The sequence below is a fragment of the Eutrema salsugineum genome, unplaced genomic scaffold, assembly GCF_000478725.1.
Source record: "Eutrema salsugineum unplaced genomic scaffold, Eutsalg1_0 scaffold_7, whole genome shotgun sequence".
NCBI classification, from domain to species: Eukaryota; Viridiplantae; Streptophyta; class Magnoliopsida; order Brassicales; family Brassicaceae; genus Eutrema; species Eutrema salsugineum.
Window position 1 is genome coordinate 617,254 of NW_006256486.1, and position 65,677 is coordinate 682,930.

The 65,677-nt window shown below is 37.5% G+C and overlaps 13 protein-coding genes, 1 non-coding gene and 1 pseudogene across 17 annotated transcripts; 6 read left to right on the plus strand and 9 right to left on the minus strand.

Annotated features, from left to right (window-relative positions):
* Window positions 1-500: 500 nt before the first annotated feature.
* On the minus strand, window positions 501-4,433 carry LOC18011481 (glutamine-dependent NAD(+) synthetase). Its single transcript, XM_006392629.2, has 14 exons — window positions 4,227-4,433; window positions 3,760-3,976; window positions 3,330-3,635; window positions 3,018-3,241; window positions 2,803-2,906; window positions 2,571-2,705; window positions 2,314-2,482; window positions 2,091-2,226; window positions 1,867-2,005; window positions 1,611-1,787; window positions 1,354-1,521; window positions 1,178-1,273; window positions 969-1,097; window positions 501-876 (listed from the first exon to the last, which is right to left on the minus strand). The coding sequence occupies exons 2-14, from the start codon at window positions 3,951-3,953 to the stop codon at window positions 676-678; spliced, it is 2,178 nt and encodes a 725-aa protein (XP_006392691.1). The 5' UTR covers window positions 3,954-3,976; window positions 4,227-4,433; the 3' UTR covers window positions 501-675.
* A 320-nt stretch (window positions 4,434-4,753) lies between these two features.
* Window positions 4,754-6,022, plus strand: LOC112082855 (mediator of RNA polymerase II transcription subunit 9). Its single transcript, XM_024150452.1, has 5 exons — window positions 4,754-5,265; window positions 5,333-5,395; window positions 5,503-5,583; window positions 5,694-5,752; window positions 5,842-6,022. The coding sequence occupies exons 1-5, from the start codon at window positions 4,816-4,818 to the stop codon at window positions 5,897-5,899; spliced, it is 711 nt and encodes a 236-aa protein (XP_024006220.1). The 5' UTR covers window positions 4,754-4,815; the 3' UTR covers window positions 5,900-6,022.
* A 1,149-nt stretch (window positions 6,023-7,171) lies between these two features.
* LOC18011360 (putative F-box protein At1g55070) lies at window positions 7,172-9,837 on the minus strand. Its single transcript, XM_024150309.1, is given in 7 exon segments — window positions 7,172-7,662; window positions 7,665-7,805; window positions 7,808-8,003; window positions 8,005-8,241; window positions 8,243-8,397; window positions 9,175-9,423; window positions 9,426-9,837. Coding segments are annotated over 7 exon segments (1,881 nt in total).
* A 248-nt stretch (window positions 9,838-10,085) lies between these two features.
* Window positions 10,086-11,898, plus strand: LOC18011428 (protein translation factor SUI1 homolog 2). Its single transcript, XM_006392631.2, has 5 exons — window positions 10,086-10,318; window positions 10,858-10,939; window positions 11,128-11,333; window positions 11,470-11,523; window positions 11,623-11,898. Exons 2-5 carry the CDS (start codon window positions 10,903-10,905, stop codon window positions 11,665-11,667), a joined length of 342 nt encoding a protein of 113 aa, XP_006392693.1. The 5' UTR covers window positions 10,086-10,318; window positions 10,858-10,902; the 3' UTR covers window positions 11,668-11,898.
* Window positions 11,899-12,378: 480 nt separating this feature from the next.
* LOC18011413 (phospholipid-transporting ATPase 6) lies at window positions 12,379-17,758 on the plus strand. The gene is made up of 11 exons (XM_006392632.2): window positions 12,379-12,628; window positions 12,952-14,838; window positions 14,956-15,066; window positions 15,140-15,416; window positions 15,502-15,590; window positions 15,703-15,790; window positions 15,881-16,090; window positions 16,210-16,335; window positions 16,419-16,517; window positions 16,599-16,790; window positions 16,886-17,758. The coding sequence occupies exons 2-11, from the start codon at window positions 13,007-13,009 to the stop codon at window positions 17,582-17,584; spliced, it is 3,723 nt and encodes a 1,240-aa protein (XP_006392694.1). The 5' UTR covers window positions 12,379-12,628; window positions 12,952-13,006; the 3' UTR covers window positions 17,585-17,758.
* Window positions 17,759-18,202: 444 nt separating this feature from the next.
* Window positions 18,203-20,700, minus strand: LOC18011337 (eukaryotic initiation factor 4A-1). Its single transcript, XM_006392633.2, has 5 exons — window positions 20,529-20,700; window positions 19,905-19,974; window positions 19,710-19,813; window positions 19,184-19,614; window positions 18,203-19,078 (listed from the first exon to the last, which is right to left on the minus strand). Exons 2-5 carry the CDS (start codon window positions 19,970-19,972, stop codon window positions 18,443-18,445), a joined length of 1,239 nt encoding a protein of 412 aa, XP_006392695.1. The 5' UTR covers window positions 19,973-19,974; window positions 20,529-20,700; the 3' UTR covers window positions 18,203-18,442.
* LOC112083281 lies at window positions 20,068-20,180 on the minus strand. Its single transcript, XR_002897569.1, has one exon. It is a non-coding gene; the product is annotated as a small nucleolar RNA snoR98 (small nucleolar RNA).
* Window positions 20,701-21,269: 569 nt separating the features above from the next.
* On the minus strand, window positions 21,270-24,121 carry LOC18011407 (telomere repeat-binding factor 4). The gene is made up of 8 exons (XM_006392634.2): window positions 23,758-24,121; window positions 23,531-23,613; window positions 23,330-23,414; window positions 22,799-22,882; window positions 22,518-22,670; window positions 22,306-22,389; window positions 22,017-22,215; window positions 21,270-21,924 (listed from the first exon to the last, which is right to left on the minus strand). Exons 1-8 carry the CDS (start codon window positions 23,911-23,913, stop codon window positions 21,890-21,892), a joined length of 879 nt encoding a protein of 292 aa, XP_006392696.2. The 5' UTR covers window positions 23,914-24,121; the 3' UTR covers window positions 21,270-21,889.
* Window positions 24,122-30,766: 6,645 nt separating this feature from the next.
* On the plus strand, window positions 30,767-34,992 carry LOC18011134 (dihydrolipoyllysine-residue acetyltransferase component 3 of pyruvate dehydrogenase complex, mitochondrial). The gene is made up of 19 exons (XM_006392637.2): window positions 30,767-31,022; window positions 31,332-31,422; window positions 31,548-31,612; window positions 31,731-31,816; window positions 31,929-31,966; window positions 32,274-32,329; window positions 32,412-32,486; window positions 32,571-32,663; window positions 32,814-33,053; window positions 33,138-33,210; window positions 33,313-33,413; window positions 33,503-33,588; window positions 33,667-33,742; window positions 33,819-33,886; window positions 33,954-34,020; window positions 34,114-34,209; window positions 34,286-34,388; window positions 34,488-34,583; window positions 34,669-34,992. Exons 1-19 carry the CDS (start codon window positions 30,984-30,986, stop codon window positions 34,737-34,739), a joined length of 1,620 nt encoding a protein of 539 aa, XP_006392699.1. The 5' UTR covers window positions 30,767-30,983; the 3' UTR covers window positions 34,740-34,992.
* Window positions 34,993-35,414: 422 nt separating this feature from the next.
* LOC18011135 (60S ribosomal protein L18a-like protein) lies at window positions 35,415-36,883 on the plus strand. 2 transcript variants are annotated; one of them, XM_006392638.2, is made up of 5 exons: window positions 35,415-35,570; window positions 35,935-35,996; window positions 36,092-36,212; window positions 36,321-36,438; window positions 36,529-36,883. In XM_006392638.2, exons 2-5 carry the CDS (start codon window positions 35,987-35,989, stop codon window positions 36,589-36,591), a joined length of 312 nt encoding a protein of 103 aa, XP_006392700.1. In that variant the 5' UTR covers window positions 35,415-35,570; window positions 35,935-35,986; the 3' UTR covers window positions 36,592-36,883. The 2 variants fall into 2 exon arrangements, with proteins under 2 accessions (XP_006392700.1, XP_024006237.1); XM_024150469.1 differs by lacking the exon at window positions 35,415-35,570 and adding an exon at window positions 35,649-35,856.
* A 236-nt stretch (window positions 36,884-37,119) lies between these two features.
* On the minus strand, window positions 37,120-37,962 carry LOC18011426 (leucine-rich repeat extensin-like protein 6). Its single transcript, XM_006392639.2, has one exon. It carries the CDS (start codon window positions 37,765-37,767, stop codon window positions 37,270-37,272), a length of 498 nt encoding a protein of 165 aa, XP_006392701.1. The 5' UTR covers window positions 37,768-37,962; the 3' UTR covers window positions 37,120-37,269.
* A 987-nt stretch (window positions 37,963-38,949) lies between these two features.
* Window positions 38,950-40,221, plus strand: LOC112082795 (annotated as a pseudogene).
* A 347-nt stretch (window positions 40,222-40,568) lies between these two features.
* Window positions 40,569-53,563, minus strand: LOC18011357 (proteasome-associated protein ECM29 homolog). 2 transcript variants are annotated; one of them, XM_024150614.1, is made up of 35 exons: window positions 53,284-53,563; window positions 52,960-53,127; window positions 52,759-52,848; window positions 52,223-52,359; window positions 52,045-52,135; window positions 51,861-51,943; window positions 51,604-51,710; window positions 51,117-51,269; window positions 50,688-50,752; window positions 50,414-50,501; window positions 50,245-50,323; window positions 50,054-50,162; window positions 49,847-49,906; window positions 49,569-49,687; window positions 48,805-49,183; window positions 48,511-48,698; window positions 48,346-48,418; window positions 47,964-48,114; window positions 47,714-47,886; window positions 47,275-47,622; window positions 46,796-46,963; window positions 46,425-46,718; window positions 46,000-46,176; window positions 45,578-45,841; window positions 45,154-45,252; window positions 44,886-45,070; window positions 43,582-43,917; window positions 43,084-43,237; window positions 42,870-42,980; window positions 42,489-42,656; window positions 42,228-42,354; window positions 41,747-41,905; window positions 41,552-41,664; window positions 41,411-41,470; window positions 40,569-40,987 (listed from the first exon to the last, which is right to left on the minus strand). In XM_024150614.1, exons 1-35 carry the CDS (start codon window positions 53,473-53,475, stop codon window positions 40,796-40,798), a joined length of 5,460 nt encoding a protein of 1,819 aa, XP_024006382.1. In that variant the 5' UTR covers window positions 53,476-53,563; the 3' UTR covers window positions 40,569-40,795. The 2 variants fall into 2 exon arrangements, with proteins under 2 accessions (XP_024006382.1, XP_024006383.1); XM_024150615.1 differs by lacking the exons at window positions 52,960-53,127; window positions 53,284-53,563 and having other exon boundaries at window positions 51,604-51,705.
* A 425-nt stretch (window positions 53,564-53,988) lies between these two features.
* LOC18011358 (ubiquitin-like protein ATG12A) lies at window positions 53,989-55,312 on the minus strand. 2 transcript variants are annotated; one of them, XM_006392641.2, is made up of 6 exons: window positions 55,215-55,312; window positions 54,966-55,024; window positions 54,628-54,696; window positions 54,493-54,555; window positions 54,292-54,380; window positions 53,989-54,198 (listed from the first exon to the last, which is right to left on the minus strand). In XM_006392641.2, exons 1-5 carry the CDS (start codon window positions 55,246-55,248, stop codon window positions 54,321-54,323), a joined length of 285 nt encoding a protein of 94 aa, XP_006392703.1. In that variant the 5' UTR covers window positions 55,249-55,312; the 3' UTR covers window positions 53,989-54,198; window positions 54,292-54,320. The 2 variants fall into 2 exon arrangements, with proteins under 2 accessions (XP_006392703.1, XP_024006384.1); XM_024150616.1 differs by having other exon boundaries at window positions 54,493-54,696.
* Window positions 55,313-62,867: 7,555 nt separating this feature from the next.
* LOC18010366 (protein BIG GRAIN 1-like B) lies at window positions 62,868-64,497 on the minus strand. The gene has a single exon (XM_006392642.2). The coding sequence runs from the start codon at window positions 64,095-64,097 to the stop codon at window positions 62,979-62,981; it is 1,119 nt and encodes a 372-aa protein (XP_006392704.1). The 5' UTR covers window positions 64,098-64,497; the 3' UTR covers window positions 62,868-62,978.
* Between the last annotated feature and the right edge of the window lie 1,180 nt (window positions 64,498-65,677).

Here is a 65,677-nt window from a genome sequence, read left to right on the forward strand (position 1 = left end):
CGTTTAATTATAAATTATTTATTGTGCTAATATATGAGATTTCTGTCTAGATAAGTTGGGTCAGATCTTTCAAAAGGTAAAAATCTTCTATATCAAAAGAAAATCATTGTATATGGTCAAATGAACTCAAAAACATTGTATCTTCAAGAAAAATGAATTAATAGATTCGGTCTGATATTAACTTTAGGAAATAATCAATGTTTAAAAAACAAGATCTGATATCAAACCGGTATTTTTGTCGAATCAATTCAGTCTTGTAAGATCCACATTACATGAACGTTTGAGTTCAAAAATGAAATCATGAAATTAGTAACGTAAGAAGTAACCAAATGCCTTAACAATGAGCTGAGTTATTGAATCTATATTATTACTAACCATAATTGAGAAACATGCTCATATTACTCACACATAATAAAACTAGATTTTTATTTAACAATAATGGAAAATGTTAAAACTGTACAAACAAAAGTTGTAATCTTTTAACAAAATCAATGACTCAATCACATGTAACACTATAAAGTGATCTTATTGGAAGTCGTTACTGTTGTTTTGTTGTTTTCTCTTCAACAGCAACTTTATACATTTCAGTGATACAAATGTATGTTATTTGTTTCCATACTGTTTCAAACTTTCCACTTTGGGTTGAAACAGAGAGGTTTAAGGAAATGAGTTTCATCAGAGACCCGCGCTTGGGTCACCGGAATTTGCTGCTACGACTCCAATTTCTTTGCCGGAGCTTGCTTCTTCTTCCGGGAAAGCAACCGAGTCGCCATTTAAGCCATCAACAATCTCGTCAATCTTCTTAAACTGGTACGGCCACTTGCTGTTGTACAGAAACTGCCTCAGATCGAATCTGTTGTCCTCTGGAGAGTAACTCTGCACCACAAAACCCCAGTGAGTTGTTTTTCTCTCGTCATGATAATCTCAAAACATGTTTCAGACGAAATTTTCTGATCAGTAGCAGTTACCTCAGCGTGGTAGGACGGTGTGAGGACAGTCATCTTGTGTCGATTGATTGAATAATACTTGAAGAAGTATTTCACTTTCTCAGCTATTTCTGCTGGGCTTAGCTTTGTTCCCCACTTGTAACATAGATTCTGCAGAATCATTACAGAACAGTTTCAGTTTCAAGTGTATCATGATTTAGTAAACTTTTTCTGAAGATCAGAACTCAAACCTTGAACATGGAAACTGGTCCACACCGGAATATCTTCCTCATTCTTCCATAGACTGAAAGCTCTTCATATGTCATTCCCATGTCGACTTCATCAAGCTGTTTTCAAAACATACGATGTCTGAATAGACGACTTCTTTGACTTTAGCTCTAGGACTCACAAAAGCTTTCTTTATTACCTGAGTATAGTCGGAACGAATGGGCTCAAGCTCGGCTGTTGGTGGAGCAGCTTCTATGTCTGCCAAGGATTGATAACCAAGATTCGTTGCAGCCCATCTTAAGAACAACCTCAGATCCTGTTTACTTATACTTCCTATGGGATTAATATCTGCTGAGCTACAATCATACTGTTTCAACCAAGAGAATGAAATTATATCAACAATCTATTGGGAATTGAGATGTAGCTGCAAAAAAGAGATATCACGAAGTCCTTCACCTTTGTCAGGTAACCACGAAGTCCTTCATCAACGTTGGAGCTACCTAGAACAAGGTAAAAGCCTGGCTTGCTATGAACCCAAGGCAAGAGAGACGCTAACATAAATGCTAACACCATTCTCATCCTTGCTTGAATGTTCTGCAACCCAAGATTCTCAACGTTTGATCCTCCATCAACCTAAACACAAAACCAACAACTTGTATCAGATGATCATACATTCGTTGTTTCATCTGTTTTGTGTAGATTTCAACTTTACCTTATACCGAGGTCGCTTGCCTGTAACCGTTTGAAATAAAGATAGAACCGCAGAGACAACGCCATCTATGCAAACATCAAGATGCCACGCACCGATCTCATCTGCCAGCTGCTTTGCACGCATTTTTGTCGCCTCGGAACTGCAAAGTTGAGATTTCAAATGCTACAAAGTCACACACAACTGTGACCAAAATTCATATCCTCGTTGCTACTGTAACTATTTACCTGTTTTCAGACCCCATAAAGACAGTGTAAAATATTCGCTTGGCAAACTCTTTGCTATCAGTAGGAAACTGTCCATTAGCGTAATTCCCAATTCGGTTCGCATCAGCTTTCACTTGCTCATCTCCATTTGCAATCTCTATACGAGAATAAAATATAAACATCAGTGGAGTCTCTTTAAGTCATTCACCTGGTTCTCCAATAAGATAAATACAATTCAACAAACCTTTCACAACAAGTTGGCACATGCACCCAACAATAGCTGCCACGGAGGAGCTGTCTGCGCCGCCAGAAAGGGGAAGCAAAAAGCCTGAAGCGCCACTTCTTCTCATATAGTCCCATAGCCAGCAAGCAGGACCAAAGGCTACTTCTTCTTGTGGAGAGTGGTACATAATCTACATACTAACAAATATTAAATTGGGAAGCTTTTGTAAATGTAAACTTGAGATCAAAAGATATAGGAAGCAGATGAAGATTGAGAACCTTCTTCGGACTGCTTAGTGACATTTTTAGGTTGAAGGACTGTGTCAGCCTATAGGGCACGGATACTGAAGATACTTTAACCTTGCAGCTTGCTTGTTCCTGGAAACTACTTATAGATCCACGAAGACTAGAAACCTTTCTCAGACAAAGAAAGCAAAATGGTCTTAAGAAATTTTTCATTCATACATAAAAAAAACAGAGAAACTAAAGTCAGAGGTTAACTGTGGGTTACCGCATCTAGATCCACTTGGGATATGATGACCTCCACGTCCTTCAAAGAGAACTGTGAGCCTTGAGCGACAACATCCCCGTTTACAACAATACATGCACATCCATCTACACTTGGATTAAAAATGGACAATCAAGATGGTCACTCACAAAAAAAAAGAGTAGATAAAATTTACTCAAAAATAACAATTTGAATCCTTCAAGTTTCTTTAAACATACCATAATATAAGCGGCCACCATCGCATCCCTGTTGATTACTATACATATATACCCCACCACGAGCGTGAGTAGCCCCCATGAAAGCATTCAAACGAATATCTAGCTTTCTTAGTTGGTGATGACTCCCACTTGCATTCATAAATACTTCGACCCCGTTCAATGCAAGCTCAGCATGAGGAGGGACTGGACTAAACAGTTCCTCACAGACTTCGGCACCAACAGCCCTGATAAGGAAATTTAATAGATACAGTTTAGAATCGCAGAAAAATCATTGACACAGTTAAAAAATGGAAGCTTTATATTCAAACTCACGTGTCGATAAACTGGATGTAACCATAGCCAAAAGGTACTGATTTCTGTGACAAAGCCTCTGAAATATCAAAAGGGAGCTGAAATTCCTCGAGCTCTCCTCTCTGCTTCCAAGCCGTGAACCACCTCAGCTCCCTGTAGTTTCCATCGTTTGCGAGCCACATTTTTGGTCGAATCATGATGATTCTTTTGTTCATACAGAGAACCTGACAATTATACCGCTCTGCTCCTTTAATCACAGGCATTCCTATGCTGCACAATATTCCATCCGTCCAATCACCAAGCAGCAATTCCTTCAAACACTCCCACCTGAAAGAACACATTATTTCGACAGGAACATTAGAACAAATGTGTTGAACACGATCCGAGAACTTAATTGCATTTTATTGAAGTGTTTCGACATCAAATGGAAACCAAAAAGGAGAAGGCATACGCGTGAGTGACGGTGTCTAGCTCCAAGAAGTGATCCTCGCAGCCATAGCCAGTGACCTCGAGCTCGGGTCCAAGCCTGATGACAGCACCGGCAGCCTTAGCCTCGGAAATAGAAGCCTTGATGTTATTCATGTTGCATTCGAATTCCATGGCCCATTGGTTCAAATTACACGTTGCGACCTTCAACAGCCTCATCTTCGTCGGCTAAGTAGTGTACTCTACATCAGTTCAGTTGGAAAAGACAAGATGAGCATCTGAAGCAAAACAGATATATACAACATCTACCCAATAAATCAGTTTCAGTATTGTCTCTCGCGATTTTGCTTGATTTTCACAATCTCAAATCGGATCACATCCAAAAGTTTGAGCCTTTAAAGTTTTCATACAGAGAAATGAGGATACCCATAAGCCTAGAGAAATCAAAGACTCAACTACGAAATAGCATTAAATTATAAACAATCGAGAAACCTTAAGAGCGAAGAGTCTGCGAAAATCCAGAGTAGAAGAGAGAGGGAATGCTCGTTATCGTGGAACTCTCAGGGCAAGATTGGGAGTGTTCAAATAAACCACAAACCGGTCGGCGAAAGAACGGAGAAGAAAGCGATTCGTGAGTTTCTCCGATTGTTTATTCACAAACCGAAGAAGAGAAAGTGAGATAAAGTAGCAAACAAAATTCTCAGGGAATACACAAGTGACGCATACGCTCTCCGGCATCAATGAATTTTCATTATTTACTGTATTGACCCCAAACTTTATATTTTATTTCTTTCTTTTCCATATAATTTTCCTCGTTGTTTTGCGTTGGCCGGTTATTTGGATACCAGAACGCGAACCGAATTACGAATTTCGACAGTTGAATCAGAGCGCTGACTCTAACAGATCAGGGTCACGACTATACGTCACCGTTTTACGGGTTTGACAATACGATGTCGTTTAAGGGGGCGATCAACACGAGGCCTTTTAATACAAACGTCGTTTTTTTTTTCCCAACAAACAAAACGGAAGTCGTTTTAATTCTCCCTTTCTCGGCGATAGTGAGATCGGAAAAGGAGGAGCAATGGATCAGTTCTCGGGAGGAGGTAATTGGTCGATGATCCAGAACGTGCAGGCGCAGGGTAACTACGGTACACCTACGAATCAAGAACATCTATTCCTCCAGCAACAGCAGCAACAACAACAGTTTCATCATCAACAACAACAACAGACGCAGCAGCAGCAATTCCAGGCACCACAACAACAAGAATTGCAATTCCAGCAATTTCAACAACAACAACAATTTATTCAACAGCAGCAATTCCATCAACAACAACAACAGCGTCTGTTACATTCTCCTCCGCCTCCGTCTTTGCAATCTCCTCCTCCGCCGCCGCAGACGGTGGTTCATACGCCGCAATCGATGATGAATACTCCTCAGCAGCAACAACAACAAATGGTGCACACTCCGCAGCAATCGGTGCAGACTCCTCAGCAGCACCAGTCGTTGGCTTCTCATTTCCATCTCTATCCGGTAAGAATCCAAAAATTATAAATCAATCGATTTCTTCTCGGAGTCTAATTTCTGGGATTCTTCGCAGCTGGTGGAGAAATTGACCGATGCGATCGAAACTGGAACACGAGATCAGAATTCTGATGCCCTGGTTTGTTTTCTTTAATCTCTTTATACACGAAAATCCCATTTTAAAGGTTTGTTTTTTTTTATTTTTAGGGTTCTTGGATGTTGAATTGTCTGGGGTGAAAATTGCAGGTGGCTGAGTTGAATAGCCATTTCGAGAAGTGTCAACAGCTGTTAAACTCGATTTCTGGATCTCTAGGATCTAAAACTATGGTAAACAACACTAGCTTTTAACATTCAAATGAGATTAGGAACAAAGTTTGTCTGGTTCTGTTTGGTCATTGATAAGTTTGGCTTTGCTTACGGATCTTTTGTGTGTTTAGACTGTTGATGGCCAAAAGCGAAACTTAGAAGAAAGTGAGCAATTGCTTCAACAAAGAAGGTTAGCAAAATTGTTACAAGATATCATATTCTACTTGACCAGATTGATATTTGATCTTACTTTACTTGTCTTCTTAAATTTTTGGTCAGGGATTTGATTGTGGAGTATAGGAAATCTATTGAAGAGCTAGTGAAGATTGAGCCTTAGTTCCATATTTCTCCCAAGATGTTTTGAGTATTCATTTACTCTTACTCTGCAGTTTTTGCTGCTAAAGACCAAGAATTGTAATCAATAAACCAATTTCACAGAATAAGAAGTTTTTTTTCTCTCTTTCTTTCATCAAATTACAATATACGACAAGGATATCATGTGTTTGTCTGCATCAACACTTAACAAATCTTTTGACTGTAAACGTACAAGACCGCTTCTATACTCTTGGCACCTGCGACAAAAACCAGTGCCTCTATATGAGACGTACTTTTGAATTCCTCTCACCAACACCAAAAAAAGGAAGAGAGGTCAATGGCTTTGGCAATCAAGTAGACAACAAAAAAGAAGCCAATATATAGAGGATTTCTGCCATGAGAAAGATGCGAAGGATAAGTTTAATGAAAAAGCAAGCTCAAACGTTTAAAGAGAAAAGCGTAGAAAGTACCTTAAAAGAGTCATAAATTCATTGAATCCAAGAACAACTAAGGCAACCATTGCCCATGGAGGTGGCATCCAATTATTATTTCTTCGGTTAGCTTCCTGAAACTCAGTGTAACTCCACTCAGGTTAGATACACTAGATATCCCTGAGTGAGAAAAAAAACAAGGAACTTGCAGGCATGCAGAAGTGAGTTAAGACTCAGACTTGGGTTTTAATACCACTCAAGGGGAATATAAAAATCATGTCAAAACATGTTTGAAAGCATGGGAAAGCATACCTGCGCAGAAATGGCCTGTGTAACGATATATTGTGTCTCATTCTTGAATTGTCTTCCACAGTGATTTACATTGAACAGGTGTAATTAGAGTCTTTGTTGGTGCAACCTGACAATGAGATGGTGAACATATTCATCTTAGATTATCTTGCGGGTTTGAGCAATATATATATGAGTCTTTGTGTATGTTGAACAGAATATTTTGAGATATTATTTAGTCACCTGCTCCCAAAAGTGCTTGAGGCGAGTGAATCGACAGTGGTGATGCTCTTGCTTGAAGCAGTACTGTTTGCAGAACCAACCAGAGCAAGCGACAATAACATTTATACAGACATAATAACTTTTCAACATTGTCGAGTTCGTTGTCTAAGCGGATTACAGCCATAACTGACAGCAATTTTAATTTTGAAGCTTTGAACTCTTAAAATTATGCAAGTATCACAGTTTTTTTTTTTTCTTGAATATAATTTAACATTTATTCCAAAAAAAACCAAGTCTTCCTACTACTCAAAGAAGAAAATTAAACAACTAAAAAGACTGTTTAAATAAAGCACTTACATAAGCTTCACATCCTCTTCAAAGTTTGCAAATACGTAAGATCTTAAACTTTTAAGAGCTTGTGGTTCTTGAACTTCAACTTTAACTCTTACCATAACGTTACTCTCGAGATTGTAGTAATACATGTAAAAAGGAACTCTTGTGTACCTTCCCTTACTACTACTTCTAGTCATTGCAGCAAAGAGTGAGCCTTTGTACAGCCAGGTTCCAGCAAAGGATCGCCATTTACGAGGCAGTGGATGGATGTGAGTTGACCATTTACGTTCCTTGGCATCCTCTAACACCGACAACTCAAGAAGATAGTTTTCTTTGTCGTAATCAATAACACCTAGTTTATTGCCCTTGTAGTTTATCAGAATCGATCTGGCACTAATACTAGTAATCTTTTTCCTTGCCAAGTACTCTTGATCGATGTTGATGAAGCTGAACTTCTCTGATCTAACATCAAAGCAAACGATGGTACGTTTTTCGTCGCCATTATAACCATTGCTGTATAATACAAAACACCGTTGATGCATATACCGTCTTCACTAAGAAAATAGTAAGGCTTGCAACATTGGATCTTCCTCCACAAGAGGTTTCCAGTTTCTAACGTGAGAACCTGATGCTGAACACCCCACTTCTTGTCTTCCCACAACGAAACCAGATTACACACAATACCTTGAACTCATTCTCGATTGGATCATACCCAAAATAACATTCTGCCTTCCACTCCAAGTCTTCTTTTCTCAGTGTTGGTGATGTTACAGACTCTCCCGTGATGGGATTATAAATCACAGCCTCTGTATAGTCCTTTCCTGTGAATTGGCTACAGACCAATCCGTGTACAGGACGACATACTTTTATGGAAATTTTTGGTGGAATCCGTATTATGATGATGATGACGAGTGGCTACAAGACACGAGTTAGCTTCCGGATCCTGAGGCTGAGGTAAAGAGAAGAAAAAATCTTTTTGGCAACAACGAAGAAACCTCGGTTTTTCCGGAGACTTAATCGGCGGGAACAACTGGTTGTAATTTGGTCGGCGAATTATCGACGACCAGAGCTTCGACACGCAGCGACACTTTTGCCATAGACTTCACCGACAATCTCGAAAAGATATCGATGACGAGTTCAACAGGGATCAGATCGAAGAATCCTCCTTCATAACATGAAGATCGTTTATTGGATTGGATCATTGTTAGGTTTTCCTGCGTGTCGTGCTGCTCACGTTTTCTCATTTATCGGCTAGATTTTTTTCGGCTATCGTTTATCGGCTAGATTTTTTTTCTTTCTTTTTTAGTTAAAATTCTAAACTTTCTCCAAATAATCAAAAATATTCTTAACAATTCCAAAGGAGAGGTTTACTGCTGAAGGTGCTCTCAGAAAAGTTTTGTAAGATCATAGCTCTTTCTTTGCCAGAGAAAGAAGCCAACCATCAAAAAAAAAAAAAGTAAATAATTCACCGAAGCCTCTGCTTTTTCGCCTTTTAATTTTAATTATTTTTGGTTGTTTTGTCATTTTCAATTCATGATTATAAATATCATTTATTTATGGGAGAAAAGGCTGCATTGGAATAGCTTTTCGGTGATCAAAAATATGGTATCATGCTTGTAGAAATGAGTTTTCATTTACCAGTTTGTAATGTGGCATTTGTAACTATGAAAACTCAACTGTATGCCCAGATATATAGCTTGTAGATTATTAAAGCATATATGTTGTCCGAAGAATTAAGTAAAACCAAGTTAAAAATCCACTGGCTTGTGTCCCAACTTTTTGAAATCTTGAAATACTAGTCTTGAACAAGCATATGATCCAATAAAAACACTTCTTTAAAAAGATAAAAATAGAAAAAATAGAAAACACTTACATAAGCTTCACAGCCTCTACGTAATTTGGAAACATGTAAATTCTACGACTGTTGGAAACTTCAAAATCTGGAACTTCAACTCTTACTCTTACCATAACTTTCCTCTCGAGATTGTAGTAAGAAATGTAAAAATGATCTTCTTCTGCATACGTTGAGCACAACACAAGTTCCCCACTATCTCCATAAGATATTGCTCCTTGACTCCAGTCTCTAAAGTGAGAACTTGATGCTCAAGATAATATACTCCAGGAAGCACACAAGTTATACACAATACCTTGAACTCTTTCTCGATAGGATCATACCCAAAATAGAGTGTTACCAGATTTATCTTTGTCAATTTGGGTGAGGTTAAAGACTGTCCAGTGACTGGATTAGAAATCACAGCGACTGTATAATCATCTCCCAGCGTTTATGACAGACCAATCCATGTACAGGACGACAGATTTGAGAGACATATGTGTTGTAATAATTCGTAGCATGATGACGAGTGGCTACAAGAGACAGATTCTCATTTAGTTTCTGAGGTTGAGGTGAAGAGAAGTAGAACAAGTTTTCTCCAACAAAGAAAGTGAAAAGAAACCTCGTCGGTGGATCCAGAGAATTAAACCGGAACAACTGGTTGAAATTTGGATGGCGGAGAATCGACGACCAGAGTTTGGATACGCAGCGACACTTTCCCATAGATTTACCGGACAATCTCGAGAAGATGTTATTGATGACTAGATCAATAGGGATCGGATCAAAGTATCCTACATCAGATGTTGAAGATAAAATTAGGTTTTCCTCAATGACTTGCTGCTTACGTTTTCTCATCGCGGCAGAGTAAACCCTAGATTTTGGCTCTGCTCGAGACGATACCTAAAAGGATCTTGATATCATGCTTCTTCAACCACACATAGAGTAGGGCTTTTGTTACGCCGAAGACTTGTTGCGCTTTCAAATTAAGACATGTTGGGCCTTTATTAGGGCCCTAGGAATAATTTTTGTTTTTTGTTTTTTGGACCCTAGGAATAATTTTAGTTAAGATAAAGACGCAACTAGATGAGTGGGAGGGAATCGATGCCGTGCCGACTCGCCGATTTTTTTTTTTTTTTTTCAGGTGAAATAAAAAAAAGAATAAAAATATAATTTATATGAAACAGAAATCGATTTTGTAGCTCTTCCTCTCGTAATTTTTGCTCTTATTATTCTCCCAGACAAGAAGCTGCTTCTCTCCGAATTTTAGGGTTTCCATTTCTTTCCCTTCTCCTACAATCAATTAATCGAAACCCTTAATCTCTACATCCATCATCAGGTGAATTTTATCTCTCTTTCTCTTCTTCTCCTTGCTGAATTTATTGTTTCCTTGGTTTCTTCTTTTCCGATTACCTCAATTCCATGGTTCGACCAAGTATTATTTTTTTCCTTCTCTTTGATCGATTGGAGCTTGTTTGATATGATTGGAATTCCCTGATCTGAATAAGCACTTGAATTTCTTTTTTTTTTATATATATTCGCTTCATCGCAAAATGATCGCGCATGATTTTTGTGGTTTTTTTTTTCCGGAAGAAGTTTGACTCTAAAATGATATCGATTTTAGATCCTAGGATTTTCTTGTTATATAGATTCGATTTAGAAACCTCTGATTTATTTTGACGCAATTGAGACTTTCATTTTGGCGAAAATGGTTTCTTTAGTATTTAGTTTTATATCTATCAGATGCGAAATCCCTGATTCAGCTCGTTTGATCATCTCAAGCAGCTATTACGACGATCATGTTATGTAATGAAATCACTTGTACTTTTTGAACCCATTTTTTCTGATACCGAATTTTTTTCTCCTGTCCTTGTCCAGGCTACATCATCCTTGTCGTTTGCTCCCTTGTTTCAACTAAGGTTCATGTCTGATCTTGAAGTTCAAGTCCCCACTGCCTTTGGTAAAGTTTTGAACTTTAGGATGTGTATTTTGGTTCTTATATTAGATAATTTTACTTACTGGTTAGTTGGTTGCAGCCTTTGTTATTTCATTAAATGGAGTATCTTCTTATTCTATATCTTCCAATAGATGGAAGAAGCTGACCTGTTTGTGGTTTTTTTTTTTTTTTTTTTTTGGGGTGATATTAAGATCCGTTTGCTGATGCAAATGCTGAGGACTCTGGTGCTGGAACAAAGGAATACGTGCACATTCGTGTTCAGCAGCGTAATGGTAGAAAAAGCCTGACGACTGTCCAGGGACTTAAAAAAGAGTATAGCTATAGCAAGATCCTTAAAGACCTTAAGAAAGAATTCTGCTGCAATGGCACTGTTGTCCAGGACTCTGAATTAGGACAGGTGTGTGTGTGTGTGTGTGTGTGTTTTGCTCTTTTAATATTTCTAAACTTCTTTAGACATTTTGGATTGGTTGTGGTGTAGATTTGAAAGTTGAAATCAGCTGCTTTTATGACTTAATATCTTCAATAAATTATAGGTTATTCAGCTTCAAGGTGATCAGAGGAAGAACGTCTCGACGTTCCTTGTTCAGGTAATTACCGTAGCTTCATTTCTTCCCTGTTTGAAGTTGGTTTATAGCAAAAAAGATGGAAACAAGATTGTGTTCTGATCTTAAGAATGTTTGAATCAGGCTGGTCTTGTGAAGAAGGATAATATCAAGATCCATGGTTTTTGAGCAAATTCTAGATATACTTGTTGTTCATGTTTGCGCAACAGCTTGAAATTTGCGGAATCAATCAGCCAGTCTTAAAGGCAGTATAAACAATCACTTATCTATTAATGCTTTTTTTTTCTTTATATTGTGTCAGAAAAAAAAATCTACTGGTTTGCTTATGAGCGAATATAAATGTATGATGAACTTTTTCCTCGGCGTTTGTAGTGTGAGATTATCAATAAAACTTGCTTTGTGAATTGAGTGATCTTCCACGACTTGCTAAAACCGAGTGATCACTAGAAAAATTGTTAGTTAATTATATTTAGTTAAAAGAGTTATATACTGCATGCCATCTGTTGATTTCTAATCTTAAGAATATACAATTTACTTCTTCTTTTAGTGCTGATTGCAGTGAATCTAAAAGATGTAAGATAATAAACAAATCATGTGCCAGACGAAATATTTAAGTTATTTTAACGATTTTGGCAGCATAGGAGAAAACCACTTTAGCTTGGTAACTTTTGACAGAACTAAAAAGGACAAATTAAGGTATCCTAATTAATAATTCAACGTTTATTTTGCTTTTTTGTTTAAATTAATAAATACTTAAGAAAATGGATGATAAAAAAACAAAAAATAGGAAGCTGAATTAGAGAGAGAGAGAGAGAGAAAGAGGAAAAAGAAAAGGGAAACGGAAATTGCTGCATTGGATTTGAGTTGCAGTGTGAGAGAGTGAAGGAGAGAGAGAGAGATTTACCTCTTCTCTCCCGTCTTTTAGAGAGAGAGAAAGGGAAAAAGCTGAGAAAACGAGAAGAGCCCTCTCCTTCTCCCTCCAATTTTTCGATCTCTCTCTTTCTCTCTCGCGCGCAGCTTTTTTTGTTTTGTTCGTTCCTCCTCTTCTCACATCGACGATCGGTGATTTTTCTTTACCAAAAACACGCGTTTCCTTCGTGTTGATCATGAACGAGTCTCCCGATTTCAGGTAATCTCGCGATGGAAATTTCTCCGATCTCTGTCTATGACGTGATATTCAAGGGATTTCCTCTGTCTTGTGTTGCAAGTTTTCTGTTTGGGTATGATTAGATTTGCTGATTTCGGATCTTTGGTTTCTAAGATTACATATTCGATTGCCATCGTCTATCGAATTTATGTCACTGCGCAAATGAAACAACCTAAATTCAGATTTTTGTCTCCGTTCTGTATCTGAATACTTTATAGAATCTGAAGGAGGCTCCGATTATAGTTTTGCGGTTTATCAATCGTAAGCTAATATACATTTTCCTCATTTTGTTTGAATTTTGGCAGTATCGAGGGTTTCTTCAACAGTTAACGGTGCTTTGAGGTGAAAACTTTTGAAGAAATGGGTCGTCGTAGAATCAGATCAAGGATCCGGAAAAGCCATTTCTACACCTTTAGATGCCTTAGGCCTAAAACGCTTGAAGATCAAGGACCTCATGTCATCAATGGACCAGGGTACACGAGAATCGTTCATTGTAACCAGCCTCATATGCACCTGGCTAAACCACTTAGGTACCGCTCAAACTATGTATCGACCACTAGGTATAACATGCTCACTTTCTTACCCAAATGCTTGTACGAGCAATTCCACCGAGTTGCCAATTTCTACTTCCTCGTAGCTGCCATACTCTCCGTGTTTCCTCTCTCCCCGTTTAACAAATGGAGCATGATTGCTCCCCTGGTTTTCGTTGTCGGGCTTAGTATGGGTAAAGAGGCATTGGAGGACTGGCGCAGGTTTATGCAGGACGTTGCAGTGAATTCAAGGAAAGCCTTTGTTCACAAAGGTAGTGGGGATTTTGGTCGTAGGGCCTGGAAGAGAATCCGTGTGGGTGATATAGTTAGAGTGGAGAAGGATGAGTTTTTCCCGGCTGATTTGCTCTTGTTGTCATCAAGTTACGATGATGGGATCTGTTATGTGGAGACGATGAACTTAGACGGCGAGACTAACTTGAAAGTAAAGAGATGTTTGGATGCTACCTTGGTGTTGGAGCGGGATGAATCTTTTCAGAACTTCTCTGGAACAATAAAATGCGAAGATCCAAATCCAAACCTGTATACGTTTGTTGGAAATCTTGAGTGTGATGGCCATGTTTATCCACTTGATCCTAACCAGATTCTCTTGAGAGACTCGAAGCTAAGGAACACGGCTTATATCTATGGGGTTGTGATATTTACCGGTCATGACACAAAAGTCATGCAAAACTCAACAAAATCTCCTTCGAAAAGAAGCAAGATTGAAAAGAGAATGGACTACATTATATATACCCTCTTTGCGCTTCTTTTATTTGTCTCCTTCATCAGCTCTCTGGGATTTGCCGTGATGACAAAACTTCTAATGCCAGATTGGTGGTACTTGCGACCAGATAAGCCTGAGACTTTAACAAATCCTACGAATCCTTTGTACGCTTGGGTAATCCATTTGATCACTGCTCTGTTGCTTTATGGGTACTTGATTCCCATCTCACTGTATGTTTCCATTGAGGTAGTAAAAGTCTCGCAAGCAACTTTCATAAATCAAGACTTGCAAATGTATGATAGCGAGAGCGGGACTCCAGCTCAAGCACGCACGTCGAATTTAAATGAAGAGCTGGGACAAGTTGATACGATCCTTTCTGACAAAACAGGAACTTTGACATGTAACCAGATGGACTTTCTGAAATGCTCAATTGCGGGTACTTCTTATGGTGTCCGTGCCAGTGAAGTAGAGCTAGCTGCTGCAAAGCAGATGGCGATGGATCTAGAGGAGCATGGAGAAGAAGTTACAAACCTTCCAATGACTAAAGGCAGGACAAAACGCTACGCAAAACTAGCTAGCAGGACGTCATCAGATTTTGAATTGGAGACTGTAATCACTGCTAGCGACGAAAATGATCAGAAGAAGACCACCGGTGTTAAGGGGTTTAGTTTTGAGGATAACCGTCTAATGGATGAAAACTGGTTAAATGAGCCCAATCCAGATGACATTTTGATGTTTTTCCGAATACTGGCGGTTTGTCATACTGCTATTCCTGAGGTGGATGAAGATACTGGAAAGTGTACTTATGAAGCTGAGTCTCCTGATGAAGTTGCTTTCCTTGTTGCCGCTAGGGAGTTTGGTTTTGAGTTTACCAAGAGAACTCAATCAAGTGTGTTTATTGCTGAACGGATTTCACCTTCAGGCCAGCCAGTTGATAGGTAAGGCTGTAACTTAATCAATTAATATGTCGTAGGTGATATTCTGCAGATCTTTCAATAGTTTTTTCCTTTGATTCCTGCGTATAGATCTCTAATCATGAGGTGGTTATTTTACAGAGAATACAAAATATTGAATCTATTAGACTTTACTAGCAAAAGAAAAAGAATGTCTGCCATTGTCCGAGATGAGGAAGGGCAGATTCTTCTTCTCTGTAAAGGGGCTGACAGGTTTGGCTGCATAACTTCAAGTCAGTTGTCACTTCCTCTAAGCAATTTAATGATTTTTCTTCAATTATTGCAGCATTATATTTGACCGGTTATCAAAGAAAGGAAAAGATTATCTTGGAGCTACTTCCAAGCACTTGAATGAATACGGTGAAGCAGGTTTACGTACATTGGCACTCGGTTATAGAAAGCTGGATGAAGCCGAGTATTCGGCATGGAACAGTGAGTTTCACAAAGCCAAAACTTCAGTTGGAGCTGATAGAGATGAAATGCTCGAGAAAGTATCAGATATGATGGAGAAGGAATTGATCCTTGTTGGAGCTACTGCTGTGGAGGACAAACTGCAAAAAGGGGTATGCAGCAGCATAGTTCATTGTGATTATCAATTACTCAAGTTTCGAAAATTCCTTTCAGCTTACTGTTTGTAGTTCACTTCAGGTTCCCCAATGCATAGATAACCTTGCCCAAGCTGGTCTCAAGATATGGGTTTTGACAGGAGATAAGATGGAGACGGCAATAAACATAGGGTTTGTTCTTATTTGTTGCTGATATCACAGACCCTGAAACTAATTTTTTTTCCCCCGAACAGATTCTCCCCTAAGACTAAGTAGACTCAATTATTTGGTTGGCCAAATGCAGATACGCCTGCAGTTTACTTCGACAGGGTATGAAGCAGATATCCATTTCATTTAATAATGTAGAGGAATCGTCACAAGACTCTGAAGCTGTATGTATTATGTCAATACTATTGAGAAATTTAAATTATTGTTGCAGAAGAATGTTGCATATCTGATGTGATAAACTCTATAATGTTCAGGCTGCAAAAGAGAGCATTTTGATGCAGATCACAAATGCCTCACAGATGATCAAGATAGAAAAGGATCCACATGCAGCGTTTGCTTTGATCATTGATGGGAAGACACTTACATATGCTTTGAAGGATGATGTCAAGTATCAGTTTCTTGCACTTGCAGTTGACTGTGCATCAGTAATATGCTGTCGTGTCTCTCCTAAACAGAAAGCACTTGTACGAAGAATCCAATAAGTCTTAACAAATGTTTTTTTATTCAATGATTAGAATTCCTTGAACTAAATGCATCCAAGAACATCACATGGACCATATATTGTTTATCTTTGGTTCTTCAGGTAACAAGGCTAGCTAAAGAAGGAACAGGGAAGACAACTTTAGCAATCGGTGATGGTGCAAATGATGTTGGAATGATTCAAGAAGCTGATATTGGTGTTGGCATCAGTGGCGTTGAAGGCATGCAGGTGCTTAAACTTATCTTCAATGCAATGAAACATACTTAATTTTCGCCAGTTGTTCTGACAAAAACCCGTTTCTGTCTTTGCAGGCTGTAATGGCAAGTGACTTCTCCATAGCCCAGTTTCGGTTTCTGGAGAGACTACTTGTTGTCCACGGACACTGGTGCTACAAAAGAATAGCCCAAATGGTAATATATGCATTTCAATAATGGATATATCACCAGACAATATATAAAAAAGATCTTGACTGGTAATTATTGTTTTCACAGATCTGCTATTTCTTCTACAAGAACATAACGTTTGGCCTAACTCTCTTCTACTTCGAAGCCTTTACCGGGTTCTCTGGTCAATCAATATACAATGACTCCTACTTATTACTCTTCAACGTTGTTCTCACTTCTCTCCCCGTCATTTCTCTCGGAGTTTTCGAACAAGATGTTCCGTCTGATGTCTGCTTACAGGTTAATCCTCTGTCCATCATCTTCACATCAAAACCAAACATTTTTTCTTCGTCTTTTGATTCACTTTTTTCCTTTTTTTTTTTATCTTTCCCTAGTTCCCTGCATTGTATCAACAAGGTCCCAAGAACCTATTCTTCGACTGGTACAGAATCCTCGGATGGATGGGCAATGGAGTCTACGCATCCATAGTTATCTTCACACTCAACCTCGGAATCTTTCATGTCCAATCATTCCGCTCTGATGGCCAAACCGCAGACATGAACGCGATGGGAACCGCCATGTTCACTTGCATCATTTGGGCAGTAAATGTTCAAATTGCTCTAACAATGAGCCACTTTACTTGGATCCAACACGTAATGATTTGGGGAAGCATAGGAGCTTGGTACATCTTCCTCGCCCTTTACGGTATGTTACCACCAAAACTCTCTGGTAACATCTTTCACATGCTTGACGAGGCTCTAGCGCCTGCACCGATCTTCTGGCTTACCTCACTACTGGTCATAGCCGCCACAACACTTCCTTACTTGTTTCACATCTCATACCAAAGATCAGTGAACCCTCTTGACCATCACATTATACAAGAGATCAAGCATTTCAAGATCGATTTAGAGGACGAACGAATGTGGAAACGAGAGAAGTCCAAGGCTAGGGAGAAGACAAAGATTGGGTTTACGGCTCGGGTCGATGCTAAGATCAGACAGCTAAGAGGGAAGCTTCAGAGGAAACATTCGGTGTTAAGTGTCATAAGCGGGACTTCGTCTAATGATATAACTTCAAACCCACAACAGACTTGAATTGAGACCAAGTAAGTTTTGTCTAACTCCTTATTGTTTTCTAAATTTGGATTGAAGATAGATGAAGAAATAAACAGTTTTCTATATTTTTTGGTTTTTCACTGTTCAAATCGTTTATATAATTGGAAAAAGGTAGAAAAGAAAGAGGAGAATGTTGTATTGTGTTTGTGTGTACACTAGTACTAATTGAAAAAAAAAAAGATTTGATTACTGATTACAACAGTATAACAAATAGTTCCTTTTTCTTCTAGAAATTATTTCTTTTCTATTACTTATGGTGTGTCTACTTTGTATTCCTCTAATTCTTATTTTTGTGTGTGTGTGTATTAGTTAAACTAAAAACGATACTCAATACCTTTTTTTCTCCCAAACGCATCTATTTGACAAATGAACATGCACGAACATATTTTACAAAAACAATTTACAGGGGAAAAAGAAATGATGTATATTGTTTTTAGCCCACTAACATTCGTAACGAGCCCGTGGTTGCGATCTTTTTCGGCCCAATGAGATGGCTGCAATCTTTTTTGGGCCCACTGAGATAGTCCAAATATAGCTCAAAACCAATACACAAGTTAGCTCAATCGCTAAGATTGATAAGTTACTAATACCAATAAAATATTAAAACGACACCTATTGAGAAAAAGATTTGTGGGTATCATACAACAGAAAAATAAAAATTGCTTGAGAATAAAAAGAAAATTGGTCAGAAAAGACATATGTTCGAAAGAGTTGGTGAATACTAGAAAATGAAAAAAGAGAGAGATGATAATGATGGGTCAAAAATCAAATAAGCAACCTGCAAACAAGTAACCTTTTCTTCTTCTCCGGCGAACAACGGTGGTTTTCTTTTCTTCTTCACAGCAGATCGGCGACGTTTGATGGAAGCTCCTCAACAACCACATTGTAGAATTTCTGAATATCAAAAAGCATTCTCTCATCATCACGAGTCACAAAGTTAATCGCCACACCTTTTCTCCCAAACCTTCCACTTCTTCCGATACGGTGAAGGTAGTTCTCCGGCTGAGTTGGGAGGTCAAAGTTGATGACCAGAGAGACTTGCTGCACATCAATACCACGAGCCAAGAGATCGGTCGTGATTAGAACACGGGATGAACCAGACCTGAATTCTCTCATGATGATGTCTCTTGTGTTTTGGTCCATGTCTCCGTGAGTTGCTGAGACTGTGTGGTCACGGCTTCTCATTTTGTCTGTGAGCCAGTCCACCTTGCGACGAGTGTTGACAAAGATGACACTCTGAGTAATGGCTAGAGTCTCATAGAGGTCACAGAGAGTTTCGAGTTTCCACTCTTCCTTCTCCACGTTCACGTAAAACTGCTTGATACCTTCAAGCGTGAGCTCGTCACGTTTCACCAAGATTCTCACTGGCTTGCTCATGAACTTCCTTGTGATCTCGAGAGCTTCTGGCGGCATCGTAGCTGAGAAAACTCCGACCTGAATCTTTGGTGGGAGAAGCTGGAAGATGTCATAGATCTGGAAATTCACAAGAAAAGCAACAGAATAATCAGAGAAACAGATCAGGATTTCACCAAACAAGGCAACAAAAACTCAAAACTGGTAAATAAACTATCAACACACCTGATCCTTGAAACCACGGGAGAGCATTTCATCAGCTTCGTCGAGAACAAACATCTTGATGCAGTCAGGACGAAGAGATTGCCTTCGAAGCATGTCGAACACACGGCCAGGAGTTCCAACCACAACATGAACACCAGCCTGGAGAATGCGTTGATCCTCACGGACACTGGTTCCACCAACACAGGCATGAACCTTGACACCAAGGTAATCTCCAAGAGCACGCATAACCTTCTCAATCTGCTGAGCAAGCTCCCTGGTTGGAGCCAAAACCAGAGCCTGGCACTGGACAAGGGTGAAGTCAAGCTGCTGCAAGACGCCAGAGCAGAAAGTGGCGGTTTTTCCAGTACCAGACTGTGCCTGCTGGATCACATCAAGACCCTTGCAAAAAGGTACGATTCCTCTTTGCTGAATAGCAGAAGGCTTTTCAAAACCTAGTAAAACCAATCAATCACGGGAGGGCACGCATGAGATTGAGTTAACAGGAATCCCAACAAAAAAACACAAAATACGTAAATATGTTACTTACCATAAGCATAGATACCCCTAAGAAGGTTCTCTTGCAAACCCATGGCATCAAAGCTCTCATGGACCTCATCGTACGAGGTGAAGAACTCATCCTGTCCCTCGAGTCTGTAGCACCCAAATAGCAATAACATCAGCCAAATACATCAAATCACAGAAGAGGAAACAAGTGTTTAAAAGTATAGATCTTCAGACTTACACTTCATTAAGCCTCTGGTCAAACTGACGAGTATCAAACTGTGTACCTTCTGGTGCCGCTCCTGCCATGACTAGAACAAACACACGAAAAATAACAACTTTAAATATAAAAGAAGCCAAAACAACTTAAAGATAAGGAACAAATAATTTCTGCAAAAAGGGTCGAATGTAACAGAATAGCCAAACTTGAAATTCCATAAAGAGAGGAATACAAGCATTAATATCTGAATATAATTAGATGTCAGGAGAGAAACAGGCTTATGGTTCATCCAATATCATAGATACCATTCAAATATCTATCTCTCCAGGAAAGCATATAACAACTTCCGTGTTCAAAATCAAAGCAATTATTAATATCGAAGCTCGTTATCATCATCAGCTCAAAATCAAATCGAGATAAAATTAGGGATTTGAAAGGTTACAACCACTAATTGATTCCTGTAACGATGACTCATAAACGAAGCACAGATTTACAGATCAAAAGGAGAAAAAAAACTATTAAATCGACCCAGACGGAATCCGAGCGAAATCCATCGCAAAGAGATTAAGACAGAGAAGATCCAATCGTTCATCTAAAAAGGAACCAAACGCAGAGAAAGAAACCAAAAAATAGAAATTTCCAAACCTGTAGCTTGAGTTGAAGAAGAGAGATGAAAGCTTGAGAGCAAAAGTGAAAGACTTTGTGAGTGCTTGAAATCTCCCGAACTCGGATCTGAACCGATGGGAGAGATAAAGAGAGAGAGGGAGCAAAAAAAATTTGAGGTAGAGAGAGACTGAATAAAACGTGTTTGACAATTTATATAGTCCCTTTTATTTCTGTGGCCTTAGGGTTTCCTCTTAGGAATTGTTCTCCTATTCCATTTAGGAATTTCCAGTTTTGCCCCCTACTTTCCTCTTCCCTTTTTCAATTTTCCACCTCTCTGATAATTTCCTTAATTCATTGGGAAATAACAAGAAATATATCGTTATGAATTTATTTTACACCATAATCAAAAAATGTCAAAAGGGACTTGAATCCTACACGCGATCAATAAACCGTAATGTTGTTGTTTTCAACTAGAAATATGAATAATTTTTTATACAAAAAAGAGAAGAAAAGAAAAGAGAAACCAAATTTTCTTTTGGAAAGCTTAAGCCTTTCCAACACCTTTTGATGCTTTATGACGTAGCAAACCATTCTGAATTCTCAAAGACACATCATCTATTAGACAAAAAACAAAAATATCTAAAAATTTAAATCAAAACAATTAACAGAGCAGTGAACATTAAAATTAGTTTTAGTTTCCCACTACAACCAGAACACAAAAAATTGTTAGTATGTCCAATGACATCACCTGTCTACACTTTAACCGATTCTTAAACATATATATCAATTGAACCAAATCAGAAAGTAAAGCTATTTGCTTGGTTCACTATCCTGTAAACACTAGTCAAAGGCTGTTTACCGTAAGATAACCTTTTTGCCAAGAGCACCTGGAAGAGACGAAGCGAAAGAGAGTGATGATGATGATAATGATGATGAAGCTTGCTTCTGTACAAGAGTTGCTTCATGAATATGGCAAAAGTTCCACACAAGATAAAGCTTGATAAAGCTCTCTGTCGATTCGGTTTTTATGCGAGAAATAATGATCAGTCAATGGCATTATCTCACAGCTTCCTCACAACTTTTAATGCTTTATTACTTACCATTCTCAAGACTCAAAGACACATCATTTTAAAGAGAAAAAAAATCTGAATACTAAATGCTAAACACTTTTATTTATTAACAAAACAGTGAACATTAGTTTTCCCACTACAATCAGAAAGTTAAACATCCATCTAAAAACTGTAAAAGATAACAGAGCCGAAAAACACCAAATAGGTAGTCAAACGAAATCTCACTATATCTATTCTCTTACTCAATATCAAAGAACCGGTCCACGAATATTATCTACTTTGAACCAAACCAGAAAGTAACGCTATTTACTTGATTTAAGATTGTGTCTACTAAATCTCTTTAAGAACCTCTTTTCCAAGGGAACCTGCAAGTAACATAGCAAAAGACAATTATGATAATAACAATGATGCTTATGATGGTGATGTATTGATGTGCAATGTCGGTTCTTGAGGTTACATTGTTCGTGTATTTGTAAGCATAGTTGAAGCAGGGTGTCGTTTTCGTCTATCAACTTCTGTATTTCCTGTTCTTTTTCGACTGCCTCTACTGCGATATAACATCTGTAATCTGACTCTGCAAGTTTCATTGCTACAACTTCTGGTGCTGCTTCGAGCACTTTTTTCTCCAAATCTGAGATCCTGTAACGATTTAATTCCTGCGTTTGCAAGCTTAGATGAGCATTTCTGATTGATTCTTGTTATTATGGAAGACGCATCAATAACATAACTGTGCATTAGAAAAAAACCTTGTCCAGTTTGCCTTGAGAAATGAGAAGTGTGAGGATCTCATTCACAAACTCCCTAAAGTTTTGCGGTTGTTCGCGCCATTCCTGCATTTGATTAGCCACAGAGAATAACTTCCAACTGAGACTGATCCAGTGTAGTCCTATCTTTTGATGCTATGATACCATAAATTGAAGGAGCAACATATAGTAAAAAAGCAGTGCAGCACGATTACGTCGATATCCTCTACAAACTCCTTGATTCGTTTTGCTTCTACTGCTGAGTCTATCTCTTGTGTTACTTTTGATGTTGTTGACACCACAGAATCATTTGGATTCAGGATTTGTGTTGTTGCTTTCCTCTTGGAGATCTTGTATCGGTTTAGTATCTGCATTTGCAAGTAATGTATGAGTTTATCAGATAATATAACACAGCTTTAACATTAGTATGAACAGATCCAATTGATTCTTGTTATGTATTGAATCGATAAATGAGGATATGGAGAAAAGCAGTTACATTTTCGAGTTTTTCTTGAGAAACAAGGCGTCTCAGGCTGTCACTCAACAGTTTCCCAAAGTTTTGTGGTACCTCGTGTCGTTCCTGCAATTAATCAACCATAAAGAATAACTTCCCGCTGGGATCCAATGTAATCATATTATTGATGCTATGATATTGTGGATTGAATGTAAATATGAGAGATGTGCAATCGATCCATTTCGAAGCTTGAACCAGGACGCAATAGAGAAGCCAGACTAAGAGAACATGAGGTAAACTACACACTACATATATCTACAACCTTAGAGGTTACCAAATGATTGATCAGATAACTATCTTAAATTTCCATATTCTCCGTTATGACCAGTAATGGACTCACTTCAGACCAGGATACACAATCTATCAACTCCAGGTCAAAACTTAGTTTTGGTATCCAAAGAAACGAGACTCATGAAACCATATAAAAACCTCAAGCAAGAGATTTAGATAACAGACTCATGGAATGTCATATAAAAACCATGAAAAACAAAGACTTAGATATATCCTCTTTACCTCGATAAAGCTGAGAATCCTACTGTAATAAGAACCATTTTCATCATTGATTGTTGAAATAGCCTCAAAAACCATTGCATCAAACCTGCCAACAAGGTGAAGGAGAGGATGCCAAATCAACGTCAGAACAATATAAACCTAGAGAACAACAATACATGAACTAAAGAACATTCCAATAAAGAATCTCCAAATTTAACAAACCTAGATTCATTGCTCATATCCGATGAATTATTTGGAGAAGATTCATTGAGTGCTTGTGTCTTTGTCAGATTACGCCATTTATCCTTGGAATTGCGCAAGAAGAGTAAACAACAAAACAGAAATTCAACATGGGGGAGAAAAAATCTTTCGATCAACCACATAAATAAATCTTGATTCGATTTTCCATGGAAGAAGACGAACAGGGGGTTTTGGGAATTTCGACTAACCTTGAGGTTAATGTTATCGCGACCTGAAAGTTGAGGGGCGAATTCGGGATCAACTAAAATTTTCTTCCATTTTCCGGCACCGTACTTGGCTATTCCGGCGACAAGCGCCTCTTCTTCCTCCTTGGTCCATTTATTATTCTTCCGATGTTCTTCCATCTCGAAACCCCTCGTCGTCTCTCTCTCGAATCCGATTCTCCTTCGCTCTTGATATACAATCGTACGCTACAGAAACAAATCAGTCGTCTTCTTCGTCTCGTCGTCTATTGGCTACTTTTATATCAGTCATCGAAGACGAAGATAGATTCCTATTTCCCCTAATTCAGTTGTATTCCCGCTTCTCTACTTGTTTTTGTTTTTTTTCTCTCTGCATAAAATAAAAACTGCAAATCGTAGCATTCAGAAGTCCCTGATATTCAGCCTTTTAATGGGTCTAGGCTCATTATGAGTGGTCAAATCTCGACCGTTCAAAATGTCATCATCATAGTCTCTCATTACATATATCTTCACCGGCTCGAATTTAGCTAAAGATAAATATGTTGGATACTTCCTAATTTATTTAGGAAGTTATCTTTTTAGGAAGTTGCCTAAAAGATAAACATAAGGATTTATTTAATAAGGTTTTAGATATAGTTTAATATCTTGATAAGATTTTATATTTCCTTTATCATATAAAATTAGGAGAAGCTAATATCTATATAAACAGAGTCTAAAGAGAGTTGTTCTTTAAGACTAAGAAAAAGTGATTTAGTTTTGAGAAGTTTCTAAATCAATAAAGAAGAGAAGTTCTTTATAACTAAGTTCTTAGCACATTACATCTTTGAATTGGTATCAGAGCAAAGACGAAGCCTAAGGGAATACCTAAACAAAGATCATAAGCAACACGACGATGGGAGACGAGCTGGTTCAACCACGTTCAAAGGATATCAGATCAGCAGCAATCCAATGTCCTATGCTAACATCGAAAAACTACACAGTTTGGACGATGAGGATGAGAGTTATGTTAAGGGTATATGAAGTATGGGACACAATCGAACCAGGGTCTACGGATGCAAAGAAGAACGACATTGCGATAGCCCTACTGTTCCAATCTATACCCGAAACGCTCATACTTCAACTAGGAGAGCAAACTACATCAAAAGGAGTCTGGGATGCTATCAAGTTGCGACATCTAGGAGCAGATCGAGTGAAAGAAGCAAGGCAACAGACGTTGATGGCAGAGTTCGACAAGTTAACAATGAGCAACACTGATTCTATCGATGATTTTTCAGGAAAAATCTCAGGTTTGGCATCCAAGTCAGCCTCACTAGGAAAAACCATCGAAGAATCAGTACTAGTAAAGAAATTCTTGAAAGCTCTTCCCCGAAACAAGTTCATTCAGATCGTGGCTTCCCTAAAACAAGTTATAGACTTAAACGCAACAAGTTTTGGAGAGATAGTTGGGAGGATAAAAGCCTATGAAGAACGAATAGGAGAAGAAGCTCAAAAGGAGGATCTAGGAAAGCTTATGTGGAGCAACAACAAGCAAAATAACCGAGGAGGTAGGAGGTGGCCGTGGTAAATCTCGAGGAGGCAGAGGCAGGGGTCAAGGGAGATCCAATGGCCAAAACCAAGGAGGAGCACCCGGTGAAACAAATCAAAAGCAGAAGAAAGATCGATCTAAGGTCATATGTTGGAGATGTGACAAGCCTGGTCACTTTGCGTCACTTTGCCCTGAAAAACAGAACAAGAGCCAAGAGTCAAACATAAATGAGACAGAGGAAGCCGATGCCCTGTACGTCCATGAAGTGGTATTCTTAAACGAAGACAAAGTGATCCCAAGAAACTATGATACCAAGACTGATGCAAGCGTTTGGTATCTAGATAATGGAGCGAGCAATCATATGACAAGAAACAAAGAATTCTTCTGCAATTTAGATGAAAAGATCAGAGGCAGAGTCAAGTTTGGAGATGGATCTTATGTCGATATAGAAGGGAAGGGTAATATCATCTTTTTGGGCAAAACAGGAGAAAGAAGAACACTCAAAGATATCTATTACATCCCAGCTTTGAAGCATAATATACTAAGTCTTGGACAAGCAACAGAACATGGGTGTGAAGTAAACATGAAGGGAGACTTCTTAACACTAAGAGATCCACAGGGAAGGGTGCTTGTACAAGTCAAAAGATCAGCAAACAGACTTTACAAAACACCGATGGAAGTATGGTTTCCAAGATGTCTCCAAGTACAAGGCGATGACATCACTTGGACCTGGCATTCGCGGCTAAGTCATGTCAACTTTGGCGTCATGAAAAATATGGTCAACAAGGATATGGTTAGAGGAATGCCCCAAGTGATACATGAGAAAAAGGTGTGCGATATATGCCAAGCAGGGAAACAAACTAGGAGGATGTTCCCAACTAAGGTTACATATCGAGCAACACAGGTCTTGGAGCTAATTCATGGGGATTTATGCGGACCAATATCACCACCAACACCAGCCAACAACAGATACGTTTTTGTTCTGATCGATGACTTCTCAAGGTACATGTAGTCCATACTCATGAGAGAAAAAAAGTGAAGCATTCGATCGGTTCAAAAAGTTCAAAGAAGGGGTTGAGAAACAAACTGGTTTGGCCATCAGAACATAACGCACCGATAGAGAAGGAGAGTTTACCTCAACAGAGTTTAATCTATTCTGCGAAGAGAATGGAATACAAAGACACCTAACTGCACCTTACACACCACAACAAAATGGTGTTGTCGAAAAAAGAAATAGGACTCTGATGGAGATGACAAGGAGCTTGCTTATGGCTATGAAGATTCCGAACAGGATGTGGGGAGAAGCAGTACGCCATTCAACCTATCTCATTAATCGGATACCTACAAAGCCTTGAATGATCAAACTCCTTATGAGAGCTTCACTTCCAAGAAACCCAACATCGAGCATCTAAGGGTTTTTGGTTGTGTTGCTCACGCCAAGATCAATGGGCCACACTTCAAGAAGCTAGATGAAAGATCAAAGAGAGTAATCAACTTAGGAACTGAGCCGGGTTCCAAAGCCTACAGACTCTATGATCCAGTAGCAAGGAGGATAACTGTAAGCAGAGACGTTGTCTTTGATGAGCAGAAAGCATGGGACTGGTCATCGGAACAAGAAGAAACCAATGGAGAACCAGGGATGTTCAAGCTTCCACAACATGTTTACGCAGGCGCTGGATATGAGGAAGATCATAACAATGATCACCAAGAACACGAGCCTATGGAACAAGTGCAGGAAGAAGAAACAGAGGACAATGCTCGAGTTACAAACCAAGGAGATGAATCGCAGCCAATAACGACAAAGTCAGATCGAGTAGTTCAAAAGCCAAGATATCTAGATGACTTTGTGATGATTGCAGAACATGAGGGTGAAATGTTACTCTTCACTATTGATGGAGAACCTGAGAACTATGGTGAAACAAAACATCTAAATGTGAGGCTATGAAAGCTGAGCTGGATTCAATCTCAAGGAACAAGACATGGGAGCTTATCAAAAGACCAAAAGGAGCTAAACCTATTGGACTAAAGTGGATCTATAAGATAAAGAAGAATGTTGATGGCTCGGTGAACAAGTATAAGGCAAGACTTGTCGCAAAAGGGTATGTACAGCAACAAGGAGTTGATTTCGAAGAAGTCTTTGCCCCTGTAGCAAGAATCGAAACCATAAGGCTGTTAATAGCCCTTGCAGCGACTAAAGGCTGGGAAATACACCACCTAGACGTCAAGACAGCATTCCTTAATGGTGATTTACAAGAATTAGTCTATGTGTGCCAACCAGAAGGCTTTGTGAAAAAAGGAGAAGAAGATCGAGTATACAAACTTCATAAAGCACTATATGGCCTACGACAAGCCCCTAGAGCATGGAACATCAATGGATCAAGTTCTAAAGAACATGAACTTCAAAAAGTGCTTAAAGGAGCCATCAGTATATGTTAAAAGAAGCAAGGAGGAGATCTTAATTGTGGCAATCTATGATGATGATTTGTTTATGACAGGAACTTCAATGAAGGTCATAAAACAATTCAAGGAAGATATGTCAAGGAGATTTGAGATGTCAGATCTTGGGAAATTAACATATTACCTCGGTATAGAAGTGATTCAAGGAGCAGATGGGATCAGAATAAAACAAGAAGGTTATGCTCAAGGGATCCTCATTGATACAAAGATGGATACATGTAACTTATCTCATGTACCAATGGAAGCAAATCTAAAGATTTCAAAAGCAGAAAGATAAGCTGAGATCGATGCAACTCGGTATAGAAAAACAATTGGATGCTTAAGGTATTTCTTGCACACAAGGCCAGACTTAGCATTTGCAGTAGGAGTTTAAGTCGGTATATGCAAAGTCCAAGGGAATCACATGGGCAGGCCATCAAGCGCATAATGAGATATATAAGAGGAACTACTAGCTTGGGTTTACACTTCAAGAGAGATGGTTCTAGCAAGATCACAGGATATAGTGACAGTAGTCATAATATCGATGTAGATGATGGAAGAAGTACTGTAGGTCATGTATTCTACTTTGGGACATCGCCGATCACTTGGACTTCTCAGAAGCAAGCCATTGTCGCCTTATCTTCATGTGAAGCAGAATTTATGGCAGCTACAGAGGCGGCTAAGCAGGCTATATGGCTTCAGGAGCTGTTAAAAGAGATATTAAGTGTCGATAATGAGAAGGTTGTACTAAGAGTGGACAACAAGTCAGCTATAAAAGCAAACACATCCTCTCTAGGTACCATTTCATCCGAGAGTGTGTGGAGAATGGCCAGATCGAGGTGGAGCACATTCCAGGCGTGGAACAAAAGGCAGACATCCTCACCAAGGCACTAGCAAGAGTGAAGTTCAAAGAGATGAGGAGTTTACTTGGAGTTGAAGACATCATTCTACCCAAAATTCAAATTGGAATTAAGGGGAGAATGTTGGATAGTTCCTAACTTGTTTAGGAAGTTATTTCTTTAGGAAGTTGCCTAAAAGATAAACTTAAAGATTTATTTAATAAGGTTTTAGATATAGTTTAATATCTAGATAAGGTTTTATATTTCCTTTATCATATAGAATTAGGAGAAGCTAATATCTATATAAACAGAGTCTAAGGAGAGTTGTTCATTAAGACTAAGAAAGAGTGATTTAGTTTTGAGAAGTTTCTAAATCAATAAAGAAGAGAAGTTCTTTATAACTAAGACCATGTCCATCAGTGAACTCCTAAAAATGAGGTTCATCAGAATAAAATAATATTTTTTTTTGTTTTGTTTTTTTTTTTTAAATTCGAAAATTATTTTTCTGAACCAATCAGAATGTGCCACGTGTGAAGAGACTGCCTCTTCAGGTTCGTCAGAAAGAGCTTGGCCCATGAACCTCTACCATTTTTCTTATTTTTTTTATTATATTTCGTCTAAAAACCTGTGCCAGAGCCCCTGATGGACATGCTCTAAGTTCTAAGCACATTACATCTTTGAAAATATTTATAATAAACTGTCTGTTAATTCGGTTTTTATACAAAAAAAATGCCAAATAATGATCAGACAATGGCATTTCACAACTTCCTCATGAGTATGAAGAGCCCCTGGTTTGAGTTCGAATTGAGAAATACAAGCGCTAGATCTACCTCAAGAAACAAATGGATTTACAGTCCAATGGAATTAGATTGTTTTGCAGAGATAAATTATCTAAAATAACCACAGTTTCTATCCGTTGTGATAAAAAAGTATGCTTTTGCATCCAAACAGGAAAGAAATCTAGCAAGAAATTTAGATAACTAGCTCATGGAATGTAATGAAATTTCCAAATGTAACAAAAACCTACATTCGTTGCTCATATCTGATGAACTACTATTTAGAAAAGGCGAAGTCTTTGCAGGGAGAAATTGAAATGGAAGCTGAATCGAGCGTCTGTGTCATTGATTTCTCCTTAATCTTCATATTACGCCATTTATCCTTGGAATTGCGCAAAAAAGAGTTAACAACAACATTAGAGATATAATTTCGATTATCCACGGAATAAATCTCAAATTGACTTCCCAAAAAAAAAAAAAATCGATTTACTTGGAAGAAGACAAACGCGGATTTGGGAATTTCGATACCTTGAGGTCAATGTTAGAGCGATAGAGAAGTTGAGGCCTGAACTCGGGATCTTCTAAGATATTCAGCCACTTTCCGGCACCATGCTTGCATATTCCGGCGAGAAGTGCTCCTTCTTCTTCCGCCGTCCATTTATTCCTCCGATATCCTACCATCTCTCACGAATCAAATTCTCCTTCGCTCTTAACTCTCTCAATACCTCTAAATCTGTGAGTATATATTTCAAAGCACACTCGGGTTTCGGAAAATCACTCGTCTTCTCCGTCGTCTCTTATCAGTCCACCGGAGAATACCCTAGTTCAGTATTCCCGCTTTTCTACTCCTCTTTATTTTCTTCTGAAAAAAAATCAAAACGCAAGTCGAAATATATATAGCATTCGGAAAGTGCCTAATCATATGCTTCTTATTGGGCTTACAATCGAGGCCCATTTCGAAAATAAAAACCAAATCTTAGTCTAATCAGGATTAAATCTAATCTGGACCGTTCGAAATTCTTCTTTGGCAAAGGACACACTCATGGTCTTAAATAAGCAAACACACATTTAAATTTCTCAACATGATTAGCAAACTTTTACCAAAAAAGATAGTAAACACATTTGTTTTCTTTTACAAGCAGAAACATACTTTAACCTCAATACTAAACAGAATTGACCAAATTATCGTCAGTGAAAGAAATTACATTTCCGTACTCTTACTCAAAAGCCAAAGAACCGGTCCTCGAATACATCTACACTGAACCAGACCATAAAGTAAAGCTTTACTATTCCGATTGGCCCATTAATTGCTTTTAATGGGCTAGCGTCGAGGCCTATGAGAAAACTCAAAGTCAACTTTAATCTCGACCGTACGATATGGTTCGATGATAAAGAGCCACCCTCTCTTTTCTCTTTCACGGTCTCACCAGTCACTGGCTCGGATCGCAGATTCTCGCTTGTCTTTTGGTAAATCCGAAAGCTGAGAGCAACTAATCCAAAATAAAATTAAAATTTAATTTCGCGAAACAAGCCAAAAAAAAAACAAAAAAAGCCCTAACAGTCGTCGAACCAAAGGTTTCTTCTTCCTTGGTTACAGCACACACGGAGGTGCGTCACGAAAATCGGATCGTCTGAAGCAGTTCCGATTACTCACCAATGGCTTATGCGTCACGTATCATCAATCATTCTAAGAAGGTAACTGTGTCTCGATTCCATTTTCTCCGATCATTTTTATGTTCTTCAGCGATCCTATGCACATTCGTTCGGTGTAAATGATGGTTGTCCGGATTGGGTTTGACGTATTGTGTTTCTGGTTTCGAGATTCAATTGAATTGTGGTTCATCTGATTTTTTGATAATTTGGTATTATTAGAATGCTTTGCGTTAGCTAAATTGAAGAGCTTTGTGATCAACCTGGAATCATTTGTGATTTATGGCTCAACTTGCTTCTGGGAGATGAGTGAGATCTCTAACGCCACTTGGTGTTTGTGTAATTTTTTGACAGTTGAAGGATGTTTCCACTTTACTGCGGCGTGAGCATGCTGCCACAGTCCGCTATTTCTCGAACACTAATCGGGCTCCTCTAAGCAGAGAAGGTAATGTTATCCTCCTGAAGTAAAAAAATTGTCCAATTGTATTTTTGTATGATCCTGTAGCTAGTACCTATGAGACATTGAGACTCTCTGCTTGTCGCTTCAGTCTGTTTTGTTATGTTCTTCAGATACTTTCAGTGCCCGTCTTGGTTTTTCCCCAGTGGAGAGGATTTCTAAATATAGCACCGACACTGTAAGTCCTTACTGTTCTATGTAGCTCTATAGCAGTGTCCCTTCTCATTGAGCCATGTTAATTTGCAGAAACCTATTGAGTTTTGTGTGGTCTTGATGTTTTAAATTCTGTTGTATAGGTTCCGGTGGCTATTAGTTTTTCATCTACAAAAACAAAACTAAACAGTACAATGGGAAGGCCAAGACATGGAAAAGAATTTTCATGGTTTAATCTCTTACTCCTACTCTATGTTCCGGATGTACATTAGCCTTTGCTGCCTGCTTGTATTGATACCTGTTTGTCCTAACTATAAGCTTATTTTTTTGCTGCATACCAGTTCGATGCAATCAGTTAGAGGATTTTCATCGGGTTCAGGTAGTCAGCGATAGCTTTACTTTTGTTTTATGCACTTTTTTGCTCACACTTTACTCTTGTAGTCTCCACCTTGCTCTTATATACATCTCACCGACTCGAATTTAGCTAAGGTTAATCTGTTTTGCATTGCCATAGATCTGGTTTTACATAAGCTAATTATGCTAATTATGTAACAACGATTTGAGGCTTTCATCGCAAACTCCCTCCCAAGACTGTTACGTTGTGCTAAAATTGTGTAACTGGATGCTAAATGCTATGGGCTTTAGATTGGTTAATTTTACCTAGAATTTCTGAAAATGTGTTTCAGATCTGCCTCCTCACCAGGAGATCGGGATGCCTTCCCTCTCGCCAACAATGACTGAGGTATACACTTCCATTTATCTCTTAATCAAAACTTAAGTTCGTTTATCTTTATGTTCTAATATGCTATCTTGCCAATTCTCAGGGTAACATTGCCAGGTGGCTGAAAAAAGAAGGTGATAAAGTTGCTCCTGGTGAAGTACTTTGTGAAGTTGAAACTGTAATGTCTATATTGATTGATTGTTATCTTCATATTTCTATCTTCATGCTGGGAAAATAAATCTAAATAAGCTATGTTCCTTAGGATAAAGCAACCGTCGAAATGGAATGCATGGAAGATGGCTATCTCGCCAAGATTGTAAAGGCAGAGGGGTCTAAAGAAATTCAAGTCGGGGAGGTATGGAAATTTTCTGGTTTCTGTAGAGTTATGTAATTATCATGTTTTCTCTTGGAACTCGGAGTATTGATTTTAGGATCCTCAGTCCATTTGTAGAAATGGGAACTCGAACTATTTAACTCATGCCAAATATCTTTTTCCTTTAAGTAGGTAATTGCTATTACAGTTGAAGATGAAGAGGACATTGGAAAGTTCAAAGATTACACCCCATCATCTACTGCTGATGCTACTCCTCCTAAAGCAGAACCAGCTCCTCCCCCACCAAAGGAAGAGAAGGTTGAACAGCCATCATCGTCTCCTGAACCAAAGACTTCCAAGCCTAGCACACCTCCCACAGGAGATCGTGTTTTTGCTAGTCCTCTTGCAAGAAAGTTGGCTGAAGATAATAATGTTAGTTTTCACAATGTTCTAAAATATTATTTTATTCTTAATCTTCATGCTTAGTTTATCTTCTCATTTCCTTTAAAACATCAGGTGCCTCTTTCAAGGATCAAAGGCACAGGTCCTGAAGGACGGATAGTGAAGGCAGATATCGAGGATTACTTGGGTATTAGTTACTCCTTGGCTCTTCCTTTCCGTTGCTTTATCTTTCAGACCTTTCTTGCCTCTGTTTGCAGTATTTACCCATCCTCATCTTCTAATGGTGCAGCTTCAAGTGGTAAAGAAGCAACTGCGAAGCCATCTAAGTCCACTGATTCCAAGGTTCCAGCTTTGGACTATGTTGACATCCCTCATTCTCAGATACGAAAGGTAAAACCGATATAATTCTTGCGGGGTTCGGTAAGCCAGCCAATAGGTTCAAGGATTCTGAAACCTCTTTGGCTGTATACTTTTGATAGGTCACAGCCTCACGTTTGGCATTCTCAAAGCAAACTATCCCTCACTATTACTTAACCGTCGATGCATGTGTTGACAAACTAATGGGGTAAGTATTAAGTTTCCGATGATGTATCGTGAGTCGCTGTTATGAGTAAGTTAAACAAAGCGATTTTTGTATATGCAGTCTGAGGAGTCAGCTCAATTCATTCCAAGAGGCTTCTGGTGGGAAACGGATATCTGTCAATGATCTTGTTGTTAAGGTACATCTTGCTTGCGTATACTTCCAAGAACGACGATGGATCTTCTGAAAATATCACATGTTATCATGCGTTTCAGGCTGCTGCATTAGCTCTCAGAAAAGTTCCTCAGTGCAATAGTTCATGGACTGAGGATTACATCCGCCAGTAAGTACATCAACAACAAAATTCTGATTATCTCTGGGTTAGCAAACATCTTAACCTTTCTCTATAGGTTTAAAAACGTAAACATCAACGTCGCAGTGCAGACAGAAAATGGGCTGTATGTTCCTGTTGTGAAGGTGTGTGCAAAACAGCACTCAATGAATTTGTTTACCACTTCACTGCTGCACAAACTTTCAGATTGCTGAATTATATCAATTTCTTGATTCCAGGATGCTGACAAGAAAGGTCTGTCCACAATTGGAGAAGAAGTTCGGTCGTTGGCTCAAAAGGCAAAAGAAAACACCTTAAAGCCAGAAGATTATGAGGTGAGAGAATTCACTCACCTAATCACTAATTATCTCCCTCGACAAAAATCAAGCAATAATAATCTGTTTGTCTTAGGGAGGAACATTTACGGTCTCTAACTTGGGAGGACCATTTGGGATCAAGCAGTTCTGTGCAGTCGTTAATCCGCCTCAAGCCGCCATTCTAGCAGTTGGATCTGGTAAGCTCTCTCTCATTACAGAACAGAGAGTGTTACTATCTTCCCAAAGATCGAGTAACCGATTCGTGTTATGTGTCTGAATCTTTAAAAAAAAAACAGCTGAAAAGAGAGTTGTCCCTGGTAACGGTCCAGATCAATTCAACTTTGGTTCTTACATGCCTGTAACACTGAGCTGTGACCATCGCGTAGTAGACGGTAATTCGGCTTTCTATCATCGTACATTCATCACCATGAAACTGTTAAAATTGAATAAAATATAATATTCTGCTGCTTTCTGCAGGTGCCATTGGAGCTGAATGGTTGAAAGCATTCAAAGGCTACATCGAGAACCCTGAATCTATGTTGCTCTAAAGGAGAAAGAACCACACAAATGACAAAACAACACATCAAAAGCTCATAAGAGTCTCTGATCTCGCATATATCTGGTTTTAACACTGTACCAATTTGATTTATCTGTGTTTTGTACGTTAAATCTCTGTTTTTTTTTCTTCTTATATCTTTGAGTTAAAACAGATCTTGTTTCTCGGAATAAATAAGGGGGACGATTCAGCTTTTCTACTGTAACTGGATTTTAGGGTGATCATGCCAAATAAACCCCATCATTGATTTTGTTAGTCAAAATAACATTGATCGAGTAGTTGTTTTTTGTTTAAGAACTATTTTACATTTATGTTAATCCTAGATAATACCTTTGCATATATCTTTCGCATGCTAACGCTAACGACTCATAAAACGTCGCATGCTGTCTCATTCCGGTGTTTGCGGTATTTATGCTGTCCTCAGGATCGCGGCTTTAGCCAGAACCTCCTCCTTATTCAAAAAAGAAAAAAAATGTTCAAAGATTAAAAAATTCGTTGGTTACTAGTATTATTTCTATATTTTTCTTATTTACTTATTTCTGTAATTTAGGCATTTAGCTGATTTATTTAACTAATTATTTACATGTTTAAAGCAAATTTTTACTGCCGTTTTGTTCTGTGGCAAAAAAAAAGAACATAAAATGTTGAGCTACGTGGATGATCAAATGTGAACAAAATTGAGAATAACCAAAGAAAAAAAAAAAAGTTTTCGCAACGAAAGCAAGAATCTCTCTTCCCGTAGGTCACGGTCCCGAATCTCTCAGGCAATCTCTCCCTCTCTCTATCTTACGATCGTTCGTTGAAGATCTTTTTGCATTTTCTGGTAAATTTCCCTCTCCCTCTCTTTTATTTTTACTCGTAAAAATTCGTCCTTTTTCTCATAGGGTTTTGTTTTGTTTTTCTTGATTGCTTTCTTCTCGGAACCCTCAGACTTTTCGACTTCTTTATTTTTTTGTATTGGGTCTTCACAATTTTGAAAATCAGGGAATGAACATTTCCTGAGAGATTTCTCCTGAATTTTGTCCTTTGATGTTGTTGTTATTAATGTTCCTCAGATTTTCAGTATCCAATTCCTCTGCTTGACATTTGGCTGGTGCTTTAGAAAATCTGTAAAATAAAGGACTCAGCTTTGTCTTTTTGACATCAGAAAATGTCTGGTAGATTGCTAAAAAATCTGTTCTTTCTAGGTTTCTTGGAGACAGGGGAGTTTAATCGGTTTGATAAACATATTCTTTCGCCATGAACGAGAGTATGTTGACGGATTTTTTGTTCTTTGTCCTCTCTATCTCTGTATTATGATGATTGTGAACTGTTGAATAATCCCTTGGAATATTGTTTAAGCAGATCTAGAGGAACAAAAGAAAGGCAAGTATACTCTAATCCATGAGGGTGAGGAAGAAGACACTGAGTTAGGACTTTTCTATAAGCCACTCCCTTGCTTTGGTTGTGGAATCGGATGGTTCTCGTGAGACACTAACCTCTTTTTCTTTTGTTTCTATAGTTATTGTCGGTTTTGTAGATGTACATTATCTTGCTGAAAGCAGATTCATTTTTACATCTTTCTTTCTGTTAGGTTTCTTCTTGGATTCGTCTTCCCATTTGCTTGGTACTTTGCCACGTTTCTCTATCTCACAAACTATTACCGTAGAGATCCACGTGAAAGATCTGGTCTTGCTGCTTCTGCTATAGCTGTGAGTATCATCTCTCAGATCCAATGCATTCTCCTTCCTCAAAATTTTCCCTCACAAATCAGCTGTACCAATTGTGCTTTCTTTTTGCAGGCTTTGATATTCACCGTCGCACTTGTGATCACTGTGCTTGTACTTGTTTTCTCGGGTCGCTAGAGTCCGATGACACACGTTGCATATTCTTTCAGGGGTTTCAAAAGGAAACAACTTCAAGTCTGCTTCCACTACAAGCATACCAAACTTTCTATTTGGTGAAGAAGAGAATGTCGCATTTGGTTTGTTTATTTCTTTTTTTTGTGTACATAAATGTTAACTTCTAAAAAAGAAAACCAAAATGTGATACCTTTTTGTTGGTGAGCTATAAAGATTCAGGCTTGTATGTTATTCAAATTTGAGTGACAAAGAGACTTAACCAAGATTGTGTTTGGGTATAATCTTTCTCCTTCAGAAGTCTGTTTTTTTGGTTTATCTTCTTTCTCATTGAATTTTGTATTCATCATCATCATCATTTCATAAGTCTGCAGCTTGGATCATCACTTATAAAGATTGCAGAAAGAATAAGCCTTGACTATGGACCATAATCGAGTAAGGTAACATGTAAACCAAACCATTTAGTGAATCAGATTCATCTTCAAAGAAGAAATACATTTGGTGAATCATATGAGAATTCAAGAGATTCCTGAAAACAGTTTTACATTGTGAGTTTCACACTTGCAGCTTCCTTGGACCTAAAACCCTCTCTCCTCTCTATTCTTGAATCTAGTTAGCAATTTACCAAAATGACTTTGAAACGAGCAAAAGAAGTTATGGTCAATCCCAGACAATTTTAGCATCTCAGTGAGTGTCTTTGGATTTGAGAAGCTGTCTTCTCTTGAAAACCAAGAAGGCAACAACCAAGACCTGCAACATTGCGATTAACCCAGCAAAGACTAGTCCCACCGTCTTCCCTTTGTTTAATCCACCTCTCTCAGATTTCTCCGGTGACCCAGACCGCCGTTGCGGTGGCTCAGGAGACGGTGGAAGGGATTCTGACCTAGGCTGCGGTTGCGGTGGAGGCGGTTCTTCAATTATTTCCGGTACCGGAGGCGGTGGAGAAATGCCTGTCACATTGACAAGCGGAGGCGGAGGAGGAGGAGGAGGAGGAGAAGGAGGTGGAGGCGAAGGTGGTGGTGGTGGTGGTGGTGGTGGCGGTGGAGGTGGCGGAGGCGGAGGCGGTTGAATCAGAGGTTGTTCTTGAGATTTGACGAGGAGTAAACAATGGATGGTGAAAGATAGGCAGAGGATCAAAATGTAGAGGCTTGAATATCTGAAGACAAAATTCAGAAAACCCATTTTTCACGAGATTGAATCAAAAACGTTTTCCTTTTCTTCGCCACCGCAAACCAAAATGTGGCATCTGTAGAAGAAGAAGAAGAAAAAAAGGAGGAAACTTTTATCTGTTCCCGATCTGAGAGAGAGAAATCGAGGAAACGAACGGAATCAGGCAAGTAAGGAATCGTGAATTCTGGGCTGTAATGTGACAAATTGTTTACGGAGGTATCATCAGGGTGGGAAAATTGACCTAAGAAATACTTTCAGAGATTTTGACCCCCCAAAAAATAAAAACTTTCAGAGAGGGTAGAATATTATTTCCCGGGAAAATTCAGAGAGAGAGAGAATAACAGACTTATGCTAAATATGGTTAATATTGGTTAGTAAAAAGTTATGTTTTTTTTTTGACGGCAGTAAAAAAATCAGTTAAATAACTGTGTAATTATTTCAAAACTATTCACTATTGGGAAACTGACGGAAATCCACCTGCATAATAACGACTTTTAATGCTTTTTTGTATCAAACAATACTATTTTTATTGTGTTATATAGATTTTTTTTTATATTTTCTGGTTTCACTTTTTCATTTTTAAACTATTATGTCAGTTCTAAGAAATTCAAACCACCACATATGCATGAAAAAATATTGTTTGATTCAGCTTTTTTTACAAATATTCATAGCAAAAAAAAAGAGTGAAAATAAATAACTTTTGTTTACTAAGAAATATAAATACAAAAAAAAAAGTTATGTCTATCATGCCATATTGCCATGTAGCCCTCTAGACATCATTTCTCTTTCTTAAATTTGTGACACACACGAATTCTCTATTATCTATTTCGCTATCTGTAAGTTGTAAGGTAATTTCAGCCAAATATCAATGCAATGGATGCTTACCATAATTTAGAAAAAAAAAATAACAAGTATTTTAATTAAGTATAAGATTAAAATGGAAATCAAATTCAATATGGATTGTTTTTGTTAAAGGGCTAAAATTTTGTAATCTTATGATTCTAATAACAATATTGTTTCATGGGAGCACTTTGTTCCCAAATCTCAACTCGTTATTAACAAGTCGTTAAGTAGTTTCGATATTGGAAAATTGAATATTCTGTATAAATATGTATATAGGCCGTGTTCTTCCTTTTCTTTAACAAATTCACACCAAAAAACAAAAACAAAAACAAACAAAAAATTGACTATTAAATGGCTTTGTCGACGAAGTTTCAACTTGCCATCCTTCTCATCACATGTTTTTTCTTATGTACCACCCAATCAAAGAGTAAATATTTTATTTATTTTCTTCTCTCTTGTATATACGTAAAAAAAAAAAACAAGAGATTCCAGTTCCTAAGAATGTTGACATTCTTCTTGTTCCGCAAGAGGTGAAGGTGATGCAACGCTTCCTCTGGACGCAGTCGTTTCTGCCAGTGAAGATCTGGCTAAGTTAAAGAAACAAGTTAAAGCTCTTGAAGATAATAAAATTAAGAAGCAGAATCCGTCTAATAATTCTGATGATGATAAGCTACAGGAGTTGAACTCAGATACTGCTGAAGCTCAGGCTTCGAAAATCCTTGCAGGGTTATGTTTCACAGAAAGTTTTGCTAGCGAGTCCAACTAGGGAGCTGAGTGGTGGGTGGAGGATGAGAATATCAATTGCTAGAGCTCTCTTTGTGCAGCCTACTCTTTTGTTCTTGGACGAACCAACCAACCATCTCGACCTGAGATCTGTTTTATAGTTAAGAGGACTATTTGTGTCGTCGCTCCAAGAATACTACGTTGGTGATTGCTTCACATAACGTGGACTTACCTCAACACTGTATGCACTGATATAATACATTTACATGACCAGAATCTCCACGTCTATCGTGGTAATTTCGATGCTTTCAAAACTGATTATGGTCAGCGACGCAAGGAGATGAACAAAAAGGCTCAGATTTATTACGAGAAACGCATCATAGCAGCTAAGAGGTCTCAATAGGACAAGAAGGTTAAGGACTGGGCCAAGTTTGCTGCAGCGAAAGAAGAAGCAGCATCCAAGCTTAAGGCCACAAAGGGTAAGGCTATAGATGAGGAGCTCCAAGAAAGTGGAGAGATTATAGCGTAGTGCTTGATTTTCCAGATCCAAACGAGCTCCCTCCTCTTCTTCTGCAGTTGATTGATGTTAGCGTCTGGAGGACAGAAGGCTAGGGGATCTCAATGTCGAAGCCACACATTTTGCTTCTTGACGAGCCAACGAATCACCTGGACATGCAGACTATATATAGATGCCTTGGCGGATGCATTACGTGGGTTCAAAGGAGGAGTTGTGTTGGTGAGTCACGACTCGAGACTCATGTCTCGTGTCTGTGAGGAAGCGGATAATAAGAGTGAGATTTGGGTTGTAAAAGACGGAGCAGTGACTTTCTTCCCAGGCACGTTTGAAGAGTACAAAGAAGAACTCAAAATAGAGATCAAAGCAGAGGTTGATGACTTAACTTCTCTTCAAACTCACTCCTCTTCAGGAACATAAAACAATAAAAGACTATTTGCTAGTTTAGAGTCTGTTATCTAACAAATGTTTCTAAGAGTAATGCTGCATATATCCATGGTCTCCTTGTAGTGTTTTGTGTCTTGCCAAATCAAGATATTTAAATATCGTCACTTTTGGTGTGTTGCTGCAAGTAGAAGACTGATTTTGTAGACATGTAGTGTGTTTGGAGTTTCCCAATATAAACCTATTTTGATCTCAAACAGCATCTCTGAACAAATTTACATAATGAAGAAAGTTGTGCAACTTATGATTTGAATTGCAAAGTTTCGTGATTCTTGAACGACAAATCTTGAAAGAAAAATAGAGCCGGGGACTTCGCACATATTAAATAAAATGCGTTTAGGTTTTAGCTCTAAATCAAAGAAAATTGAGATATGTAACTAACTCGTCTGCTCTTGTTGATACAACATCGAACGACAAACTTGTTTTTTTTTTTGGAACTTATTTAAGTAAGAGATTTCCATTTATAAATATATCACGTAATGGCTTGGGTATAAAAAACTAGACTATTCTCTATACTTAATTTAACGAGAGGAGATTTGCAAGCGCATCCCTGGATTTTCTCAACAACGACTTAGCTTCTTCACTCTTCTCGAGTTCAAGCAGAGAGATAATCTCAGCCTTGAAATCTACTTCCACTGGATGCAATGACGAGACCATGCTATACAGTTCGATGAGCTCAAGCAGGCATTGCGAAGTAGTCACATGAACCTGAGGGAATTTTTTTACATTCAGTTAGGATTTAGAAGACAAGATATTATACTACCATCATTTTGGTTTTCTCAAATGACATTTCCATCATATTCAGCTCATGCAAATGATAATTTGAAGATCGCCAAAACCATTTCCATAGCAAACTACTGATAGGTGAAATCTTCTTGTATGAAAACAATACATTTTGTTAATGGAAGGGACTAGACCTGCTTTAGTTAAACACACTCATATACTTAGTCAAAACAAAGGTTCTTCCTGTCTAGAACAAAACCTCATAAAGCATTGATGAACTAACTTGAGAAGAACTGTAATGCAAGTAAACTAGAAATAATTACTGAGTTTTTTTCATCAAGTTGCCCCGATTAAAACCTAATAAGGAAATCAACTTGGAATTTAATACAAATCAGAGAAGAACAATACCTGCGCTATCTTCACTGTGTTTATGCATTCCAGTAGTTTCGGGACCAGTGAATGATATAACTGAAAAGCAAGCAGAATACTTCAAATGCAGTAAAAAAATTATACACGCGTGAGGTCAAATATGTAGATGTGATTAGTTACCTCATGACCGAATTTTGTCGCATCACTAGGTTGAATGCCATCCATAGAGTCATTCCATAGACTCCGAAACCTTGAACAAAGCTTTCCCACACATGAAATTCCAGACATTTTTACTGCCCAAGGAAAAATCAGATTGGTATTGGTTAAGGTTATAAAACATTCTCTGGAAGATAAAGTGAGAGAAGAAACCAGTACCATTCCACTGAAAACCAGGTGATAACGAAATTAGAAGAACATTAATCAAATCTGCTTTCCGCCCGAGAATGTCATCAACGGTTGCCACTTGGATGCATGACTTGACGCATTCCATGATTTTTTCAAGTGGGATATGTCCGTCTTCTCCGTTTTCTGATTCTGAAAACAAAGGGTGGACGGCTATTCAGATTACCGAGACAATTTTCTGATGGCACAGTACCCATTTTCTAAATGAGTTATTCAATGAGGTAAGGGATGTCTCATTTGATCGATCAAATTTCAGTTTATGGCTAAACAATCATCTTCAGGAGGCAACACTTGACGTGCAACTGACTATTTCTACCACAAGTTTCCTAATCTAAGTACAAGTTTTAACGATTAGTGATCTCAACATATTTTCCAATGTGACCACGCAAATAATCTAAAGGTGTTATCAATCAAAGTATAGGACTAATGGGATTGTCCATTGGTCAGTAACAACCTGTTTTGACGGCATCGCTTGCTGACTGAACTTGACAACTTGTTTTGACGGAGGCAGTATTACACATCTCATATAACATAGGGAAAACGGCACTGAAAAACTCTGGATCGCCAAAAGCTATAATGACCTGATAACATAAAATCAAAAAATTCAAAGATCCACTAACCGAATAATGTTGTGTAAGAACTGCATAGTCAGTATGTTAAAATATCATGAGCCAGCTCTTCTTTTTTGAAAAATAAGCTGAAACTCTTTACTTACTTTCTCTAGACAAGAAAAGGCTGACTCGCGATATTTCTTAAGTTTCTTTCTGCATGCAGAACAGATAAGATTCAAGATAATAGTGGGAGTTTTTGGATCCTCGTTAGCAATTGCCTCGTGGCACGAGACTGAAAGAGCACCAAGGGCATCCAAAAGAGCATCCTTTCCCTGTGAACACAATTATTGATATAAGAAAACTAGTGCAGAAAAGGTGCCTCCATAAGGACAAGAAGAACAGAGCTGCAGCTAATAGTGGAGCGACAAAAATTTATCCTCTCAAACTTAATCCTTCTGTTATAATTTCATCTTATTTAACATTTTATGAACCACCAAGGAAAAAGAAAAGAATAATAAATATCAGAATGAAAGAATTTGCCACACCTCCCATAAACGTCCAGGAATTTCATTAAGAAGACATTGCAGCAATCGGTTGTGTTGCGACGATAATGATTCATCCAAGACTTCAGTTAGTTTGCAGATTGCCCTACCAGACTGCAAGCAAGTTGAACTGTTCTATGAGTACAACAGCGCCAGCGGAAATATCAATTAGTGCAAAGAAGAGAGAAGAATTGGCACGAGAAAGATCATAAATTGCCTTCTTTTTGCTTGCCCACGAGGATGAAGTAATGCTCTCGCAAATATGATTCACAATTTCTTGCAGATACAACTGCAACGTGACCCTTTCACCACTTGTGATTTCTTCCCACACCTCCTCAAAGAGGCTCGAAATCTGTTTGTCATCCTCAAATCTGGAATTTATAATAACTGTAAGCTTTTCATATATTGGCAAATAGAAGAAAATAATTTATGCAGTTTCTGCGTCTAGAAAAATCGGGAAACGGTTTAAAGATGATAAAGGAAAATTTGCCACATTTTTGCAAGAGAGAAAGATACCATCTAGCACAAATTGCGAAAAACTCTGGATCTTACTTGAGGAATGAGGATGGTATTTGAACATGGGAGTTACGACTTTACAGCTATAAATTCTTGAGCTTATTTCAAGACTGATATCAGTTATTATCAGGTTACAAGATCCTTGTGCAAAATATTTTCCATGCATCAGACTCAACAATATGCGAAACCAATGGTTTACCTGGAAATAAATATAACTGGAACAATAGCTGACTGATGACCGCTCATAATATCAGAAGCTGTAGATGAGAAACTTTTGAAAAGACTCGCACATGCAATCTGGGAGCTTCTATCACCAGAGTGCAGAGCTGCAGTTTCTTCGATTAAGCTTTGAGCTTGAGAGGGGCTAGAATACTTCAATACAATGCCACATGCACTCGAAAAGGCACGTTTTGCAGCAGAACTTTTCTCCTCCTTGGCAACAGGAAACAAAAGTCTTAGCAGCATTCCAGTGAACGGCTTTATCTCGGTACCAACTCTTTGAACTAGTAATGAGATAAAGCTGGCAACACCAACCCTGTTAAGGAAAAATGAAATTTCATATCAACATCTACAATTGAATACATGAAATCCAATAAAAGAGACAAATCTCCTACACTACACTAAAACCAGTTAGACGATATGAGGATGAACGAGAAGGTATGGAATTAAGTCATTTATAAACAAATTTAACGGTTAAAGTTAGACGAGCCCATTGAGACAGTCTGAGTTCATTAGGACTGGCGAGAAGGTATGGAATTACGTCACTTATATTCAACTAATTGAATGGTTAAAGTTAATCATGTCTACCTTATGTGAATTCAGTTCTCTCTCGGGAACTCTTTACAAGTTATGAAAAAAAAAATCATATCCCTTGCTTAACTTCCTAAACCCCTTTTTGTGTGTTTTTAGATGGCAGAGGCAGAACACTGGTAAAAATGGTTTATCAGAATGACACCCGGTTGCAATTGATTTCCTACTTCTAAGATATATACTGTCAGACTAAATTCTCAGTAAAGATATCCACTGTAGCAAATACAAGGGGTGCATAAATTAAAATACCGGATCGCTATAGGAAGGAAAGATAGAAAGGGGTAGACCAAATATGAAACCCATTTAAATTTACTCAGAGTAATGTGTTAGCTGTGAGCCAAACAGAAGAAAATAATGGAAAAAGCAATAATCATTCAATATCTCGCAACTAACTACCTCCACTATAATGATCTTTGAGAAAGAAATTCTTAAATGTCCTACCCGCCTCAGCATCACCACCCAATGTAATGGGTTTTGCCCACTACTAATGACAAACTTCCTTTTCTTGAATGCAATCAATTTGACGAGGGATTTTTTTAGTTTTTACCACAATCGCAAGTTCTCTTACCTCCATCACATTCGGTAGTAAACTTGACAATACTAACGGCCAGAACCCAAATCAAGAAAGATAGTCCCAAGTAAAGGTTGTAGAAGAATCACTTCTATACTAATAAAAGGTTTTGAATAACTGACCTCGTATTGAGGCCAACACTACCCCGAACAAGTTGAGTGAGACGAGGAATCAACTGATCAAGTGATTCAATATCCACTATATTAATACACAGATCAAGAGTTTCCCACATTGGAGAGCCTTTCGAGATTGAAATTCGTAAATTTTCAAGTTTCTCGGTTTCTATGCCAATATTAGCAGCATGCAACTGAAACACGAAAAGATTAAATTTAATGCGATGTCAGGAAAAAAGCGAAAATTTAATCTGGAGCTGCCGACATTAAATGATACCTCAACATAGTTAAGTCCTTGGTCTTCAAGACTAGACAAACTTTCCAACATACAGCAAACTAAGTCTGACAGATGTGGACGGAGGGCAACTCCTGCACCCTGCAAACAGAAACAAACAGCACAAAATGAAGTACAGATAATGCAGTGGTATACAGTTCAAATTTAATTAAGTACTTCATGTTTGGAGTCAAACTGAAAGAACACATAACACTTGAAAAAAATATCCCAGATGCTCGTTTGTTAAACTAACATCCAGCTTATATCTGTCCTCCCAACCAAAAGCATTAAAAACGGACAACACGAGTCTAACTTCTGCTATCTGGATTTACTAATTACTCAACTGTATTGAAGAATAAAAAATATGGGGGGTTATATATGAGCACTACTATCTTAGATCACCAAATCTACCAAAGTTAGGGCTAACCTTCGCAAGCTTCATAACAACTCCAATTGAAGCCTTACGGACACTGTCGACTTTACTCATTATTCCGTCTGAAAGCAAAAGAGGAAGAACAATATCCATTGCTTGTCTAGCATCTGATAGTTCGGTAAGCGTGACATCACAAATCCTTATTGTTAAGGATGTCACGGCACGGCATAACTTATCACCAGCATTTCTCACAGTCTCTTTGATGTCATCCATAGCACGGAAAGCAGCTATCCATAGTCTTTTTAAATGCTCCCCAACCTTTTATATCAAGAGTGCGTGAATAAATAATAGCATTAAGAAAACTCAAGATATGGAGTTTAACATCATACATTAAGTAGAATTTACCAATGTAGTAAGCAGAGCCGAAGCAAGGGGAAGTTTCGTTTTAACTGTCTATTAGAAAACGAAGATCTCACCTGGTCAAATTTGCGACCTTGAATAATATCAGCAAGGGCAAGACAGGATGCCTCACGGGAGCGCCAAAGCCTTGAACCACATTGTACTAGCAGATCATCAAAGATGTGATTCAAATGTTCGTCAACAGCTTTCTTAGGGTCTTGTATCAATGCTTTCCAAATGTGTGCCATCGCATCCTACCAAGATTACATGAACAGTAGCAGTTATAGTCGTTCAACTTAAACAAGCCAAATACTAGAAATGGTGCCACTCCGTTCAACTTAAACAAGCCAAATTTTAGTCGTTCGAACAATGATGAATATTATCAGTAAGCAAAAGAAATTAAAAAACAATAATATTATGAGCATTCCAGGATGAATAGGGCCCCAGATTGAATAACCCCCGCCAATAACAGGTCAATATTATGGAAACGTAGTAATCTAACCTGCACGTTTTTGTCAGGATCATATTGGTATCGAATCAACCGCGGAATTAACAATCGCAAATGTGGTCGAAGAGCATCTCCTGCTTGTTTGGCTATCTTGGAAAACCCAAAAGCAGCTCCTCTCTTTGAATTAAGAGATGCTTGGTGATTGGCTAAATCCATAAACTTGTAAATCAAATCTGGTTGCCCCATTTCATTTGCAAGATTACAAAGCTCCTTGTACGTGCTAATTTTCCCTCCACTGGGACTCTCACCGATAGTTCCCTCTTGAAACACTTCAGTCTCTTCAACAAGCTGGATAAGAAAATACTTAAGGACCAAATACAAAACCTGGAGTATCAGAAGGAAGGGCCTAGATGAATAGATTATACCTTTATAGCTCGTTTTCTTTTGCTTGTGCCAGTTAGAGTATTAACCAGAGCATCTACCAGGCTTTTTTTCATTGACGCATCACCGAGTTCATAGACGATGCTCATGCCCTGGGATGCCAGCTCCTGTGTAAGTTCATTCTGGTCACCTAACAAATGTGAGAAAGCTTCCTGCAAAAAAATATTTCCGTTAAACAACAGTTTGTACAAGCTTCCACCCAGAGTGGTTTTGACAACACCTAACTGGCAGGGAAAAAAAAAAAGACAAAGCAAAAGATTGTCACAGGGTTTCATGTTAAAATAGTAATGGAGATACCGGTACCACGCTCCAAATGGGTAATGCATCTATATAAACTGGAATGACAAGGCTCTTAATTTTCTTTTTAGTTGTTATGGTACAGGAGCAGGTGACACAGGATCATGTGTGCAATAAAAGAAGAAGGTTACAACTGCAAAGAAGTTTCCAGGTGCTGCTTGCTAACCTGAATTTTAGGAAGCATTAGCTGGATAGATGGCTGCTGGCCACAGTACATGATCAAAGATAGTATCCATACAGTTCCAGCACATCGTTCATCCTTCCTGCTACTGTACAGAAGAGTATCAAAGAGTTTACCAGAAATTGTTTCTCTGGTTATCGCACGGCTATCTTCACCAACACCAGTTTCGGCATCAGACAATTTTTTTGACAAAGATTTAACTTCTCGCATCAGAAAATTTGAATCCGTCGAAAGAGATGTATAATTAGTTTTTAAAATCAGATCAGCAGTAACTGGTACACCACCCCAGAGGAAAGATAACGCCTCACCCGCAGCAAACAAAATTTCTTCAGCCTGACCAACAGCAAATGTACAATATTTAGGGGTTAATTCAGTTCAGCCTGATCAAATAAACAGGACACAGAGAAGTGGCAAACAAACCCACCTTTGACCGTGAAAGGCTAAATAAAAGATCAAGCGCTATTTTCAAGTGTGAAGATGACATTTCATTTGAACAGATATGTCCAAGAGAAAGAGCAATTTTCTGAACAGATTTTATATCATCACCAGAGAGCAGCTTGCTCAATCTTTCTTGCAGAACTTCCAGCACTTGAGTCCCTGATAGAGCAACTGAGCAAGTCAATCAGCTGAAAACTCGTATACAAGTTACAGACAGGCTCTTGGCATAAACTGACCTGGACTAGAATCATTAATAAGAAGAGGTAATGCGCCACAGATTCCAATATGACCCAGAGCTTCCATAGCAACCGAAGCCAGTGGTGCAGTCTCCAAGTTAACAACATCCACCAAACATTTAACCGCATTTTGAGTAACTGCTTCAGAAACCTGTTTCGCAGAAAATCCTTAACATGATACCATAAAATATTGAAAAGATGTAGTCATTTCAAAAACAGATGTTAAGACGTGGTAAGCTGGCAAATGTAATTTAACGCTCAAAATTTAGCCAATCAACCACAAGCCAATTAAGGTACAATACAAGAAGAGACATACAGAATTGAGATTCCTAGTACCATCATTATTCTACAACAATCATATAAGAAAGTCGCAATAACTTACAGCGGGCATTCTATATAAACATTGTGCTGAAACATATCCTACAGCGCACAATCCCCCATGGTGTGCCTCGAACCTAAGAAAGCAAAAGCTTAGCATTAAGAGGTTTCTAATTCCTGCAGCCACAAGCCTTGTTGCAATACAGATTCTAAAAGAAATGAACAACACCTTAACTTCTGCGGCGATTGGGAAATAGAAGCTATCAATTCAGAAATCAAGGAACATGATTCGGCATCAGAAAGAGCACAGGATGCCATTCCCAGTAAACGTGATGCAGATTCACGAGTACTCAAGTCTGTATGACTAAGCAGACGCCGTAGCCACACAATTTTCTTAGAACAGTAAACCTCAACAACCTTCATGCAAAGAAGAAAACGGAAGATGGAGGGTTAACTTAGGATAGATCTGAACTGCAAGAAAATGGTTAAATTGAAAGGATAAAGAAATAATCAGAAAGTAGACCTCTGGAAGGTAAGAACCAACTGAAACCAATGCTTTGGAAGCACAAGCATGCAATTCAGCCGAGCCTTCGAATGCCAGGGAATGTTCCAACAACAAACACATCCTTTGCGCCGAATACAAAAATTCAGCACCTACTGCCTGGGTATCGATCTCCTCCATCTGCAACTCAAAACACTTCACTAAAAACTTAATCATGACCACATAGACTTGCGACGGAAAGAGAAGCTTCTGGCCTCTCATTTCTGAAGAATCTAACAGTTTTGGCTGTTGCTTGAGAATGTACTCCAGCATCTCAACAAATTTTGGGTATTTATGATCATGATTAGAGACTATACTGCGACCTTCTTCTTTCAGAAAGAGTCCTTCGAGTGCTAGTTCCCTGAAGTAGAAAAATGGAATAATACACATCAGTTCATGATGGATCAACGGAAGAGGATTTGTTAAGTATGAAAGTCATTTTGTCTTATCACAGAATTCCGTCAAGTGCCTCATCTTGAGGTATATCAAACTCACAAATGTACTACAAAACTAGAAGGAAAAATATCAAACGAGAAGATTGTATACCCTTCGGTGGAAAATGTTCAAAGACTTTTACAAGTTTCTAGGGCTTCCTCATGTGCGTTGAATTTTATTTCAGCTTTGATTTATCATAAAATATGTGTACCCATAAGAAGAATCTATTGGGAGAAAAAAAACTCATTTTCTGCAATTAAACATGCCACAGTCACAACAACACGCAGTGAGATAAAGATAAACTCCAGTACCGTATATCTAGCTTCGGATCTGCTGCGCTGAGCATGCACATATACAGACTTGGACAATGTTGTGAATTATACAAAGAAGTTGCCCATCGCAAAGCACAAAAGCGTGCTTCATTTTGTTCCTGGTCAATATAAGCCATAAAGATACTAGATTTTATAAACTCGAGAAAACATGGGAACAAACTATCTTGAAATAGTATACAAACAGAGCAAAAAATATATATTCTCGCACGCAGTGGCGCAAAGAAGCGAAATAAATCATATCCGAAAAGTATACATACCGCCAGAGAATTTGCTAGCAGAAGAACCTCCAAATCCCTGAGAATATTCTCCGGGGAGTCCTAAAGAGATGGATACCAATATTGACATGGTGAGCCTCCAAAAGAATGCATAATAGGAAAATGAAATCATAGCATAAACTTTTGGAGCACGAGGACCATAATAGAAAGAAAATGATTAATTGTCAATATAACGTTAAACTAGCATACCTTGTATGCAGCAGCAAGAGATATGATTGCCTCCTGGATAGTTGAACGAAGAGATTGGGTTTCTAACTTCAGCGCGTCAAAGAGACGAACAGCCATTTCAGTCTTTTCTCTGAAAGTTAAGTCCACAACAAACAAAATGTCTGTAAAATGACAGGAAAAACAAATGTAGGGCAGTGAAGAGAAGTCCTTACCTAAAAAGCTGAGGCAAACGTTGTGCAATCAAACCAATAGCTTGAAAAGAAAATGTTTTGGTCTCCCTTGATAGCGCATCTGAAGGAAAGCATGTAACATATCTACTTATATCCTTTTTTGAACACCTATACAAGAAACTCGGGACTTTATTTATTCAAAAATGCTGACCTGCTTCTGAGCCTGTGAAACCGTCAAGCATTTTCAGAATAGCACTCAGTATAACAGGGCCCATAAGTTTCAATTGATCTATCTTCCCCTGCATTTTCAGAAAGAAAGATTTGAAACCCAAAAATGAAAAAGAAAGGGACTTCTAACATTGAGTTGAGCAAAATATATTTGAGTTATTTTCACAAAAAGAATTAATAGATATTTGCATTCATAATCTCTGCTATTACACAAAACAAACATAACAGCAAGATTGAAGCATAGAAAAAAGACTTACATGCTTAAAAACCCACACGGTGAATTCCATTCCCATTTGCTTTAGCCTTAAGGTCGTTCCACTTCCTGTCCCAAGAAGACAAGGTAGATAGCGAAAATACTCAATAACCAACATGAAAAAATAAATGGAGAACCATATTCATAGGGAACAGGCACCAAGTGATTCAAGAATTTCCTGATCACTAATAATTGAACCCTCTTGAAAGAGAAGCCAGCGTCAGGAACAAGCCAAATCATTCTTCTTACAATAGTCAAAACACAGATCATTAACTTTTTCTTATAAGATAGTCGTGTCTGTAGTGCAACATGTTAGTTTGAATTTGATTGACTATATAAAACTATTTACGAACAAATAATATTTACATAATTATCTAACTAAACAGATATACAAACAGTTCTAAATGTATGTCATATATATTAACCGACATACCATACATGCAGCCAAATATGCATTGCAATGTTGCAGGAAAACTATTTGCAGCTGCGATAGAACGACAGAAACCAGACATGAGCTTCACTTTCAAGGCTGTGTTTCCTGGAGCTACATTATGTTCTGGAGCAACATGTCCAGTGGAAGTAGTGCCTGCATCAAATTGATGACTGCCAATTTAGCATGGACACGGAAAATAAATACCCAAACACGAGAAGAAACCCTCAACACTCCAGATCTCCCAAATATATACGAATCAGTATTACAATAGAGTCTACATACTCAAGGATAAGACATAGTCATGTCATCCACGAGTAGCAGAAGAAAACTTAATTTCAAACATTTAACCTTGCAGGAAACATAGACCTGGTCCTAAATGCTAGGAATGGATTAAATAATATCACTTTTAAGCTTTCCTAGAACAAAAATGATTTGAGTGTCCAAGAAAAATTAATCAAAATGTTGGAAAAATAAAAGAATCACGTACCATTGAATAGTACGAACAGTCTGTTTATCAACTTGGGATCATCCAAATTTGTTCCAGAAGCTTTCTTTTTTAGAAGCTCCTCCCCTCTCTTAGCTACAGGTTCTTGACTTGAATGAATTTTAACCAACAAATTCATACCAACTCTCAGAGACATGAAGAGTAGAAATGAAGTGCAGAAGGACAGTGATAAAAAAAAAGTATTTCATGTCACGTGACAAGAACAAAGCATGTCATCTGGCAAAAACATAAAGCAATACCTATCCACTGATGCAGCAATGTACAACGGATATACAGATTCACCAGGCAGGTCCATGGTTGCAATGACATTCAAGATCCCCAACTGCTTAACGAATTGATCGATTTATTTTAAACAAATTAGTTCTTAGTGACAAATGTATAGCTTGGCAGCAATAGAAAGAGATAAGTTTGAAGTTTTAAGACCTTTCTTTTCGTAAGCATGTCCCCTTTCAATGCTTGCTTTCCCCTGATGCGATTAACTTGAAAAACTGAAAGCCCAGGAGGAGGTCCTCCTCTGAATAAGAAGGTCGAGTTATTATTTGATGCAGATATAACTAGTAGAACAAAAGATTGTCGAAAAACACTCGAATGGATTCCATACCCTTGAGGAGCTGGTTGATACAAAAGCATATGAAGGCAAAAATCCAGAAACAATTCTTTATCCTGAGATGCAATCAGAGATCTATACTTTACAGCGACATCATCACTGATCTTGCTTGCATGACACTCTCCAATAACCTGAACAAAAACCAATTGGAATTTCAGGATATTGAAAGGCTAATGATTGTGTGTAGTGCAAATAGACATTCTAAAATGATCATCTATACCACCAATTCAGCCCAATAGTCTTCGCCTGCGTATCAATTTTTATAAGACTTTAGGAATCACCTGATATCGTTCCCCACATAAAACCTTTAGGACTACCAATATATGCAGCACTAACCACTATAAATGCTTCAAATAGAGAAAAAAAAGTCGCAAAAGGAAGTGTCACTATAAACAATACGAAGACAAAATAAAGCAAACATATTGGCTTTGTCATCTAAGTAACGATTTAGAAAAGAAAAAAAAAGATGTATAATAGTGGAGATAAAATAGATATCCAATTTCACACTAAAGGAAGGACTGAGAGACCACCTTAATGGCAATTCTCAAAACAATCTCCTGGTGCTGCTGAGGAAGCTTCGAAACATTCTCCAATGTCTTAGGTGCAATATCCTCTCTTTCCTATAACAGGAAACAAGAACCAGTCCTCTAATTTGGTTAGCAATATTTCCACTACCGACAAGCATATGCAAATTCTAACAACGTGATGATCAAATAACAAGATGACCAAACCTTAGCAGGAGCTCGTTCAAAAGCCATCTCAACATACACGATAGCGAAATTCCTAACCATAGGAGAAGCAGCAGGGTCGGTGTACAATTTCCATAAGTCCAACAACGGCAAACCAATTTCATGCTGGTGCTTCACTCTCTTGTTTACATGACTCAATATCTCAAGAACCTGCCAAATCAAAGAAAAATAAGGGTAAATCAACAAACATTGAGACTGGATATCACGATTTCCTATAAACTTCCCACCATAATTTCTATAACGGATATCTCTTGCTCGTACGATTTTAAATCATCAAACACTAAATTCAGTAGAAGAGCAAATTGCCTTGTTGCGAACAGCGGGAGATTGGGAGGAGAGAGATGATATGGTAAGGGGAAGGAGCTTCGAGACTAGGGCTTCAAGCTTGGAGTCGTCGCAGAGAGCGAGCCTAGTGAGCATCCGATCGAGCATTTCCTCCAACTCGCCGTCCGATTTGGACATCAGTGAAGGCGAAGAAGAAGACGATGAACCATCCATATCTATTCTCCAAGTTTATTTTAAGTTTCTGAATCTTTGCTTCGTTTTCAATGTGCTTGCTTCTTCCTGGGTTCTTTTCTTCTTATGCTTTTCCTCAGACTTCCCGTCTTGGCGGACAAGAGAAGTAGAGTTGTGGACAAAACGACGTCGCATAAGAAAGCTTCCCTTTAAGCACGTTAATGGGCCAACGTCATATAACACATCTGGGCCCGATATCTAATCCAATAATGTAAACCCAATCCGTTCAATTTCCAAACTTTTCCAAATCACTAATTTGCCAACCATTGTACAGTCAAATTCTTGGTAATGTGTTATTTGGTAAAGTTACAATAATGTGTAAGACTAAATCGAAGTTCATTACATGATACTCTTAACTAAATAATTGTCGCACTCTAAAGTCAACTATAAATTGAGAATTCCACAAACTTTTTCCAAAGTTTATATATTTCCTACTCTAACTAAATCAATGAAGTAATTTGCCTCTTTATAGGTTTTGGTGAAGAAGAAGAAAAATAACAATCTCTGTTTCCTAATTTTGAATCTCAACACGAGCTCAACAAAAATACACATACGAGATTAAAACCTAATTTCTTTGAAGTTTGATTTTGTCATTGTGTACATGTAGTATTTAGAGTAAGAAATTATCAATTCCAACGCTAGATTATGTACAGAAACTTCCATTTGAAAGTCATCTTTCCAACAAAGCGAGGATCTATCTTCACCCTGAAACAATAAAACACAAGACGTTATATTGATAATGCCCATATACGCTTCACTCATCATCATTTTATCTAACAGCAGAAAAAAGGTGCTTACGCGGCTTGAGAATACCGTAGTACGCGCCTTTAGCCCCAAGCCATTGAAAAAGCATAGTTAACCACCAGTTTACCATCAAAGCCAAAGTTCTACAAATACCAAAACCAGCACCATGTAAGCAATAAGAAGATTATTTTCAAGTGGTAATAATAGAGACAGATTCTTGATACACAGACTGGAGCAACTGAAAAATCTCCTTACATTGTATAGATCGTCTACTGATTCATCAGGGTTTGGCGAGAAAGCACTGTTCACATAGACAAACTTACAAACAAAGAAAACTGTCAAGGCTTTTAAAGGATCCATACACATAAAGAAGAAGCTGTGTTTTCTTACCAATGAGTCAGAATGAAGTTGTCTTCTTAAAAAGTCGATCACTTTAGCAAATTTATCAGTCCCCGGAATCTGTTACACGCAAATTCCAGAACATTTACAACGCAGAAAGATCAAAAAGTAATTTAAAAGAATGTGGGAATTATGCGATTTTGCCTAGATTGTGAAAGTAGTAACCTAACTAAGCAACTTTTACCAAATACCAACGCTCAAAATTCATCAACTCAAAGCCAAAAATACAGAAACTATCAAGAAGATTCATCTCTCTGGAAGAATTGATCAAACAAAACCCTAAAAGTATATCCCTCAAATGCGAGCGTGGAAGGTGATAAGATTAATACCTTGAATTTAGATTGTTTGAGTATAGGAGCACCTCCAGTAGCTCTTAGATGAACAACAACTGTTGTATAAACATAAACCGGAGTAAATTATCAAAAACAAAAGCAGACGAGATATCATCAAAAATCCTCAAACAGGGATCAAAATTCTCTATTTCAATTCGACGAAAATGAATTGTTAAACATCAATCGTTTCATTTATAGATTCAATCGAAACAATTATCGAATTCCATGGATAAATCGAAGACTCACCTTTACGAACAGAGCTCGGGGACTCTGTCGCCATTGATGGTTCGTAAGATGGAAAGATACCTGAAGAAGACGTCGCTCTCTTCCTTTTTCCGTCTACTACATCTGACAGAGAATGAATGAATTAAGGATGACATTTTGGGCTTTTAAAGCCCATATTAAACCTTTTTAAGAAAATAGCCCATATTAAATTATTATCATTCGAAACAAATTTGCAAAAGGAAAAAATACGGAACATGTCAATTGTTTGAATCATGTGAATCGGGTAAAAAATCCAAGCGGGAGAAGGAGAAAAACCTGAACTGCTTCTAAAGATCATGTTTTCCATCTTTCATTCGAGATATCGTTCAAGAAAAGCTATAAGCAACAATGTTGGAGATACTTTGCTAGATTTTTTTTTGTCGAAATTTTTTATGATTCTATTATGTGATTAATCTCTATTTTAAAAAATTTTAATATTTATGTAAAATCATGCTTACAATCAGGACTAGAAATTCACTCATCGTAAATTACACAATAACAATTACTCTAATGCACACATAAGAGGACCCAGATAAAGCTATCATACTTAAATCCCAAGCTCAAGCGATTCCGATATATGTTATGTCGTGTTTGTGTTTTCTTCTCTTGAAAGCTATTTGCTCCAAACTTAGAAGTGCAATTGCCAATTTTTGGTGGAGCTCCAAGGAGGAAAGCAGAGGTATCCATTGGGTATCTTGGGACTCCCTTTGCACCCATCTCGCAAAGGGAGGTCTCGGGTTCAGGACTTTTGAAGAATTCAACCTCGCTCTCCTAGCGAAACAGTTGTGGCGCCTCCTTCGGTTCCCCGACTCCCTACTGAACCGGGTCTTAAAAGGAAGATACTACAAATACTGTAGTCTCCTAGAGATTACTGTCTCCAACCGTCCGTCATACGGATGGCGAAGCATCTTAGCTGCTAAACCCCTTCTAGCTTCGGGCCTTCGTAAGAACATTGGATCGGGGTTTGAAACGCTGGTGTGGTTAGATCCGTGGATCCCAGACGACCCGCCCCGACCTCCTGTAGGAATACATGTTGAACGAGATCCTCTTCTATTCGTCAACTCCTTGATTGATTTTGAATCAAAACAATGGAAATCAGCCCGACTTCGGGAGCTTTTCCCGCCTGAGGAGATAGCCCTTATCCTAGGGATTCGTCCGAGTCAAAATGTCTCGAGAGATGGATACAGCTGGTCCCTCACTAAATCCGGTAATTATACGGTAAAATCAGGCTATTGGATTGCGAGATCCCTATCTCGTCTTGCTTGTGACCCCCCTCTTCAGGGACCTAGTACTACGGTACTGTCGGCGCAAGCTTGGAAGTTAAAAACTACGCGAAAAATTAAACATTTCGTGTGGCAATGTATTACGGGTTGTCTGGCGACATGCCAACGTCTAGCTTCCCGCCATATTGGAAGGGATAAAAGATGTCCCCGGTGCGGTGCAGAGGAAGAGTCTATTAACCATGTTATTTTTGAATGCCACCATCGAAGCAAGTATGGGCACTCTCACCTATCCCTTCGGCACCAAGCATTTTCCCCCAAGCTTCTATCTTTGGTAATCTTGACTACCTGTTTTGGAGAGCTAAGGAATTTGGAACATCTGAAGAAAATATATGTATCTTCCCTTGGATTATGTGGTTCTTATGGAAGTCAAGGAACAAAAAAGTCTTTGACAACATAGATGATCTTCCCCCAGATATTCTGGAGCATGCAATACATGAGGAGGAAACTTGGAGGAATGCTAACGAGGAGGACTATACCTTAGAGGTGACAGGAGTTAGACGAGAGCTTGGAAGTGCGTCTTTGACGTCCATCACGACCTGTTACTTTGATGGCTCTTGGCACGATTCAGATCCTCTCAGTGGCCACGGTTGGCTGGTATCGTTGGGAGACAGAATACTCCGAGTTGGACGTAGAAGCTCGTCGCGTAGTCTATCGCCCCTCCATGTCGAGCTAGACTCTCTTCTTTGGGTTATGAAGTGCATTCTCTCGGCCAACATCCAATGTGAAACTTTTGCGACGGATTGCCTTGACCTCCTAGCTATGACGGATTCCCCAGCTGAGTGGCCTACATTTGCAGCTGAACTTGGGGATTTCAAAGCTATGTTTTCCCAATTTAGATCCTTTAAATTAGTTTATATTCCTCGTCTTTGTAACGTCCGTGCGGATAAACTTGCCAAGTGCAAGAACACGAGGTTTAATATTTTCCCATATAAACTTTTCAGTTCCGGTCTGGCTTTCTTTTGAGGAGAATCTTTTACCGCAAACTTAATAATATAGGGGTTTTTGTTGAAAAAAAAAAAAAAAAGAGGACCCAGATTTGATTTATCGATTGTTTCTCTAGTTCTTTTGATTATTTAGGTATCATTCAATAATGCGAGAATTGGTTTTTCTTATGTTTAAGGACCTGTGTTTCCAATTTCCCACTTTTCCTTGCTTGTAGGAATTACGAATCCAACTTTCTTCGTTTCTTTTTGATTTCTTGTTTCATATATAAATCAGAAAAAGCAAAAGAAATATGCAGTCTTACTCTGCCAACTAAAACAACCTCACTTATATACCGGTGCCCAATTTGCATAAACCAGTCCGGTTTACACCTCAAGATCATCTTGGTTTTCATCAATTATTAACAAAATGTCTCATCAATTTGCATGCTTTTAGTCAGAGCAAATGTTTCTTCTTCTGATTTTGGGTTTAATTATAGTACGGTAGTACATGCTTATAAAAGACGAATTAGACTTGACAAAAAGTATATAGTCAGTCTCCATTCACACAAGACAAGCTCCGCATGAATGGGCTTTGAACATTTTTTTCATTATTTTTTTTCTAAAAAATATCGTGTTCCAAGGAGATTATGATTTACGTTACATATTTGTTACATGTAAAATCAACGTTACCAGGACTTTTAACATGACTTTCAAAATATTGTTTCCAATATGTAAGAAGTGAAGTGAATGTCCGGGATTTCCGAGTAAGTGAAAAAGTTACGTATTAGAAAATTTACTATACGTTAGCAAACAAAAGTATTATTAAAATGCAAATCAATTACAACACCAACAATAGAATTAGAAGGGTAGAAGTAATAATAGAAGAAGAATTCATAATAAACATTTTGTATACTTGAAATATGTCTCCATTCCAACTTGTGGCATATATATGAAAAAGACAAATTCAACAATTATACAGGTAAGATGAATTTGGAAATGTTCAGAAAAAACAAATAATATGAATTTTGACTGATCAATCAACAAACAGCACCAGCAACTTTTTTTTGTCTTGATCGATCCAAAGTTGATGCATATAACCTAATATGTTGGATCCTTCTAAATGCAGCATTATTGAAATTGGAAGCTAGGGTTTCTTTCATACAGCCGTCATAAAATACATATATATCATAGGAAATTAATAATCTCAAGCGCTTGATCTATATGGTATTTGAAGTTAAATTTAATCGTGGGAAAGTTTAAAACAAACAAAAAAAAACAGATTTCGGGATCAATGTAAAGAATCTTTCTTCTACATGAAAAAAAAAATTTAATAATAATAATAAGAGCATAAAAAATGGATACACAGTGGGAAAAAAGAGGGATGTTGATACGATACCATGTCGTCTTCCAGACAAAAAGCTGCAGGTCAGTGACAATCATCTTCTTGGGTATCCCTCCAACAAAACATTCTTCTTTTTTCGTGTGTATTTTAGCTGCATATATCAGTATATCACACATTTCACCCTTTTTCTCCCTTTATAAAATCCCAACACTTCTATTTGTATACTGCTATTGCGATTAATATTATAGCAAGATTTTTTCTTTCAAACTGTAGCATTTACATATAAAGTTTTTTAATTAATCAAGAGAAAATGTAGGTTTATGTATGGACTTTACATTCTAAAAAAATTCTACAATTCAAAACCAACCATTGTTTTAAAATAATTGAAAAGTAACATTTTTGTATTGAATAAAAAGACAATAATAACATCATGAATTTTGAGAATCTATAATACAAAAAAAAAATATTTGTTTCATTTTTAATTAATTTTCGAAAAATATATAACTTGAATATACATATTCAAAGTATTTTATATTTTAGATATAAACTAATTTTGGAGAACTAAAATATCTATTATATTAAAACAGAAGCACATTTAGTACTTGCTTCCAAACACTCCTAATTTTTTTTAAGTATTTAAAAATAATTTTAATAATTATTTATATTTAATTTCGAAAATTAGTTATTAATTTAAATATTTTTAGAGTTCCTTAAATATAGGTAATTTAGATTTGATTTGATTTGATTAAAAATAATAAATCAGATATTAATTTAGATTTGATTTAAAGATTCTAATTTAAATTATTTTTATACTATTAAACATTTTTATCAAAAATATCTAGAATTTTAAAAAAATAAAATTCACATATAAAAAATAATGGTCATATTTAAAATATAAAATATCTATAATGATGTAAATGATATGATATTTATGTTGCTTATATAATATATTTATGATTATGATTTATTTACAAATTAATAATAAAATAATAGATAATTATATTTTTATAATCATAATTAATTTTAATATTATAAAAATATATCAAAACACAAAAATCAATATTTTCACTTATTAAAAAATATATTTATAAAAATAATTATATTTAAACTCAAAAACACAAATTATATTACAAAATTCGTTAAACAATAAAAAATATTATCGTGCGGATGCACGGATTAGAATCTAGTATCTTTTAAAACAAAAACATTATGCTAATTCAAATACAAGTATGAACAAATCGCATCTCAAAGGAAAATAATGAAGCACATTTGTTATCCCTCATTTTCCAAATTTCCCAGCCAATAAGGGCCCACAGGTGACGTGAAGAAGGAAGATTATTTATAGGGATCGAGAGAAAAAAAAACAAAACAAAAGAAGGGTTCACACGTGTGCACGCGCGACAACCAGCAGACATCAGAGGCCACCCGTCACGTGCGGGCTAAAGTCATATCCACTTGTTTTGGTCTGTAGCTGCCTATCCACGTGGCTCTCTTTAATTAGCTCTTCTTTCTCGCCCTCATAAAATTCCTCTCATGTCTCTTTCATTTTCTCAAACAATTTCCTCTCTTTTTGTTCATTCAAAAACCATCGCTATATCAGATATGTTTTGTTCGTGAGTCATCATAATACACTCAGACCATTTATTAAAGACGCAAATTAAATTTGTATTTGAAACTGAATATAACATGTCAGGGAGCCACATAGCACAGATGGGTTATTTTCCGTCTTTATTGCACCATTAATTAATATATAGCTGATTTCATATTTAACAAGAACAAAAAAATAGCTTATTTAATTAGTGTCTGTAACTCTTTTGGTATACACATTTGGACATCTTAAAAGCTTTTTTTCTTCGTTGATCTGAAAAAACGGTAAGTACACGATTAATTGAACAGTATTAATAATTGGTCTGGTACATATATACTAACAATTTGCTAAGGTATATACATATGCAGATGTATTAACAAATCGACAAAGTTCGTATCAAAACAAGACCAATCATCCTCTCGTCTGCATTCTGATGGTTATTTAAGGGTTAGAGAGTGCATGAGAATGACGAGTCGTGCATGCATGGTTGTTAATGGGACATGGTTTGCCCCCTTGAGTCCTCTATTATTAGATATACGTAAATTGTATAGTAATAGTTTTGTATATGATATGTAGCTGTCCTATTGCTTTAATTGATTGATATGTTCACCAACTTCTTGCTTATGCTGCCCACCTGCAAAATATTGATAAAAAGCTTAAAACTACTCTTATTTTTTTAACATTAATATCTACTACTACTTGACACATTGCTTCGAGAATTCGAGCGTTAGCTCTCTTGGCGAACCGAAAACATGATCACTAGTAGCAGTAGTTTTTTTTCTAAATGCCACATTCATACAAGAATCTGATGACTGTAACAGACTCACAGTACTGACATAAATAAGTGAATTTTAACAAATGAAACTAACTACGTTTAAGTTCTTAATCATTTCATTGGTTATTTGATAATTGATATATATATGTTGTCTTGATAGTGGTGTAAATCTGATTAATTAGTCTGCATAGTCTCCTTTGATTAAAGAAAACTATGCAAATTACAACTGAGTATGCAAATTACAACTGAGTATTTTGCTAACGTTTTTTTTTAGAAAAGTAAATCTTTTGGTATGAAACAAAGTAATGCAAAAGGATAAATTCGAACTCATGACCTCTAAAACAAATCCGTGTCCGCTAAATCGCCTACTAATTTGCCATGATAAATTAAACCAATAAAAAATTCGCCATAACACACTAGTCAAAACTACGTTTTAATCGGAAAAGTAATCGTATTAGTGTCTTATGCTCCCTTCCCTTTGTATAGGGAATTCGTCATGGCTATATACTTTTTCTCTTCGTAACTATTTTTATTTTAACAAAGTGTACTTATCTCAAATTAAGAATCTTGTAATAGCTTTATTAGTGTACCGTATCATAATGCAATGATTAGGCTATTATTAACCTTTTTTATCTATACACCTAGACGTTAAATTTATATGGGATTTCGACTTAAGTGGAATATAGTTACTTTATGATGCATAGTATAAGAAAAAGAATAATTTGTTGGATTTTAACATGCATGGTAGGTTGGGTTTTCGAACACATTATGGAAAAGAAAGGGTGTAATTTAGAATTATATTATCGGAGGATTAGCATGCGTATAATCCATTTGTAATATTGATGGTCGCACTTAGGACAAAAAGACAATTAAATCGAAATACAATTAAAATGTTAGTAAAAAAGAGAATCAAATTATTGGATACTCTTGTCCATGACATTTGAGACCATGTCTCTTTCACTCTTGTCCCCTATCTTATTTATCATGATTAATATTTAGTAACATCAAATCAAATTTTTTTACTTTTCCTAATTTACTTTTCTATATTTAAAGTAATTTCAGATTCAACGAAAGTAAAACAACAGAAGCGTTGGCAAGTGAATTCCAATTTGGGGGAGATCGTGAAATTGCGGTGACTAGTCAGTGAAATTGAAATGATATGGTTGAAACTATGAAAATTTAAATACATGATGTTAACAAATATTATAACTAGTTAGAACTTAAAACTAAGAACCATCAAAACGTTTTACAAGTTAGAAAATTGAAATTTTTTTGTGGCGTTGGACATTGGCAGAATAAACACATTAATTTCACCATTTGGAAATCTACAGTATATAAACAAAACTCCATATTTGATTGGTTGGTAATTCAATAAAACTCTATATACTTAGACTATATAAATAGTTATCTGATAAAAAATGAAAATGGAAACCATAATATATTTCTATGAGTGGATCCCATCAGGTGACATAAAGAAAACAAAAAAATTCAACCTCACTTTACTGTCCAAATTGATGGCAAAGGGTAGAAAATCTGTCTTTTGCTCTTCTTTTTTTTTCCTTTCTTTTCTCAACTCACCTTCTAATATCTTCATCGTCTCTGGCGCCTTTCATTTCGAAATTAGTCTATTTAATTTAGTAATCGATTAATCCAAATTATAATTAGGAGCTGATCAAGCTAAGTATCAGTATTACAGAACTCACAAGTAAACTCATTTTGCGGAAACACTACATACATATAACCTCACTCAGTATCCAAAATTAATTAATCCACCCCCAAACCAGTAATTAATAATTAATATTACTAAGCAATTAATTTAATTTGACAATAGTTCTTCATCTGGAAATTACACGATTCGTTTTCAAGCGAGTTGTTTCGTAGACGGGAAGCTCTTCTCGATACTTTTCAATTCCTATCGCCGATAGATTATCCAATTCGAACAGATCGGAGCTCGCGCAACTCGCAGCATCGTCTTCGTCGTCTTCGTCTTCTTCTTCTTCTTCGCCGGAGATGTTGACGACGTCTTTATTCTTATGGTAAGTTCTGAGAAGTTCCTTGGCTGCTTCAATTACGCGACGATTCTCCTCCACGACTCGGATCTCAAGAGTATCGAAGTTCTGATGATGTCGAGTGGATTCACGTTCGTTGCTTCCGTACAATTTGTTGTTGTGACCATTACGCTTGGAGTCTTCGTCGAGGATGACATTGACGGGACAGAAACGTACGGATCTTTTCGATTTTTCACTAGACGACGGAGTTTTGCTCAAGCAAGATCTAGAGAAGGAGGACGCGGAGGAGCACGTGGTGGAGGACGCGGCGGCGGCGACGGGGACGGTGGTGTTAATTTTATTCGGTTTCTTTGTGTTTCCGGCGCCGGTGAAAAGCGAGTTTAGGAAAGTGGCGAGACGACCGCCGGGAGAAATCGGCTGCTTCACTTTCTTCAAATCGCTGTAAATCTTCAAAGCTTTGGATTTCGTTCTGAGAAAGCTTCCATGTTCCTGTTTATTATTAGGTCGGTGAATCTGCGGCGACCGTTCGAATCTCTCGACGGTGGTTCGAATTGGCTTCGGGTGACCAATCGCCGGCGGAGAGCGCGACGATCTAGATCGTTTGTAGAAGGAATCGGACCCGGAAGACGAGAATCCGCTTGAATCAGAGGAGCTGGAGCTTGAATGCTTGAAGAAAACAGGTTCTACGGTCTTGGGATTTCTAGATCTAACGAAATCGTCGGCGATTTCGCGGCGGTTAACGAGAATTTTGTCGAGACAAACGCGATCCTCGTCGAGACGGTGATGGTGGTGGTGGTGCTGCTGCTTCTTCCTCATGGAGACGTCGGAGTTTGTTGAGGAATCGTCTATGGAGCGGTAGATTTGGTCGAGGAGAGAGGAGGAGAAGGAAGGATGACGATGACGATGACGGTGAAGGTCTATTGAATGTTTATCCCAAGGATCCATGAGAGGGAGCTGATTTCTTCTTATAGAGAAACAAGGGAATGATAGTGTTGGGGTTTCTGGTGAAGAAAAAGCTTTGAAAACAGAGTTAATGGAGGATGAGAATGATGAAGAGAGAGAGAGAGAAGAGAGGCACGCTTTGTTTCTTCTGCTTTGCTTGAGAGTTGAGAGTAGTGTGTATGAGGAAGATGAAGAAAGTGAAGCGTCTTATCAGCGAAATGGTATTCATTGCCACGTGTTTTATTATTTTTCCCACATAAATTATTCACTATTATCCTACGTGGAATTGGGTGCCAGGCTGGAAACTACTTGTTGGCAACAATATTTAACTCTTGTATAAATACTTTATTTGTTACTGTTATATTTTTTTACCAATTATTTATCGATCTACTGTATATTTTTTTTCTTTATGCTCAACCTGTTTTTTTTTGTTTTTTTTTGTTTTTATATAAATTATAAGAAGAAGAGAGTGAAAACACGAGAATTTTTCGTGATTGATGAATGTCATTAATTAACAAACAAAAAGAATTGAATGGAAAATATATCAAAGCATTGTTAGTTATATCTAGGGTCGTGCCCATGTAGTAGATTCGGCCAATTTTTAACATTTTAAAAAACTTTTTTTATTTTTACCAAAAAATATAATATATAATAATTTAAAATATTTTGTTTTAAAGCTTCAAACAGATATTTTTCATATTCCAACATAGTTTCTATAATTTTTTATATAAAAATTAAAAACAAAAATTAAAATATTAAAACAAAATTAGAGCCTCAATTAATATGGGCACGGCTGGTTATATCGTAAATGGAAAACTAATTTTCCTAACCGTTATTTCGTATTTTCACTATATGAGTATCCTATTTTTATAATACATCAGTCAAATCCTTCATTACTTATTTTTGTTTGATCTCAATCACTCACACACACATTCATAAACCTGGTCATGGTCATGCACCGGTCACAACTTCCTTTAGTTAAAGTTTGGTTGCACCCTGGTTTTTAACGGCTTGAAAACGAGATGTATCTACCTCATCACAAGTTTTTCTCTTCTTTTAGAAACAAAAGTTGTACGTTTAGTATTATAACACAAAATAATTATAAATCGTTGATTCATATATAACAGCAAATCCAATTTCGATTCTTGGGTCCATTACAGCTTTTCCTTTCTTATATTTATATTCGTGAGTACTATTATTTAGCTAATAATATACAATAACTGTTCTAACTGTAATTAGCAATTGCACACATCATTTGGGGAGTAGCTACAAAAATATATAAAAAGGGTTTTCTATCTTTGTAAATCTTAAAGACATCAAAGTTGTCATCACATTATATACTTTGAGATGTTTAAATTTCTGAAGTAATATATTCAGCTTTCTGCTGTAATCTTATTTTTAAGGCTTGAACTGCTATATGTAATTCACGACAATATTTTAACAATTTAGTTCCCTTTATATTTCACAAAAATAAGCGACGTACTTTTTTTTGAAAAAGGGTATAAACTCAAATATTTAAAAGATTAACAATTTATGTGTAAGTACAGGAATTATTTAGAACTGAAAACTGTGAATTCGTACAC

Bases quoted from the DNA above. Each gene is read 5' to 3' on its own strand.
- LOC18011481 (XM_006392629.2), bottom strand. From the start codon at position 3,953: ATGAGGCTGTTGAAGGTCGCAACGTGTAATTTGAACCAATGGGCCATG. The intron at 3,636-3,759 runs GTATGCCTTCTC...GTGTTCTTTCAG, and splicing joins CTAGACACCGTCACTCACGC to GTGGGAGTGTTTGAAGGAAT. The intron at 2,006-2,090 runs GTAAATAGTTAC...TCAACTTTGCAG, and splicing joins TTTATGGGGTCTGAAAACAG to TTCCGAGGCGACAAAAATGC.
- LOC112082855 (XM_024150452.1), top strand. From the start codon at position 4,816: ATGGATCAGTTCTCGGGAGGAGGTAATTGGTCGATGATCCAGAACGTG. The intron at 5,396-5,502 runs GTTTGTTTTCTT...TGAAAATTGCAG, and splicing joins ATCAGAATTCTGATGCCCTG to GTGGCTGAGTTGAATAGCCA. The intron at 5,753-5,841 runs GTTAGCAAAATT...ATTTTTGGTCAG, and splicing joins CAATTGCTTCAACAAAGAAG to GGATTTGATTGTGGAGTATA.
- LOC18011428 (XM_006392631.2), top strand. From the start codon at position 10,903: ATGTCTGATCTTGAAGTTCAAGTCCCCACTGCCTTTG. The intron at 10,940-11,127 runs GTAAAGTTTTGA...GGTGATATTAAG, and splicing joins TCAAGTCCCCACTGCCTTTG to ATCCGTTTGCTGATGCAAAT. The intron at 11,334-11,469 runs GTGTGTGTGTGT...AATAAATTATAG, and splicing joins AGGACTCTGAATTAGGACAG to GTTATTCAGCTTCAAGGTGA.
- LOC18011413 (XM_006392632.2), top strand. From the start codon at position 13,007: ATGGGTCGTCGTAGAATCAGATCAAGGATCCGGAAAAGCCATTTCTAC. The intron at 14,839-14,955 runs GTAAGGCTGTAA...GTTATTTTACAG, and splicing joins TCAGGCCAGCCAGTTGATAG to AGAATACAAAATATTGAATC. The intron at 16,336-16,418 runs GTGCTTAAACTT...CTGTCTTTGCAG, and splicing joins GTGGCGTTGAAGGCATGCAG to GCTGTAATGGCAAGTGACTT.
- LOC18011337 (XM_006392633.2), bottom strand. From the start codon at position 19,972: ATGGCAGGAGCGGCACCAGAAGGTACACAGTTTGATACTCGTCAGTTT. The intron at 19,615-19,709 runs GTAAGTAACATA...TGGTTTTACTAG, and splicing joins TAGGGGTATCTATGCTTATG to GTTTTGAAAAGCCTTCTGCT. The intron at 19,079-19,183 runs GTGTGTTGATAG...GTGAATTTCCAG, and splicing joins CCCGTGGTTTCAAGGATCAG to ATCTATGACATCTTCCAGCT.
- LOC18011407 (XM_006392634.2), bottom strand. From the start codon at position 23,913: ATGGAAGAACATCGGAAGAATAATAAATGGACCAAGGAGGAAGAAGAG. The intron at 22,883-23,329 runs GTAAAGAGGATA...GATTAATTGCAG, and splicing joins GGATTCTCAGCTTTATCGAG to GAACGACACGAGGTACCACA. The intron at 22,216-22,305 runs GTTTTTTTCTAA...TTGCAAACGCAG, and splicing joins CTCAAGGCAAACTGGACAAG to GAATTAAATCGTTACAGGAT.
- LOC18011134 (XM_006392637.2), top strand. From the start codon at position 30,984: ATGGCTTATGCGTCACGTATCATCAATCATTCTAAGAAG. The intron at 32,330-32,411 runs GTATACACTTCC...GCCAATTCTCAG, and splicing joins TCTCGCCAACAATGACTGAG to GGTAACATTGCCAGGTGGCT. The intron at 32,487-32,570 runs GTAATGTCTATA...TATGTTCCTTAG, and splicing joins TACTTTGTGAAGTTGAAACT to GATAAAGCAACCGTCGAAAT.
- LOC18011135 (XM_006392638.2), top strand. The intron at 36,213-36,320 runs GTGAGACACTAA...TCTTTCTGTTAG, and splicing joins TGTGGAATCGGATGGTTCTC to GTTTCTTCTTGGATTCGTCT. The intron at 36,439-36,528 runs GTGAGTATCATC...TTCTTTTTGCAG, and splicing joins TTGCTGCTTCTGCTATAGCT to GCTTTGATATTCACCGTCGC.
- LOC18011426 (XM_006392639.2), bottom strand. From the start codon at position 37,767: ATGGGTTTTCTGAATTTTGTCTTCAGATATTCAAGCCTCTACATTTTG.
- LOC18011357 (XM_024150614.1), bottom strand. From the start codon at position 53,475: ATGGATGGTTCATCGTCTTCTTCTTCGCCTTCACTGATGTCCAAATCG. The intron at 45,253-45,577 runs GTTAGCCCTAAC...TTCTGTTTGCAG, and splicing joins TTGTTATGAAGCTTGCGAAG to GGTGCAGGAGTTGCCCTCCG. The intron at 43,918-44,885 runs GTCAGTTATTCA...TTTCCTTAACAG, and splicing joins AGTGTTGGCCTCAATACGAG to GGTTGGTGTTGCCAGCTTTA.
- LOC18011358 (XM_024150616.1), bottom strand. From the start codon at position 55,248: ATGGCGACAGAGTCCCCGAGCTCTGTTCGTAAAG. The intron at 54,697-54,965 runs GTATTAATCTTA...TGCGTGTAACAG, and splicing joins TCAAACAATCTAAATTCAAG to ATTCCGGGGACTGATAAATT. The intron at 54,381-54,492 runs GTAAGGAGATTT...TGGTATTTGTAG, and splicing joins CAGTAGACGATCTATACAAT to AACTTTGGCTTTGATGGTAA.
- LOC18010366 (XM_006392642.2), bottom strand. From the start codon at position 64,097: ATGGATCCTTGGGATAAACATTCAATAGACCTTCACCGTCATCGTCAT.